The sequence below is a fragment of the Numenius arquata genome, chromosome 10 (genome assembly GCF_964106895.1).
Source record: "Numenius arquata chromosome 10, bNumArq3.hap1.1, whole genome shotgun sequence".
In the NCBI taxonomy this organism is placed as follows: domain Eukaryota; kingdom Metazoa; phylum Chordata; class Aves; order Charadriiformes; family Scolopacidae; genus Numenius; species Numenius arquata.
Genome location: NC_133585.1, coordinates 6,696,883 through 6,768,971, shown reverse-complemented (window position 1 = coordinate 6,768,971; position 72,089 = coordinate 6,696,883).

Sequence of the window (72,089 nt, the reverse complement as noted above, 5' to 3'; positions counted from 1 at the left end):
GATATTCATCAGTATGGTACTTCAGAGTTTTGTTCATTTATGAAAGTAGTTTTACAAAATCTGTCACTATGTATGAACGTGACAAAATTAGTGGTAAAACACCAGCATATTTTTGAAAGGATATGGGGATTTAGCTAAATAATTGCCATTGAGATTAACGAGAACTCGGTGTTTAAATTCTATAGTTTATCATATAAATCACAGTTCTGACCTATATTTCCTTGCCCCTGACACCAACCTAGGTTAGAGTTAGTCTTTTATTAACATTCATGTCACAGGATATAGGTGAGCAAGATTTCCTTATTTCCAGTGGCTATTATTCTCCATAAAAGTAGAATTCTGTGATTAATTTTACATCAATCTGGAGATTAATTTTAGCAATGTGGTAAAACCATCGCCTAATAAGCGGTCTCAGAACCAACACCCCAGAAAGAGGAAGAGGCAGAACTAAGGAAACACCAGTATTTCACCACAGTCATCTGCTATTGTTTGACTTATATTGTTTGGTATAAAAGCTTATGTTACCTGGTCACTGAAGCCTTTCTTCAAGTTCTCTTCTGTCAAATTTTCTGAGAAATTTCATATGAACTTACTTTGAGTATATGCTTCTAAAGAAACAAAAATAACAACAGAAACTGGGATAAAGATTAGATATTCAACTGTTTCTTTTAGAAATACTGTTTGGTGGTGTTTTTTTCAGATACCAGTGTATTTATATATATCCCCAAAGAAATTATGCTTTCCTTGAGGATTTCAGAACACAACATCTCATTTAGAAGAACATTTCAAACTCTATATAAATTTGGCACCGCGTCAGGGAAACTCTACCCCTCCCACTAACAAATGGGGACAGGGAGGCCATTTTGAATCTGCACAAAGTCACACAGCAGGTCAAAGAGTTCTATGCCTAAATAAAATAAAAAGATTACGTGTTGAAGCAGTAACTGCTTATACAGGTGCAAAACCAAATAGAATCAGTAATGGAATTGTCCCCAGCCCCTTGAAAACCCATGCTCATGGGCCCGAGAGAAAGGCTTCAACTTTGCTGCAAGAGCCCTGAGCAGATTTGTACCACGTGTAGCTGTGAGATGTTCCAGCAGGTCCTGATTTTCTTGAGCAGGGAACATGGGACGGGGCCACAGAGGGCCCAGACCCGAACAAGAGGAAGGCCGTCCGGGAGCTCTCCTGCTGCATGGCATACTCATTGATCCTGAATCCTAAAAAAGGCCATCCGTCAGGGAACTGCAAGGCCAGGGCTTCTCCAAGGAGAGAACGAGCTGGAAAATGAGGGCTGAATGTAGCCCCTTACTGTCTGAAAGGGACAGGGTTGGTGGTTGTGGTGGAGTCCATTGACAGTCCCAGACAAAGTGAGGTAAATCATCAAGTGCAGGATCCTCCCAAGGAGCCCAGCCAGGAGAGCAGGCTGGAGGTGGGTCTATGACACAGGTCTAAGGTTCGCTCAAGACACAGGGCAGGTCTGAAGTCCACCCCAGAAAACCTGTCAGCAAGCCCGGGTAGCAGATGGATGGCACAGGAAAGCCTACAACTTGGCTTAGGAGACAGCTAGGTGCCCAAGGCCAAGCTGAAACGGGGTTCCTGGGCCTGCAGGTAAGGGTCGTGGGTGGGTGGCCCATGTGAGCCTCACCAGAGCCATTAAGGCCAATCAGGGCCCTGACACAACCCAACCTATCCTTCAGAAGGAGATGGGAGTCTAGAGCCCTGTTTAAGCAAGAAATGCTGCTGTTTATCAAAGACCTAGGGTTTACTGTTCAATAAAAATATACACCCGCTCTGATGCTGACAGGCTGGCTCCTGGCCAACAGCACACCAGGTGTTCCTGCAGCACCTGATGTCACCTCCCACATAGGCATGTGTCGGGGCAAAAAATTCTTCCCAAAGGGTGACGGGTAGTCTTTCTTCTTACTTGTCTGCTGGGTAATCTGAAAAAAGCAGTTTAATGTAGAAAAGTTTAAATATATAAATACATATATAAGAAATAGACAAAAAAAGCACCCAGGTTTATATTTTTTCTTTGGTTCCTCACACTAAATTAAGCCTTAAACCATTAGCTCCTATTAAAAATTGGGTAAAAGTCTTTCATGAGTAAATGGTAGGCTCATTAGCTTGTGTGTCAGTTTAAACGTAAACAAAATTAAAGGCTTCTAAAGGAATCTTTCAATATTTAGAAATTAGCTGGCTGCCTGATTACCGAGAATTTGTATGCACATTCTTTTCTTTCACTGATCTGCTCTTTCAACATCAGGAATGGTAACACTCTGGGAACTGTTTACCCAAGATCAGCGTGGTTCAAGTGTTACTTAGGATCTCAGTTAGGATTTCTCGGTCTTTAAATGTTTAGTCTTTGGGGGGAAGTGAAAATGACAGCAGGAAGAACCTGGAGGTACTAAGCACTACTGAAGCTGGCACTTGATGACAGGAGGGGAATGATCACACCAGGCATTACATTTTATGATAGAGCAAACAGGGAAGTTTGGATTTGATTGTATCAACTTTCGCTGCGCCTTGAGCACATCTGAAAGGAAAGAAACAAATTGATGAAAGTTCCAGGGTACAAAAGCGAGAAGAGTGCATGGAGGACGGGAAGTTAGGAATATGTGTAAAACAGAAATAAACATTTGGGAATAAAATAAGAAAAAAGAAGAGACTTGTCACTCCTCTCATGAGAATTATTGTAAGTGATGGTTTCGTGGTTCAGATGGAAAAGAGGGTGTTCCTTCCTCCCTCGCCCCCGGCCCCACCAGAGAGGGGTTACTGGGCCCAGAAGGATGAATAGATTCATTTTCTCAGAAGTAAAGCAGGCAACCAAGAAGGGCAAAGCGTGTGGACAGAGCGTGCAAAACCTATTTCTGGATGGCCCAGGGTTTTAAAAGGGCATCCACCATGCGGGTAAATGATCCTCTCATACGAAATGCTAGGAGCTGTGGATTCTTGTTTTCAGAAGGCTGATGACAGGTTGATTCAGAGCCGTGAGACCTACATGGGCACACCGATTTTAAACATGAGTACGAGCGCCCAATTCTGGGCACTGATGCAGAGTTTGGACACCGGCAAGCATCTTGCTGACCCTGCTTTAGGTAACCTTCTTCCAAACCTGTACAGATGTTGCGCGCAGTCAAGTTCCTGCCCTCCCAGGCAATGTTACTGAGTGCAGATTGTAGACCTTTATTTCCTGGTCCCATCCCTTACCATTGGTTGAAGTTACAGCAGGGTGGGAACCCACTGCAGAACAGAAAGGTTGTAACACACTCATCCAGGAGGACAAGTGCTTTCTGAGGCTTGCATATGGCTATAGCTATAGCATATCCATCCATCCATCCATCCATCCATCTCTGCATTTGGAAACAAGTTGGTTTTTCAACAGCAAAAGACAATTTGCTCTCCCTTTCACGTGTGCTGGCCTCTTCCTCAGTGGGTCGAAGTCCTCCCCCCAAGCCACAGTCCTTCTTGGAAAATGCTACCGGGGGAAGAGCAATGCCTGCCTTTCCTGTGTTACTTTCACAATAAAATTGTAAAGCTGTGACACTCCGAGCAGGCCATGAATTCCACAGGCCAAACTGTAAACACTGCAGGAATTCGAGGTCCTTGACATTTCACGGAAAGCAAAACCGTGAGACTGAGGAAAACAAGCTAAAGGCTAAGTTAAGATATGTCTACCAGCTCCTAAGAAAGATCAGTTCAAATAAGGAACTGCAGTCGCAATTTCCTGCTCGATTGTCACTTTCTTCCAGTGAAGAAATAGTCTGCTACTGGCCCTTGTCAGGAACAAATTACTTTCCTTTCACTGCCAACTCAGCTCCACACGCCCTGCGCAGAAGAGAAGCAACACTGCAAAAAGCCAGTCTTCCCCAGAGGATATGAAGTACACAGCCTGGCAACCCGCACAGATCATTTTGCAAGGGTAACTTACTCCTCTACACTGCCCTCAGTAAATGCAGGGTAAGTGGGAGTTTTCTCCTACATGAATTGAAAAAAAAATTGCCACGCAACCTTTTGCATAGGAATTCTCATCAACGGAAACTTTTAATCCCATGAGAGCAAGCTTTACGGAGAGCTAAGACAGAATCTAAATCCAACCATAACAGAAATGTGGTGAAAGCATCTTGGTATTTTAGCTTGTGTTCTTGGACAGATCCAATCAGTACAAATACAAAAAAATATTTTTCATAATTAAAATTAATTACAAAGAAAAACGCTTTGAGGCGTACTAATTTAAGATTTCCCAATTTGTTTGCTTTTGGTGTGGGCAAGATACAATGAGTGAAACCCAGGCGTTTTGCTCAGGCCTTCCTCACCTTATCCTTTCAAAAAGTGTTATGTGTACGAAAAAAGGAAAAATTTTCAACAAAGACCGTCCAAAGCGCAAGGTACTCACACTGGAGGGCCACTTGGGGTTTATTCTATGGTGCAGTCCAAAAGTCCTTATTCAGCAGTTACCATCGGTCACCTCATTTCACTGAGGAGGGCACGCCCTTCAGAGTTCGAGATTTTAACCTTAAGAAACAGTTTTAAAAAAACTGAGAATAAAAATCACTAAAGCAACGATGTAAGCTTTAAATCCGTTCCATTATCAAAAAGATTTTCCTCTTCAAATGTAAATATCCTGGTTGCTCAATTAGGAGGCGCGCTTTGGTGCCTTGCTTTTCTTTACCAGGATATGTTCAGCCTAAATGAACATTTATGACTTTACTGTATACCTATCACACTTTAGTTAGTCTAGAATTGGACAACTCTTGCCTGCTTACTCAAGTTTCTGGACTTGTTCTCTCCCGGGCAGAGAGTAACTCGATCCATGCATCCTGTTGATTCTTTCAATGTCTAAAATTAGCCCTGTGCACGCAACGCTTCCTCTACCTGATGGCGTGCTCCCCGACGGAACCGGGGGCGGCCGCTCACGCACACGCTGGGTGCAAAAAAGGCCCAACTGTTGCTTTTTTTGATGGGAGAAACCAGAGATTTTTACCTTTATGTACAAAGGAGGGATCCCACCCCGCTCTCACATTCAGCACACACGACAAGTATTATTTTGTTCAGCTAAATGCTGAGAATGATAACATGGTTTCTGAGCACAAGTGGTGGCATCCATCCTAACATATGATTACCAGTACCCGTGACTGTGACAAGTCCAGGCGTGGCAGAAATTACGTGGCAATCACAGGACTGCACAGTTGGAAAGGTTAAAGAGAGAATCCCCCAGCCGCTCATTCCTCCGCTCTTCTGTTCTCATGAGGGTCTCTTGGGACACCCCTGCTAGAAAAACGTTTGTCAGCAAGCGGAAGGCAACCCAATGGGAAACATCAGCGGACCTGTGTTTACTTTATTTAGAAATGACACCCCATCCCTGTCCCCTGGGGCAAAACTTCTTTTCTAGACATGACCTCAGAGATGTGCTACACGCACCCTGCACAATTTATCACCATGCTGCCTATAATTAGGTTTGTTAACATACAGCCTAGTGCAGTCTTGTTGACTGGGAACTTAATCAAGTTACTATTGAGTTCTTGTATGCATTGCTTCGGGTGACTGTTTTACTTGTAGAATTATAGCTGCGACCAACGTGAGGAAATTAGCTCTGGACACAAGTTTTTTACTTTTTTCCCCCTACATGTGAAAATATTTAGCAAACAGTGACAATGATGGAAAACAGTAGGAAACAAAATGTTCTACATTAGTATAAAACATGAAAAATGCAGCAAGGACCCTCAGTGGTACAACATGTGTTATGCTGGCTGGCAGTCCATTAGGCTTGATAGACATTTCACTTACCTAAGTCAAATATAACAGTCTAGTATTCATTAATATAAGAAGGGGGTTGTGGAATCAAGCCTACCATCTGGTTAGAACGACAGAATAATCTACAACTCATGATTAGGTCTAAGGAGTGGAATTTCACTTTAATCTTTTTCATTGCTCGAAATTTCCATCTGCGCAGTACGGCACATCATTTTTCTTCAAGACAAATGTGCTGTTTTTCATGTTCCAAAATTAGATCAGAAGAAAACGATTAATCATGTCATGGCCTGGGAAAGGAAACAAAGCCCTGATATTTCTCTCTCTCTCTCTCCCCCCCCCTCTCTCTCACTAGCTCTGGCTGTTTGCAAGGTCCTTTCTTTCCCTGCCTGGATTTTCATCACTACTTTCAGAGATTCACATTGTGGTGGGCTAGAAACATTCAGGAAACGGGAATCTGAAATAAAGACACGGCTTTGATTTGCATAGCCGTTTTTATTTTCCCCGTGCATCTCCCCCACCCCCGGTTTGCCACTTCATCTTTTCCTCCTTCTCTCTCTCGCGCACTCTCTCTCTCTCCACCCCCTACCATGTGCCCCCTGGCACAGGACGACAGATGGTGACCTGTTTGCATGTGACACCGTAACTGAATCTAAACTCAAGGAAACAAGTCACCGGGCTGCAAATTAGTGAGACCACACAACTGTCAGGTGGCAGTCCCCTTTGACAGTTGTAGGCCATTATAGGAACATTGATGTTTTCGCAGTGTGACAAAAAGGAATCCTTTTTGCAGCAGACCTGTCTGTCAGCTGGCTCTCAAGTCATAACAAATCCCTGGCACTCAGCTGAGGCTGAACATTCGCAGCGTCAGGAGGATGATAAATGACCTGCAGGGCTTTGAAGTGCCTTGGCAGTTCAGATGGGTCCGCAGTGCTGACAGAGAAATATACACAACAGCGTAACCAATAATGAGAACATTAAACATTCCTGCTTTGTGACAGGCTGACAGAAAAACCCAGCCTCACATCAATCATCTTTGGAGATATAACCTTGACAATTAGCCCCCTCTCTGATACTCAGAGTAACCTTTTTTTCCCCCCCCCTCCTTTTCCCCCCTCCCTTTTTTTTTTTTTTTCTTTTTCTTTTGCCTGGCTTATCTTTCATGATCTTTTTTCTGGTATGGCAGAAAGGGAAAAAACAGCAGAAGGAAAAAAAAGCCCACATCAAAAAAGATCTTTTCCTTTTCCTCTATGCAAAAATAAAATATGCCAGGACAAAGTTTATTTGATGGACTTCCACCTATTTCCCTTTAGGAGAAAGGAATATTTTTTTTGCCCTATCTACCAAAGCATCTGTCACTACAAATACTCCTAGCAGAATTTTGTTTACATTTTATGCTTATTTTGTTCCTTATTTTTTTTTTCTTTCCCTAACTGTTACATTCATATCAATGCATTCTGTTGTCAAGCATCGTTTCCACTTGTAAGAGTGAGATGATTAAGCATGCGACTGTCCCCTTGTTACTGTATTCCAGGATCATTCAGTAAAACAGATAGAATCTCAGCTGCTTCCCATAACCTTGTGTTTTGTTCTTTTTTTGTATGTGCCTGTGCACTGGTTTGCCATTTTTTAAGTCCTTTTACAGAACAACAATAATCTTCAAAGGACAAATGAAAGGTGCAGCTAATCTTCCTGAAAACTAAACACTTAAACACTGCCCTGGAATCATTCTCACCCAATTGCTGGGATGCATCCTGATCTCGAGGATGCTGTCCCTGCTCATGGGGAATTCCTCTTGCTTTATTCAGCATGGGATCGGCAGGAATTCCTCCCCCTACACACAGCTTACTACTTGCCATGGCTCTCCTGACAGCTCAGGAGTCCAAGCAATGAGGTCAACGGGAGTGGTCTGTGCTCTCCGAGAGGCCAATTAGGCTCCCGGGCACTTTTTGCAGTCCTTCCTTGTGGCCTCGAGTCTCCCAAGCCACTCGTTCAACCCCACACAGAGGTTTCAAAGGAGGCGAAGCACCCTTGGGAAATAGCCTCAGTCATAAGTGAGGTTCAAAATGGCGTTTGTTGCAGAGGTTTTCATCTGGAGGAATGCTAACAATGTGAAAAAACCTCTTCTGTCATTGAAATTAGCGGCAAATGCTCTAAGGTGCGCTGTGCTCAGGTCTCTGTCTCCCTCTTCCTGGAGGTATTTCTGTTTTGCTTATGAAATGACAAACATGCACTCTTGCTCTCATCGAGTACAGCACAGCTCCAATACTTTGATGTGAAGTTAGGGTAGTGAAACAGATTTACACACAACTGAGCACTTGTAAATTAAAAAAAGCTGGGTTTCCAACCCTGAAGAAAAGCCTGTCCCCAAAGCCCGTTTTCCTACCCATACTTTAAGGTCCCTCTGCAATGCTGGTGAAGTGGAAAGGAGAAAAAGATGAAAAGGAGAAAAAAAACCCAAGGCCTTCAACCTTCAATACAGTTATAGAAGAGCCAGCTACAGACCCAGATGACGCTGCTGAAATAATATATTCCAGAGTCTGTCAGCTGAGTCCTGCTGCTGTCAAAGTACGTCCCGTGCACGTGGCCACAGCTGCTGGCTTCACTATCAGAAGAGGTCAGCGTGAAGGAGAAAAGAAAGGTATTAGAAAGACGATCAACAGTAAGTGGCAAACGCTGTTCAGGAATTGCATGGCCTCGTTGGTACTCTGATTGTATTATTCTGATAAAAAGACAAACCGTGCAGTGTCCGTTTCATAAAACAACAATGGAAGATCGGCCTCTGCGGGACTGTGAGGAGCCATTTCGCTGTCAGGCAAGGGAGCAGGCTGACAACAATGGAAATAGAAAACTTCTCTCTGCCTCCGTTATACCTGCCCAGTGGCTACTGACTGACTTTCTTACAGCGCTCTGAAAACATTCGGCATTACGACTCTACCTGGAGGGACTGGAGTCAGACATCGGGATTGCTGAGTCCTGCTCACAGGGAGCTTTGGAAAGCCCAGACGTGGTGGTGCTTGCTCAGAGCAGGCTGAGGCTCCAGCAGAGCCAGGCAGCGAAGGACTGTGCATTCAACAGCAAGAGAGTCCTCTCTCTTTCCTCTGGGTCTGAGACTGGCTTCTTGTGACAGAGGGACATCTTTAGCTTCTCTGCTGAGAGAATGAAAAGTTAATTCACACCACTGATTTCCCAAAGACAGATTCCTTAACTCATTAAAAACTACTGCTCTGCTTGTTATGAGCCTGTCTCACAGCCAGAAGACCTTTTCTCACCACGGTGGCTGGTACACCACCATGGTGGCTGGAAGGGCACTCAGCCTGCACACTGTATCTGTGGGATCTCTCACGTGCTTGATTTCAGTCTTGTCTCACATACCTTCATTGAAATGGCCATACCCCACTTTTAAAATTTCAGTGTACACCAGTTCCAGGGCTGCAAGACAGATGAGATAATACCATCCCGTCTGCACAGAGTGGGGAGCCAGGCATGCAGGGACACTCTCAGAGCTCCATTCCCCTCACAGTCAGGCTCTGGTCAAAGCACGTGTGATTTTCAGCCCATGATCACTGGGGGCTCAGGAAGTGTGTCTTCCCGCTTTCCTCACCCATTCCCATACGCTGCTTTATGGCCTGTGCTACAGCATCATCTGTAACCGTGTTTGAGTGCTAGCTGCTGCTGACTGAATCTATAAAGGATCTTTGTAAGATAAATGTGCAGAATAAATGAATACTTATCTCCCAGTAGCTTTCTTTCCTTCCACCAGCCTACCTGCAGAGGAGGACTGGCTGCTTTCAATACTCTTCAGTGAGGAGAGTGGAAAACTCCCCCTTAACCACTGGCAAGGACCAGGCAAGGAGCACCATGTCTTTCGCAACTAACCTTACAGAGTTTATCTTGTAAAAGACCATGGCTTTAGGAGTTGATGGACGCATTCAGATCCCACCCTAACAGGACAGTCAGTGGAAAGGGATGAAAGGCCTATGCCATATGCTGAGAAGACAATGGATGTGGAATGTGACCATCCACTCGTTTTCTTGCAGGGCTGAGCAAACATCTGGCACACCCAAAGATTTGAGAGGCCCCAAAAGTGGACTGAGGCATAAACCACTAGTCATCACAAAGGCCAAGGGAAGGAAGAGTCTGGAGAAGCTATTTGGGTTTGCTGCCAGATCAGGCTGCCTTCATTTGTGTTGTCTATTTCAAGAAATCTTTAAGAATCAAATCGTGCTGGAATTATATGATATTAATCAAATCTCCTGAGCCATAACTCTCCCTCTGACATTTTATTTGGCTCACAGCCTTGAGTTAATCACCACTCCCTGCCTCAGTTTCCTCACAAACAGGAATGGATGCATTTGAATTACACTCACCTGAAAGGCGTGCTGTAAAATTTAATTAAGCCCTGAAAAGCACTCGGCAATTGTGAGATGAAAAGGTGCCATTAAAGGCTTCTAGTATTATATTTCACTAAGACTCTCAGAAATATTTTGGATGGAGTTAAAGAGAGAAAATAAAAGGGGAATAAATCATAAACATTGCAGAATAAATGCTGCCCGCCCCTTCTTATCTGTAACTCACAAGGCATATAGATTACATCCAAATAATCCTTTGTATGAAAAACTGTCCATACATTTGCACTCAAGATGTAAGGACAATGCTGGTTTTATATGAAAGGGAATATACATGTTTCCTTGCACACCCTCAGCGAAGTTAAAAGGGTTAATAAAATATAAGTTGAGATCAAAAGAAATCTGAGGTGACATTTTGGCCTTGAGGCCTTCTCTTGGCTGTGGGAAAGCAGAACGAGGCTGCTCTGCAACCTACTAGCTGAAGTACAATTAGTAGTGTTTTCAGACTGCATGTTTTTTTCTAGGTTAAATGTATAGATACGAACATATGCAGCGAAATCGCTGTGAATTTAGTTTTTCCAGTGGGGAATTACTAACAGTCTTAAAGATGGAGACAACCTGAGAAAATTCAAAGTTATGTAATTAGAAGATTATACCCACCCAGATCAGAACCAGATAAAACATTAAAATCATCATTATAAAATGCACTCAGAAGGGAAGGGCTTGGTGCGTGTGAGCGCAGCTGCAGTGTCATGCACACATCCTGAGGACAACTGGAGGCAGTTGGCCTTTCATCTTTTGACTCAAGACCTCCCCAAGACCTATGGCATTACAGCATGGAGAACCACACACTCTATCAAACATCGCTATTTACATAACACATGGCAGGGAGTGGTTATGGAATAAATCAATACTTTGTGATATTTGTTACAAGCCACATGGCACAGCTGAGCATTTCTAAGGCCTTACCCAAGGTCTGGCTTAAAGGGAGCTTGTTACAGCTATATTAAAATTGCCTAATAAGTGAGGTTCCCAGAGAACTGCATGGAGCTAATTTTTTTTTTTTTTTTTTTTTTTTTTCACTGGACTGCAGCCTAGTGAGGGCAGGGCTTTCATTTACAGAAATGACCCCCTCCAACACAGACTTTTTCTGTGTAAACTACAAGCTGATCTTCTTTCCCCGCTGTCCCCCTTCCCAGTAAAACTGATTCCTAAGCCTAGCTGTGATTACAGCTAAGGACGATTGCTCTAGATTCCATGACATACCTCTTAAAAAAAAAAAATATGATTGTTCACTGCTGAGACTCTGTCTGTTCAGATCACATAGTGATACAGTCTTCCTGTTGGTCCCCAGGCTGGGAAGTTTGTGTGAATGTGGAACCTCCGGAGGACAATGAAGGTGCAGGTACCTATCTCTCTTTACTGAGTATATGAACAGCCTAGACACCTAGCTTACGCAGGCAGGCCTGATGCCTGAAGTTTGACTATGTGAACGCTGAATACCCTGCACGAAAAGCTTTGGGCATCGTGACAAGCTCTTTTAAAAGCAGCACCATTTTAGTTTAAATACTATCTGACCACCACTTTCCTGTGGTCTTAGAAATTAAGACTTTGGTTTAAAATCACGATCAGGGAGCCCAGCTAACCTTTCCATTTTCACCCTGCCAAAGTATATTCATTAAAAACTCCAGTTTGGTGAGGACTGATTTAGAACACTAACGATGCTTAAATACAGTGTTATCAGTTCCAAACACCAGAACAGCTAAATGCGCAACAACGCTCAATAAGTTGCAAATTCACTGGGACAAAGCCCATGCTTTCACTTTGTGTTTGCTCAGCACCTACCACCTGGTTCACAATTAGGCCTAATAAAGTATTGAAAATACAAAGTGGCAGTAATTGAGACATATGATTCATTATACTGGGGATATAGCTATTAAATAATAATCCAAAAACCACTAAATAAAAATTCCTCTCGGAATGCAAAAGACAACTTACATTGTGTAAAAAGAAAAACAGTAAACAAAATATCTCATATTCTTTCTTCTCTAGTAAGAACATAGGCAATCACAAAAGGTGAGGAAGAGAAGGCAACTCATAAAGATGTGTCAGCCCAGTAAGGAATCTCTACTCAAGTCAAACAAGTACAGGAAAAAAATAACCTGCAAGAACCGTGAGGTTGCACGAAGCAGTAGCAAAGAGGTTGCATAAGAAACTTGCCAGACAAACTCTTACTAAACTGCTGAACAGCCAAATTTAAAACAAAATGAATCAACGTATGATACATGCTAGTAAATCATTTAATGGCAAATCACCTGAAATCTTCAACTATGTTTATTTAGATGCTCGCATAAAACTGTGTCTAAAAACTTTAAAAATGCAGCCTTTTCTTTATTCTCCTGCTCAGAGTTCATACATTAGTCATCTGCTGCCTCAGCTACATCAACATAAATTTTTTTTTTTTGGTCTCACAGCTTTCTTACTCCCTTTGTTTCAATGGCCATTTCAAATATTTTCTCTTTTCATGCTCTTCCTTCTCAGCTCCTTGGTTTCCAGTTACTATAAATCAAGTTCAAAACACCATTTTAGAGCACCACAAAACACTGCCCTTGGACGTCTTTCTTTACTACTTCTTTCACTATTCCTGCTCCTTAAAAGAACTATCAGGCTTGTTTGGAATGTCTGAGTCTTCTTTTCCTACTGCAGTCTTTATTTTTTCACCCATGACATGAAGTATGTTTGTGACAGCTTTGAATTCACTTTTGCTAGAGGCTTCCCATAGGAAACTCATATGTTCCAGTGTACAACCATGCCCCCACTCCCTATTTATGCTATTTCACACCTTTGAGATGTCTGTAGACTAAGTATTTCAGAGCAAAGAAAGCATTAATTGACATCAGCAATTTCTATTGAGCAGTCTTATGCACATCCGCAGTGTCACATACACTAACCATACACAACCTCCCCTCAAGAACAAGTGATTTGAGGGAACTGCCCCATGGGAAATTTGCAGAGACTGTGTTAATCTCAAGTTCTTAATATTCCAGTAATATTTTAAAACCACTGATCAGGTGATATAAACAGTTGATATAGTAATTAAATTTGCAGATGATACTAAATTAGGAAGTGTTGCAAACATAGGTGAAGACAGAGAAATAACACAGAGGACCTGAAAAAGCTTAGAAATAAGAGCAGGAAATAACAAAATGAAATTCATCCGGGAAACATGCAAAGGTACAGTACATCTGGGGGAAATATTTCAAAATTAAATACCAAAAGTAATCCGATCTTGTGGTTCAAGGTGTAAACTGATTGCCACAGCTGAAATAATCCTCTCAACCCTCCTGCTCAGCAACATATAACTGGCAAGGTACATTACGAAGGGTTTTGAAAGATCAGGCACAAGTTATTTTTGGAGGCAGGATGCCTGTCTCTTACAGAAAATCCTCTGCAACATCTATATCCAGAGAAATAGCTAGGTTCTTTGAGAGCACATTCCCATTCTTGGGCAAGCAAAATATTTGCTTACCTCCCCCCTTTCATGCCCAACAGTTCCCTCCATCCCCCTGTTCGTACACTTACTGACAGTTCAGGACAGACCTACGACACAGTGGTAGTGGTACCAGTGGGTTAGAACAAGTTGTAAAGAACAGGGGAAGGGGATGCCAGGCTGGCTAGAGGGCGAATTATCCGGGCTCTTCGTATTCCCAACCTCTGAGAAACTGCCTCAGCTACTTTTCTCTCAGCGGCCACAGGGGCTGCTATACCAGACAAGCGGTAATGTTGTCAGAAACACAGAACCAGACACTCAGTTGATGTCAGTCAGGGTTTTTCTGCTGACTTCAAAGAGAATAGCAAATTTAATGTGAGTTTGCAGTGAAATAGGATATTGAAATGCTTCAGTGCAGCTTAGTTTTCCATCCTCAGGCTCACCACAATCAGGAACTAGAGAAGAGATGAGGCTTTGTACGGCATTGATAAAACCACAGCAAATATATCACAAAGCTTTGGCCCTTGAATGCCATCAACTCAGAGAGAAGCTGGAAGGAGTTGAATGGAAATCAATAACAATGAAGGATCTCAGACAGATGGACTTTGAAGAAAGTCACTATCTTCTTTTGTTACACATAAAACAAAAGAAATGTCATTAAAATAAATAAATTCATGATATAGCAAATCAGTCTGTCTCTGCTTCGTAGCAGAGCTGCTGCTTAGGAATTAGCTTCCTACTACAGATCTAAACAAACAGCACATATATCCTTACACATTCCCTGCCCTGTTCTTCCTGGATAAACAATCCGAACAGGAATGAAATTAGAGACTGAGATGAGTCATTGGTTTCACCACTCATTCAGATCTGTTCATTGTCTAACACTCCCCCCCAATGTGTTCAGTTGATTCAATTTATTATGAAATTCCAGAGGTGTGAAGGGCTGGACAATAGTTTAAGGAGTCTTTGCAGCTGGATTATCCCCTGTCACTGAAGCATGGTATGGTTCCATGCAGGCCAAGAACAAGATTTCATAGATATTAAATTGAGGTTGAATATGTTTTCAAAAGGATTTGCTGTCCTGTAAAGAACAAATCATACACTTTTTCACAAGATTTTTTGAGTGAAGTTTACAGTTTGTGTAAAGTTAAGTTGACAGCCTTTACTTCCATTTGATAAGTCTGAAAGAAAGTAGTCTCCTGCAGTGCACCTATCTGTAAAAAGTCATACTGAAATATATGAAAGGTCCATTCCCTCCTGGTCTCATGGAAGTTAGTTTTCTGAAGGTATTTCTGATAGAAAATAGAAGGAAACAAAAAAGTAAAAAAATCAATGTTCTCAATAATCTTATTATAACTGTTATGATCTTGTCACACTGGAGTGGGTTGGAAACTCCAAGCAGAACACATTAATGGGACTAAAAGCATCTAATGCAGAGACTGTTAACATGTAGGTAACCAGGGGGATAAGCATGATCTCCAGTTAAGGACAATACTTGGGCCTTAAGTTATCTGTGGTCTGTTCCTCACTGTGCCACGTTTCCTGTACCAACCCAGACAAATGGCTTTGTACGTACCTTAATTCCAGGTCTGTAAAGCCAGTACTTTCTCAGCCACGTCTATTCACGCTGCAAGCTACGTACGCTTACAGTGTATCTCACAACCGGGGACAGATTTTGAACAGAGGAGAGCAGGTATTTCCAAAGCAGGTAATACTATTACAGGCAACTGTCACTGTCACACTTCATTAGGCATGTATGTCTACAAAATCTTCAACCAGAAGAGAGAGAAGATCTGTGGTTTGCAACCTCTGGACCAACAATTCATTAGGAATCACTTTGGGTGGGCTGAACTTGCACTTAATCATCAAAACCTTTGCAGAGGTTACGGGTAGCACCATTATGCACAGCCGAATAGCTTTGGCTCTCCATGGCACGTAGGTTTTCCAGCAGTCACAAACCCCCACCCTCCACGAACTCTTTATAGTATATAAGAAGATTGGGCACAAAGATGGAAATGCAATCGTGATATAATGGAGGGTGGTACCTGATACTATCAGGGCTTTTAATATTAGTCTCATTGCTGCAGGGTCTGAGCACTTCCAGCTCAAGTTGGGTGCTGGCATCATCCAACTGTCTGATAGAGAGACCTGCAGGCAAAGTTGTGGTTGGGAAACTTGAGACAAGCAGATCTCCTATCTGTATAATGAGCTAATTAAAAATTAATTTAAACATAGTCTGTATAAAGTGCTGAAGCATATGATGTGGGGTATAATCCTATGCTAGATTTGACAACCCACAGCTGCTACTGCATATTCAGTGTTTTTGGACAAAATTTATATGCTCCTTCTTCCAGACTCCAGTGAGAACTTTCCCTCACTGAGCACTCCAGGATGCAGACTGAATGGATAGTCCATGTGATTACGTGCAAGGACAAAAGCTCAGATCTAGAGGTCGTTTGGCTGTGTTTGCACAACCACAATATTTCTTAGACCGAGCAACGTTCTACAAAGAGAACGTGAGTACGTCCACTGTCCTTCCCCACCATTCCTAGTTCCAGACTTCCTTCACACTGGGTCAGCTTGTGTGGCTCAGCACTTTTAGCATTGATGTATCCAGAAACGGGATGAAAATATCTGTGTCATTAATAAGCTCAAAAGGTATTTTGCCCGCAAGGCTTGTAGACCTCTGGGAACCATGTGGAAAGCTGAAAGGCAAGCTCTGATTGCATTCCTCTGCCAATGAGTCTCAACTGGGACACAGATATATATGAGGTGTCAGGAGCTGAGAAAGCAGAAATCAGAGCAGTAGGAGTGCACTCAGCAAGCCATGAAAGAGAAAGAGCTCCTACAATTCTTGCTGTCTTCTTGGAGAGTCACCTACCACAAGTGGTAATTGAGCCCTGCCCCAAATCAGGTGCTAATTACTGTACTGCAGAGACATAGGGACTAGTGGATTCTCCAATCTGTTCCTAGCAGCCAGGTCAAGGCTGTGATACAACACTATGGCACTGCTTGCAGGGCCCACTAGAGGAAGAGGTGTTCCCTTGCTTGTCTGTTTCTTAACAACAATATTGAAACAGCCTAGAGTGAACAAATACTGCCGTGAACTTGGTAAAAGAAAATTCTGTTTCGGTTTGAATGAGGACAACTGGATGGTTGCCTTGGCTTGGAAACTGAAAATCATATAAACACAAGTCCACCTCTATGAAGTAAGATAGGAATAAAAAGATTGCTTCTGAATATACTTACTCAATATGATAATTTTTGAATCTGAAAACAACCACTATCACTGATGGTTCACTAAATGTAGCTATGTTGGTGGTTTGTTTACTGTATTAGTAAATAAAACATTTTCCTTCTGGCTTAATAAGCATGTTAATTAATCATATAGAGATACAGTCTTGAAACACAATTAGGTAAGAATTACGCATGGCCACACTTAACTTTTGTGGTGTTACCAGGTACAGAATCACTACGACTCTTGATAGGAATAGCTTCAAAACCAGTCTGAGCAGAACAGAACAGCAATCGCAAAATAACACCCTACTTATTTGAAAACAAAAATATTGCATATTCAGGAAGCTTTCTCAAACAGCAGGAACACATTTGGCCTTGATTCACCATCTCTATCCTTCCAGTATTCCCAAAGCAGGAAAGGCACAGAGGTGCCAGGATTCTCCCTGTGTTGCAGTGGAGGAGTCCAGGGATGGTGAACCTCTTTGATTAAGAAACAAAACCACGAACAACAGGTACCCTATCTGGCTGAGACACACTATGTTTAATTTGAGAAAGAGCCTTCTGTTATTCCCCTAAAACTCATTAGTAAAAAATCCGTGTAGAATAAACCCATGTTTAATTAGCTGATTCTAGCCAGCTACTGTGTATTGCTTATTGGATTTTTGTGGGAGTTCACAAGAGGCTGGTTGGTTCCCAGAAAAGGGCACATCTGTATGTTTCATCAGTAGCACTGTCAGCATACCACCTCTCTTCTCTGCTACCTACAATCACTTTTCATAAGATTTCAAACCGAGATAAAAACATTTTTTTTTCTTTTTTTTCCAGTGTACTTACATATACATCCAGGATGAAGACCATAATCATCAATTACAGCCCTCTGTCCCAATGGGACACTCCATAGAAAGGCGAGAGTTCATCTGCACAAGGGATGGGACCTCTTGTGTGGTATTCAAGACTTCTTCATGAAACGAAGAACAGATTTCCAAAAGAGCTAAGTAACGCCAGAAACCTCAGTATCTTTTGCTCCATGCACGTAGTGCGTCTCTTTGACCTTGCTTGCTCTACCATAAACCAGAATGACACGTAGATGATATTAGAGAGATGACCATAACACAAGAACATATACAGAGCAGAATATGTAAGAAGAAATCAGATACAACATTCCTCCTCAACCCTTCCCCACATACACATGCCAAAGATTTGGTAGTCCTTACAATGACCTTAACATTTACCAGACGAGATCCGATTGATGCTTTACCTGTTGGAGCTGGTCAAATTTGTAATGATTGACTGTTACAAAAGGAAGGAAAGCAATACATTTACTGCTGAGCATAGAAACATGAGTTAGAAAAGGAAAAACACTCTTTGTCATAAGAAGGAAGCAATACTCTCATGCCCTGTACCTCACACTTCAGACCTCTCTTTTGCATGATTTTCCCTTACCACATGTATTGATTGGTGCTTCGTACAGTCCATTCTTTAATCTTTAGTCGTTTCTCCATGACAATAAGTTTTAAAGGATGACAAAATACACACCATGCTTATTCCTTCCTGCCAATTTTGTACACAGAGAAATTTTAGTCAAAAATTTTTGAAGGCCTGAATTCTCTGATGGAATTTTTACACAATGCTGAGTAAGGAATTCCCCAGGAGCTGTCTGGCGTTCTCGTGCAGTCCGAACTGTTCAACACGGAGGCTTATCGCAACAGTTTGCCACAAGGAATGAGCAGAGCAAGGTTTCCACTGCAGTTTACTCAACTCACTCTCAAGAACAGTTTTGAAAAATCCCCAGTTCAATCCCCAGAACTAGAGTTTCCCCCATAGTCTTTTTTTTTTTTTTCCCAGCTTTATCTGAAAGGGAAGAGTAAAATTATCTCACGGCAGCTTCCTTTTTAGGCCATGGTTAGACACTTGGGGAGCAGCTGAATCTTGTGTAGGGTCAATGCAAGAGAGGCGAGAGGTTTGAGGTAGAACTTGATCAGAAACTGTTTTATATCTTTCTCAGGCTTCTCTGACACAGCTTTTCAACCACACCGCTTTTCAAGTTAAACTCCTGCTTAGAAATACCGCTTCAGCATACCTTTTCAGAACATCCCTGTATGTGATGGCACACAATGCCAACAACAGTCTTTTAGTTTCAATTTGCAGTAGCAACACTCTGGTATATTGGGAATGTAAAACAGCATCAGTATGTGCAGGGAAGGCTTTAACTCTTTCAACGGATGAGGTAAAAAAGGTGCCTTTTTATGCTGTATGTTTCTATACACATTAAGCATGTTTCTCCTTTTTTCTCACCTGCTGAAGAAGCTGGCTAACAAACTGAGGCCTAACCAGGAGGAGTATAAATGCAGCTACAGTAAGGCTGTGATTTCATGGTCAGCTTCATCTGGTCGAACTTTAAAATGCTACCAAAAGGGACAGACCTTCCTTCCCACCACCTCACCTGTGTCTCCTCCAGGCTCTGTGTCAGCACACCTGGTTGCCTGCCTCAGCAGTCCGCCAGGTCCGCTCCCCCACGCAGGTGCCTGGGCAGCTGGATGAGTGCTGCTGCCGACGCATCTGCAAGGACAGGGGACAGACACTCACCCTTTCACCACCTTTTCAGCAGTTTAGAAATAGATTAGCCACAGCTGATACGAAGCTACACCCAACTATCACCCCTTTTTGGTGATGGAAGAAAACAACAGATTCCTGTACTGTTTGCAGCATAACAACAAATCACATTACTGATAACGAATAAACATTTAGTATACCTGCCTTTATGATACCATGGTCATTGCTAATACAAATGGAAACAGATACGTCAGGCAAATGTTTGTTTCCAGAGACCATACAATAAATGGAAAAATTAAACCAAGTGAAAATGAAATTCTAAGAGAAGGTTTCATGGACAGAGAACTGTAAGGCTTAAACATTCATTTTTCATTACTTTCTCATCTTCATCTCAGAGAATATTACTTCCAAAACTATATTTAATATTGGTGTCATGCTAATTAGTACTACATCAAAAGCTGACTTAGGAGGCAGATCTAAACCAAATGGTGGAAAAGGGAGAAAAAACACCAGTGGCTTCAGCAGGATTTGGATGAAGCCTTTCACATTTGTTTCTTCCCATTATCCATCTCCCACTCCCTGCTAAACTCACAAGGAAAACTGCAGAAAATCTTCAAGAGGTGTAAAAAGAAAAATCTGGGAGACTATGGAATGAATAGTGCAAAATCAACTTTTTTTTCTTAAACAGAAATTCTTACTATTGAGGAAAAAGAGTAATTTAAACCCATATTAGAGAAAGAATTAAATAATAGGAGAAAAAGGACCAGCTTCCTCTACAGCAGTTAGCACCATCCATTATCAGTGCCAAGATATCAGATTGGACAGATCACCACTCCGATCCTGAACGACTTCTATCCAACTCGCTGCCCTTCCCATCACCACCAGTGGCACGGTGCCTCACACCTTGATCCTGCCAGGCAGCACGATACAGACACCAGCGCTCTCTTCTCCAGTAGGATAAACCATGGCAGTTCCCACGGCCGTCAGCAGGAGCTGCACAGATACCTATTTCCAGGACGGGTGGGGTGAGAGCACTTGGAATGCAACGACTAAAAGTTCAAGTCAACAGGTTTGGAAACTTGGCAAAGACAACACAGACGAATAACTCAAGGTTTGCAGGGCACCTCTGTGCCGGGTATAAATCAGATGAGTACTGCTCAGTTCAAGGGAACCTGCCAATACATGACAACATGAGCACCCACTCCTTTGCAATGCTCCTCTAAATCTCAGTATCTGAACCACCTGAATCTCATCCAGCTTTCTAGTGCTTCATCTAGGCCAGGAAGGTGAAAATCATGCAAAATGCTCTGCCATTCTCAGGGCAAAGAAAACATAAAACCACATTTGATCATGAAAGTTGATCCTGCATTTTCACAAAACAGCAAAGACAGAAAGAGGAGCCATAAAAAAGAATAAGTAACTTCCTCCCCTTCTTTCACATCCCTGCCCTCTAAGTGCTTTCCTCCTGCTGACAGAAATGAAAGTCAGGTCTGGATGAACCCAGTGGAGATACCCAGAGGCACCAGAGCAGTGCTGGGCACCTCCCAATGCCACACCGTAGTTCAAAGCCTTGAAAGGCTGCAGAACTCCCACCGTGCTGCAGTTCAGCTCCCCACCCGAAGAGCCACACACCTAGCAGTATACCTTCTTCTCAGCAAGTCTCTACTATGACAATAGGTCCATATCTTCTCTGCCTTCTAACAGTATAGTCACATACTGCCCTCATTGCACGCAAACAATGAGCATCTCTGCTTCTCCTGCCCATTGTACCTCCAGCAGCAGGTCAGTGCCAGCCAAAGCCCCTTAATTTGTTGAGCTTTACTGACTGTGTCTGCCCCAGCTCCCCCTTTCCATGTGCTGACTTTGATAGCTGCCTTTGTACCCAGCAGGGTTGTCTTGAGGGTTTTTGAGACCATGGACCCTGTAGTAAAAGGGAGCCTTGATAATGCCAGAGAGATAAGATGTCATGCCTTGAGACGCGACGTCACTCCACACATGCTGTGCACACACAGGTCGGCTGCATAACTTCTGCACTGATGTGTCTTGTGCTGGAGCTAGCAAAATTACTCTCCTGCATATGCACAGTAGCTTTTTTTTAACTAGCAGCCACTGCCACCAGTGTCAAAAAAGCACCCAGCTGATGCGAAATAACGGAGAAAACTTTTCTGTGAGATTTTCATATGAAGCATGAGATTTTAGCGGGCAGTTACAGAGGACATCTGGCAGCTCCTTCACTGGCTGATGGGATTTGGAGATGTCTCCACACTGACACTTGCAGTCTTCAGGCCTACTGATCAAAATAAGCATGGAATAAAGAGGTAAAATACAAATGAAACAAAGAGGTCAAAAGCAAACCAAACCTTTTCAAAGCATAGCAGGATTTCATCCAAGTTTAGAAAGAAGTTCATTCCTCAGCAGAGTAAGGAGTTGGATACTTAGACTCTTGATTCAGCCAATATATTGACAACAGCAAAAGACGGTTCCTAGTTGCAAGACCTGGCTCTATTAACACCAGCATCCACAACAACTGAATTTATCAAGCATCTGGTTCAGCCTGTTACAGAAAGTCAAGCAGGGCCCAAACTCTGCATCGAGATTTGATTTTTACTGCATTTCAGGGCTGATGGTGAGAGGGTTCAAATATGGAGTCCTGGGCTTCCTCTGGTATATCTTCAGTAAAACTATCGCAGTTCTCTAGCCCCATCACTTCCCCAAGATGTTGCTGTGGTGTGTGCTGAAGAGCTGGGAGGAGAAAGAAGTTTCTCATTCCTCCCTGTTGTCCTTCCTGTTTTCATGGCTGTGTATGCAGAGGGTTGTCTTTCCACAAGCAAACGACTAGAGACAGGCTCACCCCAAATGTATGATCTCTCATGTTTCAAGCACTTGCTCTCTGTTCTTGCTGAATGTTTAGTTACAGCATGAAAAATGGATATGTGGAATGAAGACATTTCCCCTTTGACTAGCACATTTGCAGAAGGTATGTCAAGGATCTGAGGCAAGGGGTATGGGCAAGCTTTCAAGAAAGTTTTTTCCCCCCTTCTCCTTTGCTTGCTTATTGGAAGAGCAATAAATATCAAGCAGACAGGCCCTTCTCACAGTTACAAAGCCTACCTGTAACTGAGCTGGATAATTAGCAGCCTTGAAGATGATATATGACTTTCATTACCCTTTGGGACTGGAGACTAAATGAGGACAGAGCTAATTGCCGTGCAAAGCAGTTTGGCATGAATGAGAAAAATGCAGGCGCTGTCTCCTGCCAAAAAAGGGCCCTATTGCTGCTCTGATCTCATGGCTGGTTTTTGCCGCAGGAGTTCACTTGGTGTCCATAAATCATGGTCTGCTTACAGCTGAAACTGCACTGAGTCATCAACATGCAATAAGCTGAGTGACAGATTCCAGCCTGACTACATTAGAACTTCAAACTTAGTCCTCCCCCCCCAACACTACCCATACTTAACAGAAAATTAAACCCAGACTACACAGACATGAAGGCTGTGAGAAACACAAGGCTTGTTTACTTGACAATAGTTTTTAAAGACTGATGTTTCCAGGAAATAGCATCATGCATTTTGAAAGGGAGAGGGCCACAAGTACTGAATTTATAAAATTACCCACTGCTACAGCATTTGGTTTGTCCTTCCTCATATAATTGCTGATTAAAATGTATTACCCCCCTTTAATGATCTAAAGTGGCACTTTGTCATCTTAGTTCTTATGGAGATAGATTTAGTCAGCTATCTGAAAAAATATTTTGCTGCTCTTTAAAATTAGGCCAGAAGAACCTGAAATCTGATTGTAAATCTGCTTCCAAAGTGACCTGGGGCACATTAACATCCATATTGTACCCTTAAGAAGTGCGGGCTTCTGGGGAATCTAAACCATCAATGCAAAAGAGAGTCCTTGAAGATACTCTTTTCTTCTCCCCATTCTGTTTCACAGAAGATTTTTTGCTTTTCCCTAAAGGTACCTTAGGTCTATTTTTTTTTTAATGGAAGAGATTGTGCTGAATTTGCAATATGGTATCCTGTCAGTTCCTAATCAATTAGCCCACATCAGCTCAGTGTAAGGCAGATACCAATTTAACTCACAGAGCTAAGCCTTCTGATTTTCTCTAAGGGCAGTCACATAATTCATTCTTTGTAGTGCCAAATTATATTTGACATTTAATTTAAAACTCAAGGTACCATAATGCAAAATCTCACTAAAAATAATGGTGATAAAGCAGAGGAACATTTCATTTGACAGTGAGGATTTTTTCAGCTTATTTATGCACCCAAACTTTCCCCCTCCCCCCACCTTTCAAAGCCCCAAACTCACCAGTGCTGGTTGTCCAGGCAATCACCTTCAGGTGATTTCAGCCTCCACAGGTGCTTGCATACAGTAAAGGGGCACTTGAAGGTGAAGCACAAAGCTGGCTGCTGCTCGCCTTTCGGGGGGGTGAGCTCTCCTCTCCCTGACGACACATAAGCTCAAAGACATTTCATGTATTCTTGCTGCCGTAGCTAGTAGAAAGAAACATTTCAATAGAGTGGCTGAGTTAAACTGGAATGGTTATGTGTGGACTGGGGAAGGGGGAGTCAGCCTGAAAAAGGTTTAGTTTTTTACTTTTAGGAGACCCAACATAAAAATAAATCCCATCAAAAACAGTTTAAAGGCTTCATTCACCATTCTCTGCCATGCAGTAACTCCATTCACAGACACCTGGCACAAAGGAGGTCTGTTGGTTCACGAAGCACGTCCGGACTCTGACAGTACAACTTCATGCATAGATAATAATAAAAAGACTGCGTTTTCCTCCTTTCTTGAAATGTGCAACACCACCAAACCATGGGGAGTTCTAGCCATGGGCTCAGTCAGCACTTCCAGTGGATGACCAGTCAAAGTCTAATAAACACCAGTTGGAAAAAACGCACCTCCATCAAGGTGAGTTGCTGGTAGGGACTAACTATTTCTGGACTAACTGTTGCTGCTGGTGGCATGTAAAGTGAGCAGCCAGTGACTTGCCTGGCTAATCCAGAGCAGCTCGATGAGAAGAGAAAGTAATGGGTAACAGCAGGCTCTGCCTCGTTGAGACAACACCATATAGCAATAAGCAAAGGACATTGGTAGCACAATCCTTCTGAGTGACTCAACTTCTGTCCCGTCAAAAAAACAGCTAGTAGTTTGCAATAAAAAGAAGCAAATGCCTAATGTTGTCATTCTTTATGTGCCAGATTAGCTCTTGGGGGAAAAAAAATCATCACTGGTCACAACATGATTCTCAACAGAAGATGGATGACTCGAATTCTGAGATGTTAGGTCTTACCATGGATTACAGTCCCTCTTTAAGATTAATACAGTCCAGGGCTGAACTCTGGTATTTTTGGAGTGAGTCTGTAGGCCTCAGGTTAGGCATTCTTGCTTTATTTCACATTTGCATGTAGGTACACGCATATGCTGCTGGGAGTCAAGTTCAAAATCTTGCCCATTTACCCATGTGAACAGATCCATTTCTTTTAGTACTTGCTCTATGCTCCACATTTATTTTATAGAATACATAGGGTATCAAACGTGGACAGGAAATAAAGTTGCTGTGTACCAGAGTGAGAGAGTACATTATCGGCATACTTGGAAATAAAAGAAGTCATATTTGCTCTTGACGCAGTGTGCCTATGTGATAGGTTTAAATTAGTGAAGCAGTTGTGATGGCATAACACTGCTGGAAGATTTTCCTACATTCCATCAATAAAAACACAAAACCAAAAACTTCCGGAAAAGCAATTCTTCGACATTATATAACTGAAAGGGCTCCTTTCTTTGGTATGTATCCTGTAATTCAGCTCTTCCAGAATTCCTGAGCTGACACTGTATCAAGACCTTTGTTTTCAGTAGTAAGGATTTTGTTTTTTAATTGCAGGGACAAGTATACCCTTTACAAGTCTAGATAATTGCTTTCTTAATCTAATTATACTTTGGCTTTTATGGCATCCCTGTGGCAAAGAGTTCCACAGTTTATTAACATTTTTTATGTGGAAAAGCACTTCCATTTGTTTAAGCACTATTACAATTTTGAGAAATAGAGAATAAGCATTCCCTATTGCTTCTTCATACCATTTAAGATTCTACCAAGTGGAATTATAGAGCCCTGCACCTCTTTTCGAAGCTCATTCTACTTGGCCTCCTCTCACATGGAAACCTTTCCAGAAATTGGCTCACTGCTGTTACCTTTTCTAAATCTTGTACGTAGGGTCTTCTTGAGTCAAGGATGAAAAATAGGTATAATTTTCAGGATGTGAACCTGTTATAGATTCATAACATACACTTCATGCTCAGTATTGTCCCAGAATTTTTTACAATTGCGAATCTGCTGTAGGCACACAAAAGTGAAAAAAAACTATAACCACTCACCAACTTAATAGCAGTATTTTGACACACAAAAATACACGTGCACAAAATCTTCAGAGCATTTCCAACAACTAAAGATTTTACACCAAATTCTTGAGAAAATTCAGCTTGCTAAATATTTTTCAGAATATTTTGAATGTTTTCAAAAAGGGAATGATGAAAGTACTAATGTGACCATTACTCTAAGGAAGCTGGATTGGCTAAATGGCCATTTTAGAAGCCTATTTATATCACTAAGTTTTTACTGTTGCAGAGAAAGAGGCTTTAAAAAGAATAAATAGTTTAAAATGGTAGTAAAAAGCACACAGTGAGTAAATACGCAGATTGGAAAACTGATATTTTGTAATATGAGGAATCTTTAAATGGAAGTGAAGGGATAAACGCATTGACTGAGATTTCAGACCCTCAGATACTTAAGTTGGTTCCAAGTCCCAAGAACTTAAGCACTTTCACTGAAAAATAGATAAACGTGGAAGTCAGAGTCCAACTGTAAAATTATCCTTTCTGAAGGCATTATCCTTAATCTCTTTTCATATGTAAGATATAACACATTGCTTTGTGGGGGGTGTATCAAATACGGGGAACTGACTCAGAGTCCTCACATTCAGTAAGGAAACTGTTTTTTAATTACACTGTGCAAAAACATTAGTGATAAAAACCCCTTATACATACAAACAGAAAACTAAATCATAGGATAGAAGCCATAAGGACTGAAATGCAGAGAAAGAGATTGAAAGAGAGAGAGAGGATACAAATGATCTTATGACACTTACACAGTCTAATTTCTAAAGAAAATTCTACTTCGATTTACAGCGATGTAAAGAAGCCTCAGAAATTAGCTTGTTTATTCCTCATTTAAAATACTGCCAGACAAATGGGTTATGTTTTTTGAATCCTTTATGATATGGGATTCTGCAATTAATAGCACAGACACATTTGTCACCATCCTTAATCACGGATGTTTGTACAAAGACTTCAGCAAGTTCTATTCTGCTCCAATTTAAACTCATTTAAATCCTGCTCAGCTCCGTTGTGGAATAACCCTCTACATAATTTAAACCTGTGCTTGACCACAATTCTGGGTCCTTATCATATCTGTATTGAAAAGCATCTCCCAAAGCCCAAGCAGCAATCACTTAGAATAATTTTAATTCCTCGGCTAGTGTCTGTCCATCCAGCCTGAGGAGCTTATGTTTCCTTGTCACTGCTTGATCAAAATATTACTAGAATTCCAGGTTAATTAGCACCACAGTATTCCACGTACCATGAGAAGCTACAACCCACTTCCCACCTTTCCAATGGGATAAGCAGGATTTGCTGCTGCTCCACATGCAATAAAAATCAATCCCCTAGCCAAAACCAGTAAAGTCTAAATTGACAGATAACAAAATATGGGGAAAAAAAGGGGGGGGAAAAAAGATTACTCTCACTTTATAGTTTAGGAAACAAAAGTTGAGAGAGAACAAATGTTTTGCCCAAGATTGCCAAAACAAGGACAAAAATTGAATCCAGATTTCTTCAGACTCATTATGGATCCTGCATCACAAAATCATTCTACTCAGTGAATGAATGGTAATCACAGTCTGATGATATTCAGCAGCCTACTGAATTCAACAGGAAGAGCTCTTGCGATTTTTAAAGAGGATTTTGATCAGAGTCCATTGGGTTACTAAATGAATGTAAGTAAAAGAATCCTGCAGCTAGAATAAAGCTGACTATATACCACAGCAGACTAGATTTCTTTATTTTTTCATTTAAGGCATCTCTAATTCAATGCCCGTGAATAATATAATATTCACGGAGTCCCATCTGGTGTTCAGTTCTGTGTATAAAAATACTTTGCATTGTTGGTCCAATAATTCTCACTAGAACTGGTGAAGTGATATACAGGGCCTTGAAAACAGTACTGGGATAAAAAAATAACAAATTGAATAAAGGAGAAAAAATAAGCTTGCTTTAGTCTGAAGGGAATAAAATTGAAGCCTTTTAACCTTACACATAAGTTCCACACCATTGCTTTTTAAAATCAGTTGAAAATCATTTAAAATCAAATTGATTTTGGCTTTTACATTCAGATGCACTTCAGCTTTTCACTTGCCTATACAAGTAATGTCTTCAGCCAACCTGTGCTTAAAATGGGTTGAAAATCAGTTTGTATGTTCACATGCTTATTGGAATTTTCTCATTTCCATTTCACTCAGAGCCAATCATGATCAGATTAACTTGCTGGGGAATATGTCAAGAGGCTGATTTCATGGGTGTTTTAGCAAAGAAATGGTTCCTAATGTAGTGAAACATTTTTTGCTTATAACACGTTGTCTATTGCCCATTTTGTGTCAATACATGGCAAGATGGATAATCAGAACTGTTCATATTTATTCTGAAAAGCTCTTTTCTCCATCATGTGTAGATCCATAATTAATCATGAAAGAACTGTAAAATCACAGGAAAAGATATCCTAGTTTACATCTACTTCTTTCCACTAACAAAATCTGGAATCACTGCAGCCTTCCATGTACGGAGTGGTAGGGTAGGCTCCCGAGCTGGACACTCTCCTCTGTTCACCTGCTGCCATCCAACTGCAGATCATTTGGATTGGGTAACTGCTATCTGAACTGACATTTACTCATCCGGTCTGAAAGCAAGTATGCTGAAATGATGCAACGTAACACACTATCGAGGCTGTAATAGGACATAGAACACCTGCCATTGACTTGGATGGAAAGGATAAAACGCTCTGAATCGCTTTGTTTTCAACATTCTCTTCCCCATACTCCTCACATGTCCACTTTTACTTAATTTGTCACTGATGCTTTAAGGAGAGAGGAATGGCGTAGCAGGAGAACAAGAAAATGTGAAGCAGATGCCCAAGTTCTATTACTGACTCTGTCGGTGATTGGGTAAGCTGTTTATAGCATTGTATCAAGTTCATTGATTTAGATGGCTCAGTTTTCGGTTTCCAAACTGAGAAGATGTACGTGGTCTGCTTTCCACTGTGAGTCAGTACTTCAACATTCATCATCTTCAAAAAAGAGCTAGAATGAGTCTGCAAGTAAGATGGTAAATGTCTCAAGCTCTGTATCTAAAAACTAACCCTTGCAATTTAATGGTATCAGGAAAATATTGACTACAAGCTCGCAGTAAGTCAATTTACTCACCTGTAAATGAGAAATTAAAAATGCATCATGAGGAGAGATGTTGTGGGTTCAAACAATGCTTTAAAGGCCTCTGCAAATCTCAAATGGGAAGTAAAAAATCCACGTGCAAATATTACATTTCAGAGATGATGTGTGGGAATGGAGTGGGAGGTTATATAACCTGATAATATCAAGGATCTGAAAGAGATTAAACTATTTAACTATTCAGCAGTGAAAAGAAGTCAAGAAGGATCACTGCAGACAAGGAATGGAAAGACAATATAGAAACTGACTTGCGCAGGCTGACATTCCGCTTCAAAGAGTATTAGCGCTAGAGCGGTTACAAAACTATAAGTCTTTAAAAACAAGTCTGATTTAATAAATATTTACTAAATTGTATAAGAATTGCCTGCCATCAAGCTATAAATATTAAATTGCAATGTAAATATTAAAAGAATGATGGTTTTTCAAATAATCAATTTAAGATTATAAGAATTTTTGGATTAAACATAAAAATAATAAAAAAAAAAAAAATCCCTGAGAGTCAAACAAAACCCCTGACGGTTAGATTCCAAAAGAACAATCCACTCAGAGTTCCTTTCATGTGCCAACAACTATTATTTATATTGTTTATGCACTTTCATCATGACAGCCCTAACACTGAGCAGAGCAGATAAAGTCTAACAGTTACCACATTAGAAAAAAAGCTCTCTGAAGGTAAATAAAGTGAAGTGAGGCTATATTTTTGGATCTTGGAAGATGTAAGGCCATTCTGATATTCTGTTTATATTGATTATTTTATATTGTTTAATGAATTTCTGTACTCTCTCTACAAAATAAATGTTGGGCTCAATGAATAGAGCCTGCATTTAAAGGAACCACCCCATTAAAACTCATTTTGTTTGTGCCTGGAGAATCAGAACTGTTCCAGGCAGTTTGTTTCAGATTTTACTTGAAAGCTCCCATTCCACGAGTATGACATTGTTTCTGAGACAAAGCTTAACCATAGTGTCTTTCCCCTTTAAAAGGTAATGACACCATCTAAGCAAAAATAACATGGGGGGGGAGCGAAAGACCCCCATTATAGCAAACTGTGGTATTAATGAAATTCTGTTTGTATTAAAATTTTCTTTCAACCCCGGTCTTCCTGTTCAGGGGGATAGTGACAACCTGTCAAACTTTTAATCAAGAGCAGTTCACTGATGCTTCCATTATGTCAAAAAGCCTCACCTAGGTGACTTCAAGGGGAGACAGCCGGTCTGACTTTCTCAACATCCAAGGCTATGAATTTTTCATTTCTCACCCCCAACTTTTAATTTCTAGTGTATGTATGTGAATAGACACAATGTATTTTTTTTTTATTGCAGCAAATCTATAATTAGCATAGATTTTCAATCAGGTTGTAAAGCCAAAAGAATAATAATAGTTAAAAAGAAGTAAATACATGAAAGACTACTTTCTTAATTTTTAGGTTGGTAAAATGGGCTAGTTAGAGGGCTGAAATCTATGTGTTCAGAAAGCCTTCACACAACAGCTACTTCAGCCAAAATTTCACAATATAGCATCATAATTCATAGTCTAGAATCTCCTTAGAAATTATTTCACTGAGGCGTTGCATTTGCAGACAGGCTGATATTAATGGCATAATTCAGCCTACCAAAGAATCTTCACTCTGTTACATAGAACTCAAACTTGGGGCCAGATGGTGACCTCCTGCGGTGCTACTTTCCAGCAACTGGCAAGAATGCAATGGACAAGAAGTCAGTTTAACCAAGCACCAATACCTTCATGCTCTGTTGGGAGAATGCTGGATTCAGAAAACAAAAATAAAAACTCAACATGACAGCTTTACAATGCCTTCCTCTGCAGCAACCACTAATCGGCTACAGGTGAAATTATAAGGGAACTATGAGTAGAAACATCTCCCTCTCCCTGATCCCAAGGAACTGACATGATTTCTGGAGGGTGTTAAGGCGGTGACGGTAAATGAGAGCAGCCTTAAGACAGTTCTGATGTCCATCTCAACATTGGCATGGTATGTGGTTGACTCAGTGTGAAAGTCAGAAAGATTTTCATACCCTACGCTGCACACAGGAGACGAGTCACAAGGAAAAGTCCAGTTCTAGATTCTCAGTTTAGTCTGCAAGAGTTTGCCTGAATTTCTATGGTAGAGTTTCTGCTTTTACAATGTCTACCGTAACCAAGAACAAAGCCGTCTTTTTGCATTCACAGTAATATCCATTATTTATCAGTTAGATGTATGGTGAGATGAGTTCTGACTGAAAATACTGTGTTGCTTCACGTTCAGGAAGTGAAGTCAGGGAGAATTATGATATCCTGAAGGTATGGTTAAAGGAACCTCCACATCTTGGGTTTTTAAATAAGTTTGCAAAGGCACATTAATGGGGAGTGTACCACATAATCCATCTAAATAATTTACTCTTCACTATTCTGCCAAAGGAAAGACTCTCATCCAAACAGTTCGGTGGTTTTTGTTGGTTTTTTTTTTTTAAACATATCATGTATAATTAGAAGATGACTGTATGGGTCATTTATAAAGCCAAACAAGACCAGAACTCTAGTAATGTGAAATGACCAGCTAATTACAACACTGGTTTAAATTATGTTCCTAGGTATTACTTGTTCTTTCCAAAATGGGCTGGATATCTGTACTATTTATTCAGCCCCAAAGACCAATTCATTCTTGCAAACATATTGCACATTTAAAATGTAGTAAGGTTTAAATCATCCAAGCTTATTGTTTTAACTTCCAGCATTTCATTATTCTACCTAATGGTTTGCACATTGTTTTACACAAGTACAATGTAATTTTATTGTATGATGTCAAAAAAAAAAAAAAAATCTGTGTCCCATTTGCTTCCAACAGAGATGAGAAGTGATGGGAGAGGAGACCTAAACTGCAGGGACGTTTTGCCTATACACAGGAAAAGCTCAAGGTTGTTCAACATATACTTAATTGGGAAGATACACGCTCAGAGTATTAGCAACATATACACATCTGAATCAGTCCGCCCCTCAAAAGCAGATTGGCAGAAATATAAAGAAATTGGGCCAGCCCAATCTTCCTGCCATTGTACTCAACTGGAATGTTGACAGCTTTAACTGGGCCAAGAGAAGGCCCTAATTTAGGCCCTGTGGCTTCTGCACTGGAGAAGGTTTTGTGGCTGGGGATCACGGCTTTACCCCCTCCATCTAGGGGGGGGTAAAGTGCTAAATGCACCAGGTGGTCACTCAAAACATAGAGGAACTGAAGGCAGAGCCTGAAATCTCTGACACAGCTTCCTTCTCCCCCTGAGGAACCTCGACTGGCAGCACCTAAGGGGTCAAGAACCACACAGCAGTATTTTATTTCATGATCTCTAGGACTGCAGGTGCCACTGGCTACAGAGATGGAAAGAATAGATCCCTCAGCGAGAGGAAAGCCTTCTGATGACTCGCGCCCGCAAACTATGTATTTGCCTTTCACATTAGGAGCTCTACTAGGAATTTTAAAATATATTTCAAATTGTTCTTTTGGGTGGAATGCAAAAATGGGTTTTTCCATAATAATATTTTTACCAAGTATTTCCACAAAGCAAATCCAGTGCAACAGAAGCGCTGTACCTGCAAAGCTGCTTAGGGATGGGTACTTCCCAAGTGCCCTCAATTGCTCCTCTTCTACTTGCCTTGACCTGTTGCGTCACGTTGTACGATATCAAACTGCCATCATGTTCCATTTTAGAAGTGATTACGCTTCATTGGTGGGCAAAGTTGCTGCTTGCTAAGTGTTTGTGAGGTTTGATTAATTAGTGCTTATGAAGTGCTTTGAAATTCTTGCATGAATGATGTTACAGAAACAGTGAATATTGCTGCTGCTATACAGGCAGGTACATGATTAAAGATTTGATGTTGCAGGGTGTGGCTGGGCTTTACCTTCTCTTTGGGAAAATGTTCTGGTTTCCTCTGACTTCCCTCTGGCAAGATAGTTCAGTCTTCCAACCAAACCAAAACACTTCAATCTTTCTAGGGTAGGGAAAAATAACAAAAAAAAAGATTAGATTAAGGGTATTTCTGAGAACTCATTGCCTGTCTAGGATATTGCACCTCTAGGTGGTCTGATAAACTTCAAGGGCACCTTGGTGATTAAGTTCATTCTCAGACTAACTCAATTTTTCTTCAACTTATTTTTTTTTAATCATCCACTAGAGATATTTTGATTGCTTTCTCCTCTGGGTATTTTACATAGACACCTGACTGCCTGTTAAAGCATCTTCCTGAAGCATCTTTATCTGCGATACCCTCTCTTTGGCTGGAGAGACCCACCTGTCCCCCTCGATCTCTCCTGCCCAAAGGGAGCTGTTACACACTGTATCCCTTTCCATCATTTCTGACTGCGAACCCGACAGCTCCCATCTGCTCTGGGAATTACAGCTCCCCACAGGCGATTCATTCTTGGCCAAGGCAGGAAGCTGCAGGGCTAAGCCCACAGCCAGCCTTAAGAGGCCCAAGCTGAAGATAATTATTGCACAGACTTACCTGTTTAAAGATTTCTCCCACTTGCTCATTGCTGCCATACTTGGCTGTTACCCTGCTGTTGCAGCCCTTCAAGAGCATGCTGCTTCATGGAGCAAAGGCCAGGATTCCTTTGCGCAACACACAGGTGCCCGGTGCCATTTGAGAAGCCCTGAGGCATCCAGGACATCTGTACGGGAATAGCAGATATGACGCAGGACCTAAGCAGACTGACACTCCACCAGGGTAGCGGATGGATGCCAGGCAGGCTACTCTGGAATAGCTACAACACCACCGGATGCCAATGATGAAGCCACCAAGCTCTCTCTGTACTGTTCAACTTCCCTGTTTTCTGTTATGATTGAGGGCTCTCGAAAGCATCGGTCATATCGTTCCTCTGTGTTAATCACACACTTCACACCCTTCTTCATCTTGCTCACGCTAGCCTCACAGACTATGACCCTCTGGTGCTACCTTTGATTCCAGTCACGCCATGTTGTCTTGAGTTTCATTTTTCCTGTTTGTTCTACTCATTTCACATCCTGCACCCAATGACAGCTTTTTTGCTGTTACTTTTCATGACAACTTCATGGCTAATTTCATACATACCTTCCTGCACATAGCAACCTCTGGGTTCTAGGTTTCCTAAGAACTATAAAGAAAAAAACATCAATTGTTTTTGTCCCAGGCTTCAGTAGATATGCTTACCTAGACTGCAAGGCCAGTATCTGAAGACGTGTCTTCTCTTTAAACCATGGGAGCATTTAGCATTTATGAGGTTCAAAATAACCAGGCCAAGCACCCTTATTATCTAACACTGCCATGGGTTTCTTGGCTGCCATCGAGGCTGATGCCATCTTCCTACTCTGCTGTGTATGTTTAGGGAACATAAATCTTATGCAGAAGTTTTTAAAGGCACTAAAATTTTCAAATGCTTAAATGAAGGGTATCAGGAGCCTCTCATGTCGTCCCAGTGAGTGAGCACATCTCAAAATCTGTGCCTTCAGTTTTATGATCATTGTTCTTGTCTGTGCACCTTCCAAAAACTGGGTTAGTAATCTACTGTGGCCATCAAGTTCCTTTCATTAGAAATGAACAAGCCTGTTCTGACCTTTTCCTAGGGCTGGGCTGGGATTTCATGAGGCGTTTCTTGTCAATCACTATATTCTTTGCACAGCTTGCACTGTTCCATGTATGCTTTCAACTGGGTATTCATGCCTGGCCTGTAGATACATTTCCTGGCTCATCTCAGGCATGTCTCTATCCCCAGGTGTGAAATATGTATCCACTGCATGATCTCAGCTCTTAAATCTCCTGGGATTACTGTTCAGTTCCATTTAAAACAAAATCCATGCAGTTCTTCATTCACTTCCTAGTGTGGCTGGGGGTGGGCACAACCTCCTGTGGCACTTACTCCTTTCTCTCTGGCTGACCATGGATTGCAAATTGCTTTACTGCCTGTCACACACCATGCTGTTCTGTTGGACTGCCTTGAACAGCTCCATTTAGAGGAGCAGAGTCAGTAGTAATTTTTCACCTCGTTGTTTCCCCTTTCTGCGTATACCAGGACTCCATCAGTAAATGCTGCAGTCTGCATCTTTACACCAGAGCTGTTTCTACTCCCCTTTCTCAGGCACCCCCACATCAGCACTTCAAGGTGCTCTGCAAGCGTGTAATGCTTGAGGGACTTCTGCTCCACTTTCAATTTTCTTCTCTAAATGCCTGGTTTTTCTAATCTTTGAGCATTCTCAGAAGATTCCACATTATTTTCAGTGCTCAAGAAAAGTCCGATGTGATATATCCATAGGTGCGCTCACTTTCAGTTTGCCTTCATTCAGACTAATGTTTTGTCTCCAGCACCCATCTAGAAAAGTTGTCACAGATAAATATCACGACCTTCATTGCCTATTATCTGACATCTCTTTCCTGCAATAAAGATGTCCTCATCTACAACATTGGTGGTGAGAGGCACAGTATTAAGTTAATATCAAGTGTCTTGGATTTGGAGCTGACACTGATCGGCATTTGTGCTCATCAATACCTGCTAGAAGGTGTGGCAAAGGTTGTCAGGCAGCGGAGTAACTCTTCCTCTTCAGCACGCCACAGTAATTGATTCCCCGATTTCCTCCTTAAGTCTTTAACCACCTACTCCGTCATGACAGGACCCATCCACACAGAAGATAATCCACACAGATGGGAGTGGACAGAATGAAGGTGCACACCTGGCCAAGCCAGGTGATTACTCCTACTTTGCCAATTAAAATCACATTGCCATTTTTACTAGTTTAACAATAAGCACCTATTTTACATTCAGCTCTTTGTTTCAGAGCAGATGTGTTCATTCTTACCTTTTAAACTATGTCACCTTTCCTTCAACGTGGGCTTAGGTTAATAAACTGTACATCAAGCACTGCTTAAAAGCTGGCTTCGCAGGATGATAACTGATGAGGGAATTGCTTTTAATTACTGTACAAGTGAGTAGATAAAAATCGCAGCCCTAATAATCAGCTCCAGAAACTGACAGCAGCAAAGTCTCACATTTCAAATGTGGATTATTTTTTCTTTCAGCATTCGGCTACAGAAGGCAAATGTTAGTGGTTGGATCATCTTCTGTAAGCAAGCCAAAGTTATGTGTAACATTTTTGGATGCTAATAGGACACAGTTCTGGCAGAACAGAAATAAGGGTAACGTTAAAGATTAGAGTAAGCTTGGAAAGGAAGAAAAGTGCTTTTCTCAATCCAGACTTTCAGAAGAACAACCATCTCACCTACATCTGCTGCTAGAGCTTTTAAAGTCCAAGGACAGCAAAAGCAAACAACTTACTTGCACAGCTATCAAGAGTCAGAGAGAGCATGAGGCTTCCCAGATTGCCTTCAAAACCAGCAGCATTTGGCCCATTACCATCCACACCAGGCTAATGTATTTTTAATAGTTCACCTCCTAAAGAGATACTGCAGGCCATGAGATGCAAATTAGCCAGCCAGAATTGAGCGAGTTTGTGCTATGAGAAATTTCAGGGGAGGATGAAATAAATGAAAGTAGGATTACAAACTGGGTTTGGTGCTCTGGTGAGAGCAGAAAAATGTGTTCACGAAGCACAGTAAAACTTTCTTTTTCTGGTTTATTAGGTGTTTGCAAAAAGGTCTCAGTTGCAAAGTACGACATGTTCTTTTTCTGAAGACTCATCTACAGCACAGAGGCTCTGATAAATCAGCTGCTTTCTTTTTTAGCCAACTATGCAGTGTATGGGAAGCTGAGGCTTGTATTACGGCTTTGTTAAAACATTAGAGTTGCATGAAAGCTGCCATGTGAACTCCATTTTGAATGTATTTCAATGCAGGTTTTTACAATAGGAAAAATAAACACTTAGCAGCTCAGGAAACCAGAATCTAAAATACTGTAGACGTGGATTTGTTTATTTGTTGCTTTCCTGCTATAGATCAGCCTGTCAGGATACCTCCTTCATGTAAATATTTAAGATCTACAACAAAACAATTCTAATAGAAAAAAATTAAACTCTGAAAAGGAGAGAGGAAAAGGAGGATGCAGAGTTTTATTTATTTAAAAACCCACAGATGTGGCTCTCTGGATCTATCAAGTGTATTCTTTGATGAAAAGGAGAAATATTCTGATTGTAAAGGCGTTACGTGTAGTGAACGGCACTTAGCTCCTTAAAACCACATGTTCTATAGATTCAAAGTTACCATATTCCTTTTTGGTTTTTTTATGGGGCAATAATTTTAGGTCTCAAAAGTCCACATGAAAAACTGAAAATCCAGGATTTCAGAACTGGAGAAGTTCAGAATAGTAGTCATCTGGAAGCCTCCTCTTTTCATGTCGGTAAAGTATAATGTTACTTCACGCCATTTGGCTGCAAATGTAAATTACACCTTTTTTCAGTTGTTAGGACAGGATAGAAAACCACATAATTCTAATGAGTCATAAATGTTTCACCATTTTTTTCTTCATTTAATTCATATGGTGCCAACACCTGTGAAAACAATCAGCATCATAGCTGTGTGCTCTACTTAAATTTGCTTTAGGGTATGCTTGAGTAAAAGCTTTTATATCTCATTTCTCTACATTATTAACAACATGATGCCCTGAATCATTCTATAATTTAAGTCTGCTCATTTCATTCTCAGCTCTTTTATTAGGACTAGAAAAGATGCTCAAAGACTATGACAGTCTTAAAACAGACATAGACACACACACATACCTATTCTTGATTCTTACTGTAAGAAAATATCTATAACAAGATCTTCACATTATTTTTTATGTGCTTTGGCAGTTTTGCACCTTGAATTACGAATCTAAACTGTTAATACAAGAGTTTGTACTAACATCTCATACTACAAAGCTCCCTCCTGAAAGCCTTTGCAACCATTGCTCTAAGGTGAGTTCATTTCATGAGAGCGGCATCTGCACTAAACTGAATTTTAAGCTATTGCCGAAGGAAAACACATCTTGTTTTCCAATGGGAAGACAGCAGTGGTTGGAAGCCTAGTTGTAGAGTCACTAGATGGTGCCAGAGAGGAATACACATGGGTAACACTGCAGTTTTGCATTAGTTATAGCTCTGCAATGGGGTGGTTATGTTAATCTACAGGAGTGCACCAGCTAAAGGGTAGGATTTTCAAGAATACTGTGGGTGAGATTTACAAACACACTTCAGTGTCTGGAGAAGCGACGTAGTGACTGGAGGATACAGAAGAGAGTCTAAATTCTATTGACTTACAGTGGTCATCAGGCCTCTGACCACTTTCAGAACCCTTGGTAACTCCACCTGGCATCTATGTAGCCCTAAATAACTTCAAACAGAACATTTTACAAAGGGCTTTTACCTAAAATTTTATAACATAAGGAAAGGAGGTACTGAGCTCTCCCCACATTTCAACAGGATTGCAACTCAAACTTCCTCTATAAAATTCCTCACCTAAACCCATGCAACTTAATAAGTATAGATGAGTGAGCATAGTACATTAAGCTGGAAGGTGTAGAGCCCATGATATTTCCCAAAGAGATCCTTTCCCAAAATGTGTCCAAAACGTACATTCCAGTGTTAAACAGCATATTACAAGTAACCATCCAGGGCCAATTTGTGATCAGGAAGCAGGCCAAAGCTCAGCTGATAAATGCTTCGAGCAAAATGTTTGCAGTTGTGATTCATTGCTATAACTTCCATTGTAATCCAGAGGTGGGGACATACTCCAAGTAGCTTAATCGAGCTAGCCCACATCCTGAGAGCGCTGCAGGCTGCAGCAGGGTCTTGGGTAAGGACTCCGACTGTCACAGCTGAGCAGTTTAAGTCAATCAAGCTCGTTAATTTAAAGCTTCTGAACTGCAACCTTCTCTCTGCACGGAAGCGTAGATCCGCCTGCATACGTGAGGGCTGAGTTGATCACTCCCTCCCGTGTCTACAGAATTTCAACACTGACTTTGAGGTGATTAAAAAGAAGTGGTCTGATAATCATTTCAAATGCAGTTATTCCAGTAATCTGTACATTTTTACATGGTGTGTCACATTTAAAAAAAAAAAAAAAAAAAAGTAGTAAAAAAAGAGGTCAGCCCTCAGCTTCTTAATGGATAAGAATCCATGCCTGTGATTACACACCGGTGGCCTTACTGGCAGTTTGCACAAAAGACACCAACAAGCACTAGTCAGAGGATGAACCTTCCTTTTTCTTTGCTTCTTCTCAGACTTCTTCTTAAGAGGTCTTCCACACAGATATGGGACTTTGGGGAAGTTGGGGGAAGCATGAAAAACAGTCCTACTCACAGAACACCTATGGGAATATCTATTCGCTCACAAGAGCGCGCCCCAGGCCCAGTGTCTTTCGGCGCCAGACTGGAACACGCAGCAACGTGACCAGATGACACTGAATCTCATCCAATCCTGCCTCTACATATTTCAGTGCCCTCCATTTGCTGCGACCAAAAAACCAACTGCATCTTCCAATTTCACCTCTTCCTAACCTTCTTCCTCTTGGTCTACCAGATTTCACTTTGAAAGCCTAAATTAAAATCCTTGTGATTTGGACAGAAACTATAAGAAAGAAGTTGTCCTTGCAGAATCCATTCAAAAGACCACTCAGCAGAGCAGGGCTGTGCTTGCTTTATGTTGTTTAATTCTCAATAGTTTACTCAGCTGAAGGTCTGTTTGATTTGAAATGCAGCTAGAATGTTTCAAAAATACGAAAGAAATATATTTAAAATTTTCACTAAAATTTTTCTCTATATTCTTGAGGACATCCAGACTCCCTGACCAATACAGTACCCATGAGATGCAGCATTTTCTATGGTGTCATACACGCACTCTTAGTTTTGAAATGGAACAAGAAGGGAATATTTATACTGGCTGTAACTTAATTAAATGAACTAATTAAAATACAAAAGCTCTCTCAAGCTAGGAGGTCCTGAAGCAAAGAACAGAAGAAAATGAGCTTTACCTTTCTTTCCCAATGAAACCAACCTCTGTTATTGAAATCCTCAAGTAAAAATCAGATTTTTTAATTTATGGGAATACTCATTTTCCTGACTGTAAGCTGCAAATCTTTCTTAGTTTCAGTTCTTCCACTGTGAAGGCAGCTTCTGTGTTAGGAACTTTAGGAGGACAGTCTTGAAATGTTATTAATGAGAACTTACTGTATACTTCATATTTGATGTAGGTGCACTCTGCCTCCTAATGGAAGTCGCATGTGTTTTTCCCCCAAGTATGCACTGGTAAATAATGACCCATCATCAGGCCGCGACTGATGACAATTGATCATATGGCCATCTACAGCAGCAAGAAATTAGAGTAATCTCTCAAGAGAATAATCAGAGAACAATTTTCCAGGGTCACTACTAGCAAAGAAGCTTGCTGAAGAAGAAAACAGACTCAGTCTTCACTCTGCGTTTTCTTTTTTTCTCCTGGATTTAATTTTATACACAAGGTTTACATTTGTTTTTAGAAAATTTTATGAGGCAGACTGAAATGTTAAGGGGATTAAGGAATGGGAGACAGTCTTTCACCTCCAAGTCTTCAGTTCAAATCCGGCTTAGGTTAGTAATGAACAAGAAGTATTTACCATTGCTGTTCAGTGTCTACGTAAAATGGATTGGTGGTTCTGGCTCACTTCCTAGCAATAAATGTGCATGCCGCAACTGGCAACTCCGTTGCCATTCTCAGCAGGCAGAGCCAAGAATTAAATGAGGCAGGGGAAGCAAAAGTTACCTCTCCCCCACTACAGGCCAGGGTGGAGGCACATTGGCAGGAGAAGTCTCCTCTACTACTGCCCAAGCAGGGCTGTGCCACAGTCAAGCACAAAGATGCCAGTATCGTGAACTGTCAAACTAGCTCCTTTTTCAGGAACTGAATTCACAATTTTTCTTTAAAGTAAATTCCTATACTGTCTAGTGTGGGGCAGATTGGTGGCTCAGACTGGGCCACGTTCTTCCTTATGCTAAAGTATAGATTAACCTGCCGATATACAGGTATCGAAACTTGATGTAAATGCAATAGATTGCCACTACATAAGGCTTCTTTGTCGTGCCAGGGACATGGCCCTAAGTTAGGAAAAAAACCAAAAACAACAACAAAAAAACCCCACAGAATCTTTTTCTTCCCAGTAATCACATGACGGATCATTTCTCAGGCTAGGAGACTTTGACTCATTGACACCAGAAGCCACTAGACCAGGAAGTTTGTTTTTCCTTGTACCATAAACTTAGAGTAATTCCACTGAAATAAATGGAGTCAACCACCCACACAGAGCAGCATGAAAGGCAGCAGAACACGCCCCACTCTTATCTGACCAATACTGGAAAGAAAAAGTGACTAACAAATTATAAAATGCCACCACATGCTGTTCTGAGGGCATCAGCACCATCAATAGGAAGGGCACCAAACATCCTTGCACATGATAACAGCAACCTAGGCCTTTAGCCTTGGAGTGATTTTACCACTGAACAGTGCTAAATGAAAAATGCACAACATTTATTCTAAAAATAGCAAGATGGGGTCAAGAGCATAATGATTTCAGTCTATGCTGCTAGGTGAATTTATGGTGATGCCATCCTTTATATTTCATAGGATATTCACTATGGACCCTAAAATTTCCATGGGTTTGAACACTTTATTTATCCATATTTTATTACCACTGTAAACATAATTATCACAGCATCTTCATGCTGAAAGTGATTGATAGATTTTGTTACTTGCTTGTCAAGATGCTCATGTTCACTGTATTCAGCCATCACACCAGCCCAAAGACTGATGACTGTGCTAGCCTATTAATAAAAGTCTATTACAGTACATTGATGCTACTCCTCTCAAACAATATTAATGCAAGCCCTGCGGCAAGAGGCATATTTTTAACTTGCAACAATACAATGAGGCCTATTTCATTACAATTATTAACCCTTTTACATTTTACTCAGGCTCTCCATTCTTAGCCATAAAGAACAACCACAAAGTCTTCTCACTTGTTATTTTCCATTGTTTTAAAAAGACATTCACCCAGCCCAAGATTTCAAAAGCAACTGGTGATGTTCAGTACCTATACTTGAGGCTGATGAAATTGAGACAATATAAAGTGCAGATGAAATGCTGAGTAGCTACCTTTCAAAAATAATAGAATCACAAGTTGACAACTAAGAAACTGAAGGACTCAAGACCGGTCATTGATTGTGAAGATCTCATCTGTTAAGAGTTCAACTGGCAGCAGGCAATGCATGAAAGATATTTCTCCAAGTAACATGAGCTAGCAAAGCAAAATAATAATAAAAAAAACCCAGCAACACCCCAAACCTTGAACGTGCTCAAGTCCTAAATGCAATATGCTGGCAAAAGTGGTTTTTTTTTCTGGTTATCAAGCCAGACATTGCATTTTTCTATAAATGCTCCTCTAGGATGAACTTGTTGCATTCTGTTACTGGAGTTTTGGCTTGATTCTAATATATTAAATTTGAAATATGTTGATCCTGCTAAAGAAGCCAGATTATTAAGTTATGATACTTTTGATACTTCAAGATATGGATGGAAAAAAAATCAGCCTGCAAGTGCAGAAAATATCAAATGAATAAAAGATATTGATTTTTTAATACCAATCAACTTTTTTTTTTAAGCAGACTTGAATAAGCGTATAGTACTAGAACTTCCATAGTGACTTAATAGTATTTTAAAAAGTCAAACATAGAAAACAATAAATCTTCAGACTCTGTCCAACAAAATGCTTACAAAGCCTTTAACTTTAAGCAATGGAGCAATACCTTTTAGTTTTCTTTGGCGAAGGTACTTATCTTGCAGCAGTTAAGCATAGGCTTAATTCTTTTTGTGTGTCAATAACCTTATAAAAAACTATAAGGATTTAATAGGAAATCATATCAGTTCTTTTGTTTGCAAAATACATGCAATTTCCAGGAAGCCTAGGTTCAGCAATTGCAATCTGAATTACTGTGCTTAGATCCTCAGCCCCCACAAATCACTGGCGCTCCACTGACTTTTAACTTAGCCTACAACCCATTGAGGGTACAGCCTCAGGACCCCAAACGGTGCTGTTGTCCCTAACAGCTCTCAAAGGCTGACGACTTGGAGCTCAGTCAGAGAGGTTGTGCTGGATTTTGTGGTAATGGCTAAAGAGGTTACCTCTTCCCAGCTGTCTGCAGTGGTCCCCCACCAGAAGCTGAAACAGAGCCATCAGAATGCAACATGGTCCGGCCCTCATCCATACAGCTTGGAGCCAGCACATTAATTTTAACTGCCAATGGTCTGCAAACTATGACAGTTGATAAACTGGCACTTGCTTGCATCTGCTGCCTCTACTCGTAGGGTGGAAGACCGTGGCAAAGTGGCAGGGTAGACATTAAGGGCAGTAACCCTTTCCTCCACCCCAACAAAATTAATAGCACTTGTTTGCCAGAGCCCTAATCTGCTCAGAGTGGAACGATCAGTTGAAAGAAGCAACTCCATTTAACTTCGTTTGGGGGAGAATGGAGAGAGAGGATTTTCTACATTTCGTGAGGCAGTGAATGGGAAAGAAGTTGTGTATATACAGTACCCCTTGTAATTTTAATTCACATTGCCCCCTCTCAGTGAATAAATCTTGTTAAACCTTATCCTCTCGGAGACCATCTGGATGAAAACTATTCAGGAAACGTCACCGTTGGTACAAGAACTTAAATCTCACCATAAATCTCAGCATGTCAAAGCCAAGCATGCATGCCTTAAAGAAACTCTGCAGCTGTGACTCGCTCAGAGTCGCAGACATGTGTGTGCAAATGGTGCCTCCCAAGAAACACATTGCTACATTTCGGTAACTCTTAAAAACAAATGAAAACAAACTCAAGGATTTTCTCATTTTCAGATAGCTTTGACCTTTTTTTTATAAAAAAGAAACAAAATACTTTAATAAAAGCTACAAAAAATTTATTACCTTATCAGAAATATACTGGCTCAAATGATCTCCACCCTTGTCCTTATCTTTCTCTGATTACTTCTCCCTCTCTTCCAAAGTACGTGTGCTAATGTGGCAAGCTATACTCAAAATCAGAAATCATGATTACTTTGCTCTGTAATCTGATTGCCTGTATAGTTAGACACCTGCCTTCCTGGCAAATTTCTTTATGGTAACAGGGTATGAGCAGGTTGGCCTTTTAAATGCCAGATACAGTCAAAACAGCTTTGCTCTATGCTCAGTAAGAACACTACTCTTATCCAACAGCAGATTTTCTCCCCTTTCTCCACCACAAATCTAGTTGTTTTTACAGAAAAGGATTTCATATTTAGTTTACCAATTTCAAAATATAGCAAAACACAATGCAACACTTACAAGGCAATCTATCCAGTAAATGGAAAAAATGAAAAGTAACTAGGAGAATTAATCTAGGCTTAATGCTTCAACCAAAATATTTCTGGGGATGAATGCAGGCTTGATGAAACAAGTGATTCTGCAAGTTCGCTTCATTTTCACTCACTTATTTCCATAAAGGAGCAAAACTCAAAATGTTTGAAAAGGACTGAGATGATCCACATTTGTTAATTTTTAAAAAAGATTGCTAAAAAGATTCAAAAGGAGCTTGTTTGGAAACATTTTTCAAGTAAGAATAAAACCTTCTTAAACATAGGTAAATCTCAAGGAAAGCATTTCATTTTAACAAAATATTTTACTTAAGTGAAACTTTAATTTTTTCAGTTTTCTGAATTCTGAAAAGTTTTCACCTTAGAACAGCCAGACAACTTAACAATCAGCTACTTTTGCACAATGAAAGTAACGTAGGAGCCTGGGAATGGATTCATTAGATGTGCTAGATGGAAACAAGTTTCATTGGCCCAAGCAATGGGATATTTCTGATACATATCAACATACCGCAATTGATGAGCAGAGCTTTCTCCAATAGCTGTGAAGGTTTCCTGATGAGTTAATTAAGATCACTGGGACCTCACTCTTGAATTCAATACAGATGATCCTGGTTTATTTTGGCAAGAAACTCCAGTTCTGTGAAGCTGCATAACACCACTGCAAAGCATCTCAGTTACCATCACAACAGCAGACATGACACTGGCTTGCTAACACAGGTTCTTGCTTGACTACCTACAAAAAAAAAAGGGGGGCGGGGGGGAGGAGATCAATTACCCTTAGAGGTAATAGGTACTATCCAGGCATGCAAAGACTGCTCTGGTGGCTCCCTGAAAAGTAATCCACCCTTGCCCTACAAGTGCACAGATACTTAGTACTAAGAATTATCAGCCTCCCGCTGGAGAAGCAACGTTGTCTGGGCCTCAGTAAATGGGCTTCAGCATATGGTTGTCTAAGAACCGTAGAATGAACCAGTCAGAGCCCCCATAAATGAGACATTTGCTAGCTCAGCATGAAAGATGATCAGCAATGTTTTGTTGTCGTGCAAGGTGTATTGTTTCTTCTTTTTAAAGCTATATCCCATACTGGGCTCTAATTCCTCCCACATGACTTTCTACACCAAACTGGGGAGCTAAATTAGGAAAGGGTACAGTTCTAGTCTGCCTACACAGTCAATGGATGGAGACACGTGGGCTGAATTGCCCTCTGGAGGTGCATATCACTTTCCAGCATCAATGGGGGAGCCTCGGGTGATTAGGTACTAACGTAGGTGCCTCAGTTATGTGCTTGAAGTCAGATGGCTCAAATCCAGGAGCAACCATACTTCTTCTCCTGTCCTAAACTGGTGCATACTGTTGCTACGTGTTGCAAAACAAATAGCAAATACCAATAATTTTGGTGGAAGTGATAACAGTTAGTATAAAAGTCAGGGCTTTGGATCTAAACCTAGGATACTATTATTATTACAGAAATCCAGACTGTTTCGTATGTCCTTTAACTTCACTCCTTCAACTGTGCAGTACCGCATGACTGCACATACTGTCTGAGATTATTTTTACTCTTCATGGAAGCTTCACCCAGAGCTAGGCACTACTGGAAGCAAGACAGCAAATTTGCCAGGCCAACTTGCTGTGTCGGTACAGTAAATCAGTTGTTCCTACGGCAAGTAGTGTATTTTTATTTTTTTTTTTTTTCAGTGCACAGTACAAGGAAAGGATGACTCAAGCCGAGCTTCACAGGTGAAGTTCAGATGAGTTCAGATCTATTCAAGCCTTCTCAGTGTTCCCATATGCTTGACTCAAGTCCAAACATTTAATTGTCAGTTCCAAACAAAAACTTCCAATGAAGAAGCAGAGGAGGGGATTGTGAACTCTGCTTTCCAGCACTAAGGACTTGAGCACTTTTTTTTTTTTATAATCTGTCATTTGTACTTTTTCATACTAAAGGTGACAGTCTAATTCACATATGACCAACACCCATAAATCATGTTGGGGGGAGGAAATATTCATAAATCCATATCAAACAGCACCCAAATTATGACAAATGACATGGCAGTCATAAAATTGCACAAGCACAACTCACCAAGTCATTAATTTCATGGCCGTGGAAAATAAACAGACACATTTTTTTCGCAGCCCTAATAAATTTTAAAAAACTCAAAGAATGGTCCATCTGCTTCGAATAATTTTTAATTTCCTATTCTGTCTCGTTCCCATTAGCTATTCCACTGAGATATTTGCTAAATTCTTTCATTTGCCTCCTCCCATCTGTATTCAATTACTGTATTCCCAAATAGAGTTAGTTTTTCTTTCTCCTAAGCGCAGTACAAAATATCCCCACCTGTACCTTAAAGCAAATGTTATGTGTGTTTTATTATCTGTTAGACTCTATGAGTCATTCTAACTCGATTGCCTGTGCTGAAAGACTTGGAGGGCAATCTGATTTTGATGTTTTCTGGCTTTGGTGAAAAACACCTGCCTGATTCTCATAGCTAATCTATTAACTTGGTAAATGCCTCAACAGATGTTCTAGAATCAGCTAGGGATCAGGGTCTGTCCTCGTGACAGCGTCCGCTTGTAAGCTTGAAATATTTAAATGTTCAGAGATCAGAGGCCAATGATGTGTTTTGGGTACAAGCTTTCACTAAATCATATTTTTTCAGTCAGTCCCTGGAGTGCAATCCACATACAATAAGTGGCTGGAGCGTTCTGACTGAGCAGGCCAACAATACAGGCCTCCTTGAACTTTGAAAGGACATGAATTTCAAGGCAGGACTGGCTTCTTTTACTGAAAAATGGAACAAATTTTAGACTGTGCTGAAACTGTTCCCTTTTAAGCTACACGTCTTTTTTCCAGTTCCTTTCCTTTCTTCCTAATGAAACCCATTAAGAAAGTATAAGCCTTGGCTTTGAGACCTGCCTTTCCAAGGATAACTTAATGTCTCTGAGGAACCTGTTCTAAGCCGTCATCCTCTGTTTGGGTCAACACTGCTCTGCATGATTCACTTACTGTGTGCCTGATCCTCCAACTTTGTGAGGTTGGTTTTAAGCCAAGGTTGCTCCACTGACTCTAAGCCATTCCACTCTATAATAGCCCCGACGGCTGCACAGACTGGCTGGGATCACTGGAGCAGAGCAATCCCTTGAGAAGGCTTCACTCCTCCTATAGGAAGGGTGGGATAGATGCATGACATCAGTGTCAAGCCCACATGAATTCCCATTTTGCAGGTTAAGGCAGTTTTCTATCCAACTAGCACCACAAATGAGAAAAGAAAGGCTCACAACACAGAAAACCCCACGGCCACGGCTGCCTCCCCTCTGCTTCACAAATGGCCCCTTGTCAATCAAAAGTGGACCTGAGAGGCTAAAAATGTTTATTACTTTTTGTGAGCTTTCATATCGTCTCGATTCTTGTAAGAAATGCTCAGGCTTGTAATAAAATGTCCCAAACAATTCATTTTGAAATGGCTGCAAGCTTCACTGCAAAAATTTTCTCAATGAGATCACGTGAAAGGCAGAACAATTAGAAATCAGGACACCTTTCTCTGACCTTCACTCACCCTTGACTGGTCACTTCACTTACCCTTTGTTTACCTCCACTTCTTCATCTGCTAAATGGGCTTTATTAATGCAAACTTACTTCACTGTTTTGAAGCTTAATTAGTTAATGTTTGTAAAGTGTTTTGAGATCAATACGGTATTATTACTAATGTATTCAAAATCTCATCTCTGCTGCTATTTGGTCTTGGAGGCTTGACAAGAAGGCTTTCACTGTTCCATGTCTTCAACAATCCTCAGAAGCAGCTCTGCTGTTAGAGCTCTCATGTGAGTGATCAGCAGATGGAGTTGGAGGAGTGAGAAGGGAAATGACCGATTTGTACCATTTATTGCTGTTACACATGCTGCTTTCTAGAAGACAAAGTAGAAAATATGAAGGGAGGGTTGATAACAAGTACTTAAGCATTTAAAGGATGTCACTGAAAGTACAGAGAACTGCTTATGTGTTATCTGAAATTATTGCATTTTTCAAAAGCAGCCTTTTGGTATAGCCATCTTGTTAGCCTTCAAGCCTGACAAGAGTTGGAGAAAGGTTCTAAATGTGAGATGAGGGAGAAAAAAAAAAAGAGAAGAAAAGGTCACTGGAAACAGTGTTCCCTTCTGAGGATCTATGGCAAGAAGTTTCGCTAAGGAAGAAATTTTCTGTCTGTAAACAAATGTGGAAGAATTGACCATTGCTTACCTACTAGGAATAGTTTCTTCCTTCAGTTTTCAGGCTGTATCTCTGCTGATATCAAATCTGCTCCTCTCCTGTCACTGAGAATTAAAAAATGGAACTGGTTAATGGAAAGATACAATAACAAAGTTTGATTTTTAAATTATAATCCCTGCAAAATTCTCTTTATAAATTAGATATATATATATATACACACACTCACTCTTTGCTTCTTGTCTCTTAACACTTTCCAAGTGGTATCATTTTCAAAAAAAATAAGAATTTTTTTGTCCAGTCCTGTTGGGTACAAGTGAGTCCTTGACCTGAAGAACTCATTAGGGACTGTGCTGGCAAGAGAGAAAGTCTGGATAAGTGAGGGCCAAAGCCAATTTTAACCCATGTGTCCTTATTCATGTAGAAAACCTAATGCCAAAGGGAAAAATGGTATGATCAGTGCACATTCCACAGGAACAAAACATGGCAAATACAATCTTTTTCTTACAGCCTGTGCCACCTGGAGGTGATCTCCAGACTCCAGCACAGTTGGGTGCCTCCACCTCTCTTCTGCAAAGACCAAGATTTTAGTTCAGGATCCTCTCTAACCTAGAACATTTTAAAACCTTTTATCTCTATTCTATACATCTTTTCTTCAGTAAACATTTGAAAAAAGCTAACTTCCAGATTAACACAAGGAAGAGAATACATTTTCCATACCAGGTACATGCAGCTCCATTGGCATAAACTGTGTTGCATTTGTAGATCCGTTGATACAAAAGGAGATACGCAAGTTATAAACCAACGATAATTAAATATGATGTTATTATAGATGTCCACAGCAGAGGGTGCTAAGATTAAAGAGAACTGACCGTAGAGTTAACATCTGGGGCAATGGGAACAGATTTACAGCAAGCAGGAGATGGAGGTTTGGTACTGAGTGGAGTAATAAAGATATTGGTTGACTCCTTGTGAACGTTACCTCTGTTGCTTTTTTCTGAAATTCAGGCTTTTCATAAGAAAGGAGGTACAACGTCCAGAGCAGAAAAATGATGTGTGGTTTCTTGCAACAATATTTTTTCTCAGAAATTGAATTTAACACTCATACTAACAAAAACAAATCAGATCAAACAAACCAGAAGATAGTGAATATTCTCCTGTACTCTGCCTTTTTTTTTCCACCAGAAGTCTTTTAATCAGTGTCAAGAAAATAAGTTTGTCTCATGCCAAAAGCAGTCTTAAGTAAGTAAGAGCAGAAAATTCAGAAATACTTCTGCCTGTGAAACTGGCTGTTACTTGAATGAAAATGAGGTATTTGACTGATAGCTTACCTTCTATTGTATTTCAGTGAAAACACATCCTTGAATTTAGAGCTACGTAATGACATTATTACATTAAGCTTCTTATTTGAAAACAAACTGCTCCAAAAATACACTGCTACCAGACACGTATTTGGCTACATCTCTTCAGAGATGACTGAACATGTCATTGAGTCCCCCCTCCCTATACCTACCTACCCACCGGTTTTCACAGACTGTTGAGTTTGCTCGTGGGGCAGGGCGAAGCAAAAAGAAAGGAAGAGGCAAGAGGTGCAATACCAACAGCTCTGAAGCATGGGCCTGAGGGCCTGGAAAGTTCACAAGTTTGAAAAGGGATTACCAAGTCTTTGGTCAGTGAGTCAGGCTGAACTCAGAGCAGGAGAAAGAGAAAATTTTTACCCTTTGATGGAATGCAGTGTCCTCTGTCAGTAGTTCTCAGTCTTCCCCACACAAAGCAAGCCCTCCTTGATTCTCTGCTCCTTCACTCACACCTTTGCAGAAGGCAAGCTTCTCACCCACTGAGCTCAGGAGCAGCAATTGGAGTTCTCTCTTTGAAACACCTTAGAAGCTGTCATCTTCAGCACCAGCTCTCTGGCCTACGAGATCTGAACAGAAATCAGATAGAGGTCAGAGAAGAGAGTAACCTTGTAACTGGTCAAGAACTTGTCTAATTTTAAAATGGAGCTGGAGAAGTTCACCTGTGACAGCAGACATGATACCCATTCCAGATCCATTCTGGATCCATGTTCCTGTGTGAAAAAACTAGGTTACTTGTTAAGCTATAACAGTGAAAGGCTAAGAACTGGGAGGTTAAAATAACCTTGTCCCTCTCCTTGCCATGGATGTGTCTCTCCAGGTCAGGACATCACCACACAAACCCAGCAGTGCAGGTAAAACTTTTACAGCTGCCATCCATGCAGTCCCCATGCTGGGACTTTTCACCAACAGTAAGTTCAATGAAAATATCAAACAAACAACTGATAGAAGTAGCTTGTGTTATTAAATAAAAACAAGATAACTTTTTTCAGGAATTGGAAATCCAGGGTGGTTTTCTGCTTGATAGCTTTGACATCAGGAGAACTCCTGATTTACACCAGAGTAAGTGAAAATCAGACTTCGGGAAAGAACAGATGGTTCAACAGTTCTGCTTAAAAGCAGAGGATACTCACACTGGAGAAAGGCAGGAGGGAGAGTGGAAGGTTGAAAGACAGCCTTGCAGAAGAAAGCCCACATACACCATGGCTGACAACTTGTTGAGAATCCAGCTTTGACCATGAAAGCAACTGAGATGGCTCCCCACAGACATGTATTTGTTTCAGTGGAGGTTAGGAGGCTAAGCAGGCATTGGGCTCATCAGCATTTTAGAGGATTTGTAATTTATCACTTTGGTGAAACCTAACACCTTTGTGTCTGAAGTACCAGGTTCAAATCTTGTGGCAAGATAAGAGGAATTTGGTTACTGATGATAAGCCAAAAAAAAAAAGCACTGTAATGCTCAAGTAGAATATATACACAACAAGTCCTCAAGGCAGAATTCCTCTTATGACTGACATCATAACACTGGGATTCATTTAGCCATTATTCAAATATATGTTCTTTTTTCCTTCTTTTCTCCTCCAAGTTACCACTCTCACTAGGCATGAGACCTCACTAAAGAGTGAAGACAAGTAGTAAATAAAATGCAATGAAAGTTATTTTACATCTCTTTTCATCCCTTCTACGCAGCTCCCTCAACCTTAAAATTTAGAGAAATAAAGACCAGGTTTTCTGTGCAGAAAATGAAAAGGTTAGGCATTGAACGTCAATTCTATAAGAAAGAAAAGAAAACCCATAAAAGGAAATGCACCACATTCTTCCAACCCCTACCCCAACAAATCCAATTAAACTTGCCAAGACACACACACATGCCGTCAATCACTCTAGATACTATCCGCCCTATCAATATTTCAGCAGCATTTCACTCTCAGGACTACGCACACTCCACACAGCATGCACTCATTGTTCCCCATGCTCCTTCCTTGCCCCTTTTAATCAGTCACAACAAGCCACATTCATTTCTTTCCCGCACCTTATGCTACACCAAGCTAACTGGTTGGGCTGGCACCGCAGAGCTTCTTTGTGCTCCATTGACGGCTTGTGGGTTAGTTTTGTTGTTTTGAGTGGTTTTTTGGATTTTTTTTTTTTTTTTTTTTTTTATATACAGGAAAATACAGGATGCAAAATGTGGCTGTTAATGTACAGAAGGACACCGACACTGAGGAGCTGTGTCCGCGCTTATAAAATAGTATTGCTTATTAGGAAACACTGCTTTCCTATTGTGATGGCCTCATTTTAAAGAGCAAAAGGGGAATGGACTAAAAACATCAGAAAATTTCTGGTAACATACGAGACCCAGAAGTCCCCCAGAGACCTTATCTAACTGACATAGGCATTCTCAAAGCCTGCCCTAGACACAATACTCGTATCAAAATAACTTTAGTAATTTGGACTTCTGTTCCTGTGCAGGCTGTATAGTACTGGCTTCAGAACACAACTAAATCTCCTTAACAGCAAAGGGAAACACACGATGACTTTCTCATTCTGTGTATCTTGTGCAGGACTGAGGGTACTCTCAGGGGCTGCCCTTGAGCCATGGACACAGACAGTAACCCATTTTCAAAGATGAGGCTTATTTCGGGTCCACCGGAAAGATCACAGCTATATCTTGTGCCAGTATAATAATAGGTCTGTCAGCTTTCTCTTCAAATTCTCTTTTGATGTCACCAAGGGCAACTTACAGAAACCCAATCTGATGGAGGATTTCACTGACTGTTGGTCTGCCTTTACTGACATCACACGCAGTGACCTAAAGTAGCTCCAAAAGAATGACTGGGCTTTCAAGCAGGCAGTAGCTATTCCAGCTGAGCAATCTGTTGATATGAATTTTACCCTTTTCCAGTGTTCCCATGTCCTGAACCACTCCAGTGCTGAGTGGATTCACAGCTTGACAGTGAGCTCCTGCTGTGAGCAATTATTCCATCCTTATGACTTTGTTCTTTTTTTCTGAAAGGCCTAAAGAGCTGACATTGCAGCCTAATGTCCATAACGATGACTGGAGCGCACAAATGAAATGGCACAAAAATCCACATGCTGGTGACCATTGTGTGTGCTGGCACAGCCACGGGACAACAGACACCAGTTTTGCAGCTTGACAGATCCAATTCTGAATAGATATGACTAGATTCCAGTGATCAGCTTGTGCTCTCCCTCAAATCCAAACAGAAACTGGAAAAGATTAAATCTTTCCTTTTCTCTCTTTTGCAAAGAGGATTTTTATCTTTCTGGAATCATAACCTCTCACTTGCTGAGCTCTAATTTATGTGTCTAAAAGTGCTCTTCAGTCTTCAGTGTCCCACCTTCTGTCCTCAAATACACTCCTAAAAAGCATCTCTTGACCTGACTGCCCTAACCCCAAATGAAATTTCAAGCTCTCTCTGCACAAAACATGAATTCTATCTTCTCATGTTATCCATAAAAATATTCAGAAATAAGGACTCATGCATCTTTTGACAGAATTAATTTAAACATTAACTTTTCAGCTTTAGTTTTATTAAATTATCAGGGAATGTAGAGCTTCCAGTAGCAGGAGAAAGTTCATCTGGATAGTATAACTTCATCTCCTATCATGGTGAGAACCGACAGGTACACTCCCTTGGAGGATCTCATTCTGCTTTGTTTTGCTGAGATCTATCACACAGTCCTTGGGGGTCCCATGGAAAACCTGGTTGATCATGCCTTGAAAGTGCAGGGAAGGCCAATATAGAGTACTACAGCTTCCTCAGACAACAGACACCCTACGAATCATTTGAGAGTGAGCTGAGATTAAAAGGACCTGCACAGACAGGCAGGCTTGTTATTCAGATAGTTCTCTACCTCTTTTTAGTGTTCGCATTGAGGATCTACACTTTGGAGAGTCCCGTCGCCTCATCTAAAAAGGGCTTTCTCATCTTTAGAGCTTCTTTAAAGCAAAACTCCCCAAAAACATGGAGGGAGCTGTGTAATCCTGGATACAGGATAAGAAGGGAAAAACCCCACTCTGCAAAATTCTGGTTTTAATATAAACCTCAAGTTTTTGAAAACCAACATCCCTGGATCTGCTGTCCAGATACTGTTGCTTAGTTCTTTCCTAGCACAGCTAGGAAGAACCAAAGCCAAAGGGAACTTCTGAATGAGTCAAAACCAGAACTGACCATAGAGCACCTGTAAAATATTGACTGTGACATGACCTATTTCTGATATTTGGTGAGCAACGTATAATTTCCACATAAACTGGGAAACGACTTTATGACTGAAAAGAAGCCACAGTTGTGCAGGCAGGCAGGCAGTCTGAGTGTCCGCTTATCCTGGTAACATGAACTCAGCTGTCTTGGGGATTGCCTGGAGGCCTCCAGGGCACTAGCAAACACAGCATCAAATGACTGCAGCACAGCCTTTTCTGAGAAACAGGTCTGACACGGAATAATGTTGTGAGTCACCCAGTAGATGGGTTTATGTGCAGTGTTTGTGGGCAACAAGTGCAAAAAAAAAAAAAAGAGCTGAAGAGCATTCAAGAATGTAGCTGGCAAGGTGCTGACATGCGATTCCTATAAGGAAATTACAGTTTTTCTCAGCCATGCTTTTTGTAAGGGGTCACTTGATGCAATGTGTGGAATTTCTTTAGAGTGCTGCATCTTGCTCACTGTTCTTCGGAACGCAGTGGGCAAAGCTCCCAGGGTATGATTAATTAAAATAGCTACCACATGTTTATCTGTGTATTTATCTGATGGTAGAAACCACATGTACACACACACAGCAATTCTGACCTTAATTTATAACCAGGTCACTTGCTTTCTACTGCCCTAATGATGTTAACTGGTAAAAGTCACAGCTGAAAGGAGTAAAGCTCCCTCCGTTTGTCCTGGAAGGGAACACGAGCACTGAAGTACTCAGCAGGACAGACCTGGCCTTGCAGAAATCTTGTATTCTAATATTTGTCATAATGCTTGCTAATGATGTGCGGAGAGAGCAAGGCAACAAAAAATGGGTGCTTAAAACCAGCACCCTGAACAGGGAACAAATTAAGCTTGCCAAAGGGATTTCAGAGGAGACTATGTCTTCCGCCTTCCCATTTTTCTTTGCAATTTAGAAAGGTACCTTCCTAGACCTTGACTTTAGTAGCTGCCATTTAAAACTCACAGCCTTGAGTATGAATTTTGGAATTACAATTCCATTTTTCAGAAACAAGGAAGGGCTGCAGTCTTTTCCAACAAATTCTAGAGGAGTACATGCTCCCTTTTAATCCAGTAGCCTAGGTTTTAGGTCCTACTTTCAACCCGCCTTTTGAGAAAGCCTATTGGTGTTATTTCAGTGAATGAGCACATGAACACTTAATCTGTGAGTCTGGGTGGGCTTAGATACAAGCAAGGCCCTGAATGGGTCAGCAATCTCAACATCAAGCTGCTTTTTTGGTCCTTTACAGGGGCTTTGAAAACATTAACATCAATGGATGTTATGTGTCTTCAGGGCTGGGTGACAGACAAATGAGTTTTTGAGAACCTGAACAGTTTATCACTTAGACCAGTTAGCAGAATTGCCCTGTCCTCCTTTCATTTCATCTTCCCCAATGAGCTCCAGAAGCTGTCACCCTTTCCGTGCTTCCGTTACTTCTTTGTGCACTTACCTTGTAACCAGTCTGCTACACTATAGGTGCCATTTTCAAGATTTGATCTCAATTGGCATCACTTCTAGGTATGTGCTTCACATGTTCCTGGGTCAAAATAGGGGAGAATCCTCCCACAAATTTATTGTGCTTGTTTTGCCTGCTCCACCACAGCACTAGCTACCTGAACCCCCATCCTCACCTGTGCAATTTATAGCCAACAGAATACGAGCAACACCTGCACATCTTACGGGGAAGCAACCAGCTTCTCCTTACTGCTAAAGGACTTTGAATGAATAAGGCAATGTATTCCTCCCCCAATTACTTAATCAAATTGAAACCTATTTCTGACACAACACCTGGACAAGCTGCCATTTATCAAATGAAAAAAAAAACCCCAATGAATGAACCATTCTCTCCCTTCCTTCCATTTTCTGACACTGTTGTTGCAAATCAGGTTCAGTGAGCAGAGTGTACTTCCTGGTAAATCAGGATGGCTATTTCATCAGATTTTGTTTTTGTAAGTCACTTACCCCTGAGCAGGAAATTATTCCAAATTTGCGAGCATCAACTGAGATGTGAGGAAAGACCTTGATGTGTTTCTGAAGCTCGACACTGGAGAAATATGAATATATATTCCCTTGTGCTACAAGGGCTGTCCCTGGCAATGCTGTGGATTCACTGCTCTTAGCCTGAGAAGCAACTAGTGCGTTTTTAGAAATGAAGCAAACCAGTAAAATTTGGATCCAAAGGTTCTCAGCATTAAAAGGTTTGGACACATTTGGTCTCCGTTAGAAAAAGAAGAGGCTCGAAAAGATTGCTTAGGTTAGTGGGATGAGGCTTCACAGCCAGACTCTCAAGGCGTTCTAGTACCAGGTGCTATAGATGGATTTTCAGGAGCTGGAGATTTTTAGGATCTAAGATTCACATTTGCAGAAGATAATCATTTCAGACTTGAACCTAGCTCTGTATTTTCCCTACAGGAGCACGTGTGGACATGGAGCAGAATTGGAACGGTTCATTCAAAAGATGGCAGCCAGATGCAAGTCTGTGTCTGACCTTTGCATTAGGTAGGGATTCAGATCAAACGTATAGTTTCAGAGCTGTCTCTGGCTGGCTCACTTTCCACAGCTTAACTGATTTTTCAAGAAGGTGTTCTGGAAAAGATTAATTTGAATGCATGTGTTTTGCTACTATCATGTTATGAAAGACTAGAGAAAAGGCCTCCAAATGAGGGACATACAGCCATCAGCTAAGAGGCTATTTCGTGGGTACCAGTCCCTAGCACAATGTATTTTGACAGCTTCCCAATTTAATGGTTAGTTTTACTTAAAAAACACACAACTGTCTCCACCGCCCCCTACCAATTCAAACTTTGAATTATTGGGAAAGACCTTGGCTGGTACTGTGTCAGGGATGACACCAGCACCCTGAATGTCTACAAGCAGCAATAAAAATATGTATTTTTTAGAGATATAACATTTTATTTTAGTTATTTTTAAAAATGCACGCACACAGTTCCTTGTGATGAAAGATGGTAAAGTAAGATCCAATAAAGGAATCAACATGAACTAGGAAACAGAGATAAACAGTGACTTACCAAAAAACTTGATGCAACAGGAAAGCAGCCAACAGCACCGAGGTCATGTCTTCATGCTAAATTTGGTCAAAGCACTCAAGGCGTTTGTTCCAACATTCTCACTCAGACCTACTGAGCAGACAGCACTGTTATTCTTCCATTAGCAAGACAAACAAGTCCATGTGATGGTAAAACCTTCCCCTCCTAACTCCTCCCCAAAATGTCTATTGACAAGGTCAAGATGGTGCTAGTAAGCCCGCAGAGCTCTGGAGGACTCCTTGCTAAAGGCTACAGGATTGATCTTTGAGGAAAGGAGGAGAACACGATGTTATTTACTTCTAAGAACAAGGCTCTCAGGTGACATTTGAAGGCCAACAGGCTAATGGCCCTTGAATAGCCCACAAGTCAGAATTAGGTGCAGTTTACATGCCAATAGGGGCTGGGGACCGAACCAGGAACAGCAGAGCTGAGAGCTGCCACACGGCCCCTGCAGCCACACGATGGGTGTGAACTGCAGTGGGTGCTATAAGTCGGTGCTCTGCTCCACTAAATCCATTCCATAAGTGGTTTCTGTCTTACTGGGGGAAGGGATTTCTGTCGTGCTGTGCAGGTACAAACTCTTCGGAGGACACAGAGACTTAACTTGTTAAGTTAACTTGTTCAGGTTGCATCTAGGCAATCAATGGGGTCTGACCTAGACTGATAGGAGTGGGTTTTTCTTCTTTCCCCTGTAGAGTTCACTTTCTCAACCCTAAAATAAAATACAGAAAAAATAAAAATCATGTTAATGAGACTAAATCTTGGGACCCATCGGCATATTTCAGATGATGCCAACTCCATAACCTCTAGACAGCAAGCCAGCTTACTAGTAGTCATTCACAGCAGCAGTTACACAAAGCCATTCAGGACATAAGGTGCTGGGATTTATCACCAAGGAAAAGGTTTAAGGCTCTCCCAAACAAAAAGAACCCAAGTCTCACTTTCTGAAACATTACCGTGTTCCCAGGCTGTAACAATAAGAGTTTTTACCACCGGGTGAACCAGCCTTTCGGATTTGTAATTTATGATAACAGCAGCACGAAAAGCCAAGCTGTGTGTGAAACGGAGTTAAATTTAGATCTGAAACAAAGGGTGCCCAGAAGAAGTGAGGGACAACTGAAACACACATTGGACACCTACAGAGAAGTAGAGTAATCTTTTGATGAGGACAAAGGAGCAGGACTCAGGGGAGCCGGGTTCCAATTCCAGCACATTTCCTATAGGACGCTGAACAAATGACCTCCCTTCTTTCTGTCTTTATTTCCCCGGTGGTGTCACAGGATGGCTGTGACAAGACCACTTGGGGAGACATTAAGATGCTGAAATGATGGACAACATATGAAGAGCAAGATATTGCTCTTTCAGCAGTTGCAGATGAGCCCAACTCCGGATGCATCTTGCACACAAATTCACACGCACACTGTTTCTTTTCATGAGCAATATATTTTAAGCCTGTTTTGTCATAGATCAAGAGTGTTAATTAGACCTACTAATGACATTGACACTTTTGTCCAAGTTAAAACATGTTGGAGTTACATCCTATCTCCTGGACACAGTGAGCAGGTGTCAGAGTTTTCATTTTCACAGTGCTCACTCATATTTCAATACCAATATGAGCTGCTAGCTTAGTTAACACTTTGCGCACTATATATGATCGGAAATATTTTAGCTGATAAAGTTACAAATTCCAAATGAAGCTACAAATTTCAGGTATAAATTGTGACTTTTATGGCTTTCACGATACTCAGATGCTAATATCGGGTTTACATTTTACTTCTGATTTAAATATGAGTCCCTTTACAAAGCTCAGCTTAAGTGAAACTTTTCTTAATGCTGCTTTTTGACTTGTGTGAAGTAAAGAAATGGTCGGTTTCCCATTCCAGAGCCATGGCTGTGCAGTTTTGTGGGTGAGGGCAGAGCCCTGCAACCAGCTATGGAAACTTAGCTTAATAATAGCTATTGCTATTAATGCTTAATTATTGCTATTGCATGCTATTAATGCTATTAAGCTAATGCTTAATAATAAAATTTTAGCCTATTAAAACTACTTTTCAACAGTAGCCTAGCAAAGAGGTGAAGGGGAGGGGAAAGGAAGAGTATTCAAATTGCAGTGAATTCCTGTCATACAACAATGAACAATTTTGTTGTCTGTCCTGAAAGACTTATTAGGACCGTTCCTGAGTTGCAAGTGAAATCACTGCATGAGAAAGTCATAAACATCACAGTGAAGTACCTCAACCTTACAGAATACTCCAAAACAAGGGATGCCAAAGATGACCATCACATTTCCTAAATATTTAGATCATTTATATTAAAAGAGATGACAGACCCTGTAACGTCACACTTTTCTTAATTAGGAAGGAAAAGTAGCAATTTTGTTTTAAAAACTGTATTTTTAAAAAATATGTAATTTAAATGTAATCTTAAAAATATAATTTTAAAAAATGTTACTTCTCTGCGAAGAGCCAGGAGAATACCTCAAGGCTTTGAAAGAACTAATGCAAATTGTTGCTGAGGTCAGGTGTATTTTGTATTACTTGTTTCTTCTCTTAAGAACAAACCACACACATACCCATCCTGGGACAAAGGCAGACTCAAACAGAGTTTTAGGCAATATTCTCTTCTAGAAGGCATTTCAGACATACACAACGCTCGGTTCTTGGGATATGATTATATCCTCACAGTCATCAACAAAGCACTGAAAAAACTCTTCTTTAACTACCTTAGGACTTCTACATAATATAAGGTAACATAGTACATGCTTATTTAAAGTTGAAAAACTAACACATTCAGAAAATCAATTTTTCAGACTACAGAAAAAAGCATAATGTGAAAACACCTGCCACAAACATGCCTTTCTGCTGCAAAGGTACGATCATTGTGACATAAGAGTAACATGGACAGGCCTGACTTACTAATTTGAAAAGGGACTCAAAATGTCAGCAGCAGAAGAGCCAGCTTTCTGAGAAACAACCTTTAAAACCCAATTAACCACACTAAATTTTAACTTTCCGTCTATAACATCAAAACATTCAAGCTAGTGTACCATAATGTAAAAACATTAAAACATGCACAAAAAACAATCAGGGAAAAGTCAGGATTTTAATTTAGCTCTTTACTACGTCATGTCTTATATATTTTTAGCCAGACAATGGAGAAAGGAAATTCCACCTGAACAAATTTTTGTAGAAGAAGGAACTTTGCCATTCTCCAAATTCTGGAAAAGTTAAGTTTCTCATCCTTAACACTGCTTTATAAAGAAAGGAATGCAGAAAGATAATGGTGTTGCCAGAAGGTAGTGAAAGGGTTAGTTGTTTTGAACATTATGCATGTTACGTGGTAAGATACCACCACCTCATCTCCAGCATGAATTATGCCACCAAGTTTGTGACCTAATAAGCAGTACCCAGTCACAAGGTCTCCTGTAATCCACACCATTTGCTATTTCACTAGAGCTGTGCCATGGTCAGTTTGATAACATAATACCCATGGCTCCCACACCAGGCAATAAAACTCATATTTGCCAATAGGGACAGTGAGTACAGGTCTTGCAAAATAAATTGCTAGAAAAAAAAGAACAAGGAAAAAAATGTTGGCTTTTCTGTCTGCAACAGGTCTTCATATCTCCTTCTCCTTGACATAAGTCCACCCAGCACTGATGGCATGCACCTGGGCCCTTGGTTATACACAACAGCTTTTCATGCTGTTAAGAATATTATTTTTGGAGGAGGAGAAGAAAAACTGCTCTTCCTTCTTGCAAAGAAAGGCTTGAAAAGGTAATCAAATCTCTAGGGCTGAGCAGACCAGGCAGAGAGGCTCCTTACATATGTATAAATTCTTGGATTTATTCTTGGCTTTCAGCAATCAGTCCTGTTTGACACATACGTCAGCAGCCAAAAGCCTATGCTCTCGTGCAGAATGGAGTGATCATCCTAGACAGAAATGGGTCGTGTCTGGGAAAAAGAACAAAAAATATGGTTTCCTGAGCCACTCAAGAATACCCAGATCACCTCTGCAAGCTTGCAGACCGACAGGACACTTGAGCAAGTAAAAAAATGCAGCAAAAGATCTGTTAAAACACCAGGTCTTGATGGGTTTTATGAAAGAGCTTGATCCCTTTTCTTCTTTGTTCCTCCTCTCATGAATGCTCGGAGCATAGTCTGTCCACAGTAATGCTGTAACACACAGGACAGGAGAACAGCCGGACTGAGTCAGACCAAGGCTTGACTTCGCTCCTTATGCAGTTCTGTGACAAGGGACAACCGTATATACCTTGGGAAGAGCATAAACATGAGGCAAGCACAGGCACACATAAAAACCTGTAAACCGTGGTATATTCTCTCAACCTCTACCACGCTGGGTTTCAAGGGATTTCTCAAGCCAGAGGAGTACTTTGTCTTGCACACCTTTGCAGACAGTTCTTACAAGAGTTTCTCTTGTGGACATGTAGGGGCAGCCAGTCCAGAGGGAGCCACAACATCCTGCAGCAGCGAGAGGCACAGTGTAACTACACCCCTGAGAAGGGAAGAGGAAAGAAGGGCAAGCTGTTGCCCTAAACAAGGACCATAAAATCATCAAAACCCATTTGTCTCTACCACTGCTTGACTGATAGAATTTGAAGGAGTTAATTCCTGCAGGGAGTTTAGATCTCTGTACACAGCAGAAACTCCCTCCCAGCCTCCCTAGCAGGAGGCAGGGGAGAGGGTCGTCCCCTCAAGAAAAACCCTCCAGCTACTTGGAAAAGTCTGGAAAACTCAAAATCCAAAGGCTTCCTTTACGCCCATCATGAAAAGAGCCCTCACAAGAAGCCCAGGTAACTTGGAGGTAGCAATAACAAAAGGTTGAAATCAACTACTCTCGGGGAACCTCACAGAGGTGGTGGGTGAGGGAAGTTCTAAATGGTGCAAAGGGGCACAGGGACAGAAAGGGGGTGTGTGGGCACAAAAGCTTGAGGAGAGCAGACATAGCACTAGACAAGAACAGAAACCATACTAAGGCTAAGATTTTTATTTTTTTTTTCCATCTTAATTATCCATAATTGCTGTTGCAATAGCAAAATTCAAGCAGCAGCCCTGGCTGTTACCCACACCCTACCTGTGCTCTGTGCAGTTCTCAGGAACCAAGGGTTTTTTTAACATGGGATTTGAAGGTGGCAAAACGTCCCAGTGATGAAGTGACACATGGCACAGGGACAACCATTTGAAGCATCAGCTGAGAACATTTCTCTCCTTAGGGCCTGGTTCTGGAACTCCAAATTGAATCACATGATCAGTAAGAGTCTCTAGTCACAGAGTCGTCACCCAGTGAGACGAATATCTGTGCAGGAACCTGAGCTGGCTGAATGCCACTTTCTAGGACTTAAAAACTTGCTTGTGATGCACTATGAAGGCTAACACTTAAAGATAATCTTCCCGTCATTTCTATAGGGAGCATGTCAAGTCCTGCCCTTACATATCTAGACTATGTGCAGTTCCAGTCAATGCAAACTGCAGGCAATCTGTCTCTTCCTAACATACTTCCCAGAGAATTTGGTTCATCCCATGTAATACATAGAGAAGACCAACTTGTTTCACACTTTACAGGCCTGCTTTTTCTCCCAAAATGAACAAACTACTGTTGCAATATCTGTATCAAATGGTAATGCCCAGTCTCAGACTGCAGACCAACAGCATCTCATTTCATTTCTCTGTGGCAAGAGCTGTGGATTTGATAAACACCTTCAGAACGTGTTATGGAATTGCTCCTCTTGATCTAAAATGTGAAAACCAAGCATCAGTCAACACAAAATAAATGTGATATAGCATAGAGCAGAATAATGGTTCTAGCACATATGGTATTGTGAGAAATGATTTTCTGTGACAGCCAAGCACGACAATGAACAGAAGACAAATGAATTTCCTGCATTGCCTCAGTAAGGGTTGCCTGTCCTGTAAAGACTTATATAGAACAAACTGACAAGATCACCTGGAATTACCTAATCTGATCGGCATTATATGTGACAGACAAAACATCTGTTTAAAGAAAACAAAATGTACTTATCCATGACTCAGATACTGACCAAAGCCAGATGAAATAGTGGGAAAGCTTCCTCAAAAAAAAAATTTAACAAATCCTGCAAAGAGTTCTCAAACAATTTATGGTAGTACAAAGACAGGGATCTCATCACATTTTCTCTTCTATCGCTGAGCATGCCATAGTTAATTTAAATGTTCTAGTTGTGTGACACATAGAGAAAGGATTGCTGGGTAATTTTGAAACTAAAATCATCTAAGAGAAAAATAGATGAAATGGGAGGTATTCAGAATAATATCTGTCAAGAGAAAAAAATAATCCATTGTTGATCTATTGAGAGGAAAAGTACTTTAAGCATCATTGTCTTGTTCTGCCTGAGAACGAAGTTTGTATTAACAGATTTTAAAATGCTGCTTTACATTTTGAAACAAATCGTCCTCTACAAAACCAAGCGTTATTGATTTCAATACCTAGTGGTTATAAACATAAAAAAAAATAATAGCAGGTATACGCATGGGAAAAAATTTGAATTTCAATTGAGATGAAATGCTCATCAATGAAATTCTCCTGAAACATTCATTACCACCAGCAAAACTTCACAGACTAACCAAAAACTCACAGATCTTCCTTAAATATAGAGATTATTATCTTGAACCTTCTTTGTTATGAAGTCTGAATACCCCCTTCTCTTTCAGATTTTGTTGCCTGTATCTTAAAATATTATAAGAGGTTGCTTCAATTTTTATGAAAGAAGAGCAGACATTTTTAAGCTGTGCATGCAGACAGGATAGAGGGCGAGGACGCAGCAGTGCATGAGGAACAGGGTGGCTGGAAAGAGTTGAGAGCCAGGATGAAGGATCACTCTGGTGACAAGGGTGATGTGGTAGACGATGGGAAGGTGCTCCAATTAGTGTGTGGGTGTAAAGTGACAGCATCAGGGTGATGAGAGGAAAATGACTTTACCAGAGATGCTTGAAACCAACTGGAAGGGAGAAGTCAGCCAGTTTTGCAGGCACAGGGACTCTGTTTTTCTAGCTGGATACAGCAGGCACAGCATTCAGGCAGCTGAAACACATCTTCCTGAGGAGGCTGCACAGGAAGCCAGGGGTCCGCACCGTCACAAGTTGCCTGAACCCCCTCCAGCTGCAAGCCCAGGAGTCTGCTGAGATAACCACAAACCACAGTTCTGCCTACCGTGCAATGGTTGTAGTTTTGGAGGCAGCGTGATTGCAGTGACACCTGGACATCTGCTCCAGTTGCCTTGAAAACCAGCTCTGAGTGATTTAACCAGAATCTGCTAACATGAATCTGGCAGCTCCCTTCCAGTTTAAAATAACAAAGCTAGTAATGCCCTCCTCTTACTTAAGGACACATCTCAAAGCTTTTACTCTTGGTGAGTTAGCGCCTTCAGCAGGAATATTAGGTACAACTCAGCTGTGATGTAAATGCCCTTTAACCAGAACCTCCATCAGGCAGCAGGCATCCTGTCATCCACACGTACAGAGACAGTCCCACAGAAACACAGACCAAAACACCTCTGTAACCGTGGATCATTGGCTTCTCATGAGATACAGCTGTTCCAGGGGTTCCTCACTAAGAGAAATAAAATAAAAGATTTTATAAAAGATTTAATAAAAGATTTCTGACTAGCAACCCAACCCAGCAGGACTCCCTGCGTTTTTTTCAGTCTACTTACACTCATTCCCAGAGATATTGTCAGCTAGAGCTGGAAAGATGCAGCTACATCAACTTATAAGAGAGAAAACTTAATATTGCATTGTTTATGCAAAAATTTCCCAAGGAAATGGCACTGCTTTTTTCAACACAAGTTTTACATGCCACCTGTAGTCAATGGAAGAGACCAGTCTCTGGAGAGGGTGATTTAGAAGATGAGGATCTTTTAAGATGCTTTGAACTTCTCCCCTGGAAAACCTCTCTCCACTGACTGTACAAGGAGCCTGGAGAGGCCAGGGAATGAAAACACACCAGCAGACTCCCTCCTCAGAGAGAGGTATCAGCAAAATCATAGAAAGAATTTGCCCAGTGGGGACAGTCTCAGGGAGGCAGACCAAAATATGAACAATAATTATGCTTAACTTTCTGCAATCATTTCCCTGAAACTTTTTAACAGCCAAAGAAAGTAGACAAATGAGTTTATACGTTGAACTTTTCAGAGAATAACATGCAGAGAGAGGAGGGAACCTGGATTAAATTATTAGGAACAATGAAAATTCTTTTTGGGTAAATCTGAAAGGAAAACGTATGCGCTGTTCCACTTGGGAGCATCTGCTTCTTGTCACGTATGGCATGAGTTTGCCAGGGCGCTTCTTTACTTTTGTAACAAAATAGCTTTGTGAATACCCTAGTCTCCAAAGGCAGACGTAAGGAGGAACTAGGAATCCTTCAGTTCAGAGCTTGACCCATCTGATCAAACCCATACCCTTCTCTTCAGCAGGAGAAAAGTGTTGTTGCTGCATTGTCTCAGGCCCTGTACATCAACCCTAATCTTCCTCTCGTTTCATCTTTCCCTGTATTTTTAGTCTGGACAGATCATTCTGTTGTACTTGAAGATTCACACACTCTCGTGCAACTGTTTTATTTCACCCCTCGCTCAGCAAGGCGTGCAACAAAAGCCAGAGAAGAAGAGTGAGCTCTGTGTACTGTCAGTGCTACATAGTTCTGACTATTATTTCCGCTTGATGGCTTCGGTTTTATCCAAGGATTATTCAGTTTGGGAATAATGGGAGATTTACATGCTTGCACACAGGTCAAATGACAGTCAGAATGCACATGTGTTGCAATTTCTTCACCTGCAGATTAGTCCTGGTGACTGTTATTTTAAAGCTTCCCTAACTGGCAATGGCAGAAATTACTGTTTGAATCCTTCTGTTTGCAGATGGATGCTGATGTCCTCCTGGTGTTCCGGCAAGATATTGCTTAGCCCCTGTTTTTTGCTTTGATATCGAATGATAAATTGTTTCAAATAATATCAGATTAGCTTTTCTAAAGAGCAATTCTTAAGTACTCTGAATGGGTCACTCAAACTCCAATTTATTGGAAAAATCAAAAATTTTCCAAGTAACTGTTTCTCAAACCAAGACTGTTATCATGCTATTTTGAGTTTTAGACAAACTCAAGCAAATGAACACCAACTATAATGCTTTCCCCTCTGACCGCAGGAACAACTACAAATACTTTACCGCTATTCCTGGTATTCCTAAAAGTGTCAGTAATCATGTGGAGATATTAAAAAGGAAACCAGAGAGCTATGCTGATTTTAACTCCATAAAAAAAGCAAAAATAAAAACAATGTGAATTTCACCACCTGTCCTGTAACAAAGCAGGGAAAGAAATGACAGTTTTGCAGCTTCCGAGGAGTTACTGTGGCTGGCTGAAATACAGCTGTGAATTCTGAGTGTAAATAATGAGAAGACAATGTAGGGAAAAAACACTGCCTTGTTGAGTTATTAATGTTTAATGATGATGTACACATAGGCAGGCTAAGGAAGCTTACTGGCACCTAATTTAAGTTTGTCTAAGTTTCCTAGGACCATATACTACTTCTCAGACAAAGATGAAAGTATGCAAAGGATTCTCCATCACTTTTTGGGTCTCCGGGATGGAGTATCTCCTTAAAGATATTCACAGTCACACATGATCAAGCCTAGTGCCTGCAACACCAACAAAACTCTCTCACACGGGTTACACAAGGGTAAAAATTAAAGGAGTAGAATGGCCTCTTCCACCTCCTTATCATATAGCAATGGGTGCATAGGGACTGGAGAGAAAAACTGGAGCGACCCCTCAGCTCACTTCAGGATCTCACCACTTTGTACTCCCTGAGAAAAACATTTTGGTCACAGCATAAAGGTAGGTCTTACCTCTGGAATCCTTCCCTCAGCTTTTAACCCCTTCTGAGACCTCCTAGGGATGCAGGACACACGCAGAGGGATAAGTCTTTGGAACGGGAGCTTTAAAACCAAGGCCTATTCAGTGACCGCAATAGATCAGATGGCTTTTTTGTTTGCTTGATTTTAACAAAGAGCTCCATCATAAATCTTCACTTCAAATTTGATTGCTTTATAATATATCATACTGTGATGTAACTGGCATCTGCACTTGGCTCTTATTAGGTGATGCCATATGGTATAATTAGAAGCAGAGACAGAGAGTGCCATTTAAATAAGTTAAACTTCATTCATCTACGATTAAACCATCCTCATTCATCTGCATGCATTCAAGATCCTAATTTAGCCTCCAAAGAGATTCCCATTTGATGATGCATATATCTTTTGTATTTTTGAAACTCCAAATCTGCTGTTGCAATTTGTGTAAGTTGTTGATTTGTTTTCTTACTAACACGGTTTTGCAGCCTGTCGCAGAGTCCGCCTGATCGGGACGCTGTGTGAAGTTTCCAATACCTCACATTCTCAAAGCAAGCAAGGGCCCTTTTTCACACTGCTGGCCTCCCACAGGGAGATCTACACAACTGAATTAAAGTTTGTCTTGTGTTACCGACCATTCTAGCTACGGCACAAAATAAATCTGCAGGTTATCAATAAAGGATTTTTAATTGGCAAGACTGTTATATTTATTCATGAGAAGATAAGCGAGTCCTAGAATGCCCTCTTTCCCAGAAGGTTAGGGGGTTGCACAGAACTCACAAATCTTTCTTGATAATCCTTTACTTGAACCAGAAATTATATTATGCTTTTGTTCTTTCATGCCTAGAACTGGCCAAGCGGGCAATGATTTATTAAGCTGGAGTCTTGAGTCTCCTGCCACACAACCCACTTAGTCACAGTAATGGCTATGAAACAGATCATGCATTCTAAGATAGGCTATAATTTGTGTTAAAGAAACTTGTCTGTTTCAATTACCAAATTTAATTTGCAAAGCCCTATAAAAGGTTATGAAGTAAAAAGAAACAAAGCAGCTAAACTTTAGGTTGTAATGTTGTGTGTTACATATACACACAGAGTAGAAGAGAAAATAAGAATTTGGAACGGACCTAAGATAAAAAAGATATACTTTCGCATAACTAGACCTTTAAGCGTACCCTTTTAAACGTTCTTCCAGTCTACAGTTTTGCATCCTGAGTCTCTGTTTACAAATAATCAGAAATAAAGGCAATCATATGTTCTTATACACTTCCACAGTGAAAGACTGAAATTGGAGCCCACTTACAAATGAAGACACTTTTCTTGAAGGACTGACTCTGGGCTGTAAACAAAGTAACATACATTTTTAGATGCTGATTAAACACATCTTAAATTTGAATTTCAGTCTCACTAACTTAAACTTACATCCAAGGTTCTATGCATTACAGAGTAATTTAAGTTGGTGTTTAAAAACTGGTTTTTTTCAGACAATGCACCAGAAAAAAAAAAAAAAGTCTTCACGATTTTGAAATAAATGTAGTTTCCCCAACTACTCCAAATTATTTGGAATATACCAATTAATTAAAAATCACTTTAATGATATATCTGGAAAAGATTGAGACAACCTTAATGTTAGTTTTCATAGGTTAACAATCTAATCTTCTGCTTTGAAACAGATAATAGAAGATATTATCTATTATGACCATTCCACCAGGTACTTATCATAGAGAAGAAAAAGGAGATGGGATGAGACAGTTTTGGTAGTTTCTGCAACAGAAAGCTATACATTGACCACAAATATCACAATAGCTTTATGATTTTCTTTTCCTATGTGAATGTGCAGTTAGAAGGAAGGAATGATAACTGGGAGGAAACAAATGGAAAGGCAGAAACACAGTGGAAGAATAGAGGGGATCAAAGTGGAAGATGCAAGGGGCAGGCATGGCTGAAATGCAGACGGTGAGAAGAAAGCTCAGCAAGTTCATAGCCCAGGCTGGCACTGGACAGAAACAGGCTCATGGAGAGTCCCAGCCAGAAGGTAGCATCCTGGTGAGACCCCACCTGGAATACTGCGTCCAACTCTGGAGGCCTCAGCACAGGAAAAACATGGAACTGTTGGAACAAGTCCAGCAGAGGGCCACGAAGATGATCAGAGGGCTGGAGCATCTCTCTTCTGAAGACAGGATGAGAGAGTTGGGGTTGTTCAGCCTGGAAAAGAGAAGACCCCAGGGGGACCTTAAAGCAGTTTTCCAGTACCTAAAGGGTTGCTGCAGGAGAGATCTACTCTTTATCAGGGAGTCGAGCAATAGGATGAGGGGTAATGGTTTTAAATTAAAAGAAGGGAGATTTAGACTAGATATTAGGAAGAAATTCCTTACTATGAGGGTGGTGAGACCTCTGGGCACAGGTTGCCCAGAGAAGCTGTGGATGCCCCAGCCCTGGAGGTGTTCAAGGACAGGCTGAATGGGGCTTTCAGCAACCAGGTCTAGTGGGAGATGTCCCTGCCCATGGCAGGGGGGTTGGAACTTGATGATCTTTAAGGTCGCTTCCAACCTGAACCATTCTATGATTCTATGATCCTTGTGACGAGGGGACACTTACCAGGCTAACTTGGTTCACACTTAGGTGTGAAGAGGCCACTTACTTCCTGCCACTGAAATCGATTAAGTTTCATCAAATGATTTCAATAGCCAGAATGAAGACTTTCCATCCAAGTTTAATCTTGTATAACATTTGCTTGTTGAGAAGAATGAGAGAACTAGATTTAAGTCTCAGTGACACATATATCAGGCCTGCAGGTCGGGTGGGAATTTCTTTAATTTGCAACTTTGCAGTTACAATATGTGCCTAAGAGAAGGGAGACGTGGTACATTTCGGCCCGTGCCCACAAGATCCTTTCGTGATAACTCCAAGCAAACCACTTGAATTACCCCTATTTCAGCTTGTGCTGTAAAGCAATTACAGTAATATTTGCTCACTCTGAAGGTATTGCAAAGGTATTCTGGAGTTTGCAATACAAATGTTGACCCCCAGACTGCAGCTGTTACTTGTTGAAGTTATTATTACGTAGCAATTGATTCAGACCTAGAAATTTCTATAAGAAAATTGAGAGGCTGCTGAGCCATTTTAGTCACCTTTGAAATATTTGCGAGGGATGGATGCAGATCTATTCTAAATGGAGAGAGATGAAGGAAAGGCAGAGGCAGGAGATGAGGCAGCTGTGAGTACAGCCTCACACACAGCACTGCACCCTCCACTGGCTGGCATTACTTGTGGGTGACAAAGCCCCCCCAGGATGACACGCACAAAGACACAGGCTTGAACACAGACATATACACCTGCACCCACTTAACAGCTACACACTTAAAATACTGACATTCTTTTCCTATTTTAATTGTGTTCATCTCCGCTGCTCGTTCAGGACCCTGAACTGAGACACAGTTTCAATATGTTGTAGTAGCTACTTTTTAGGAATTGCCGTGCATTCTTCACAATGCATTATTTCAAAGCAGTGCTCTAAAATTCAAAGATTGCTGGAAAAGATTAAGTGTTTTTGCCAAGATAAAAAAAAAAATTACTCTGAATTTTAGACCCAGTAATCTTGTTCCTTTTAATGATTGATGAGAGATCACTATTGAAACCTTCAAGTGAGTCAGCAGTGCATGCAGCACAGATGAAGTGTTGCAAGTGCAGAAAAATGGTCTTTGAGACTTCCCATTAAAATATACCTCCTTGCACCTGGATAGAAAAGGCACAAAGCAACCACCCAAGGCTTTTCATGAAGTATTTCTATCAGTAGAATCACAACAACAAAAAGATGCTGTTATTAAAAGATATAAACAAGGAAGAGGTAAATTATTATGCATTTAGTGAATGTAAATATAAATTATGATGCATTTAGTTTAGTGAAATTAATGCACTAAATCCTCTAGGGTCTCTACTATTGCTTTTACTGGGTTAAAGAAGTCTTTGCATTGTAACAGCACAGGTATTACTAACCATCTTCAGCTGGCCAAGCTGTGAGGGACATTCCTGTAATAAAATATCATCCATGTGGAAAAGTTTCAGGTAAAGATTACATTGTATTATCCAAGGGCTCAACGTTGACTGCAGTCTGACCCACTGTCATGGTACCTCAAACCAGGACACCCACATATGCAACTGGCAGGTCTATTCAGGGGGTGTTTGTGTCAGAAACTGCGTGTATCAGGAACTGCAAGATAGGGTACTATATTTGTAAATATGTGGGTCTGTTTTTTTGGTTGTTTTTTATTTTTTTTTTAATGCAAATATGGTTTTGCAAATATGATGCCAGTAAGACTATGTAAAAATGGCTGCTCCTCACAGGAACAAAGAAGCCTCTATGAGAATAAAAGACAAGGGCCTTTACTACCCATTAGCTTTTACTTTTCTCTTTGTTTCCATTTATTTTTCTTATTAAAAACATATCAAAAAAAGGGAAAAATCCCCATGAATAGGCAACATGAAAGTCAGTGAACAAGCATCTCTTCAAGTTGCTTAGACAGTATTTTAAAATAATAAAATATTGCAGAAATGAGAATCCATTTTAAATCCTAAAAATCTCGGCTAATTTTTTTTTACAGGGAGTTATCTGCCGTTTTTATGAAGGTCTCTTTCAGTTGGTCAGAACACTTTTTGATGCAGAAAAGGATGTAATTTGTGCTATATGAGTTTTTCCGTGACAACCTCTTGCATGGCAGGTCAATCAAAGACAAATTGTTTATTTCAAGTCCTACCCATACTTGACTGCTGAATGCTGGTCTTACAGGATCTTGTGGAGGGAAAATGCTCATTTCCCTAAACAGACAAGGCACCCACACGAGTTACTGGGGGGCCAACTTTCCACTAAAATTGTTCCATGGAAGTTGATGCTATTTAAAGTGACTACTGAAGTGAGAAAATGGACATGCTTTTTGACTGGTTGTTAGGAATCACTAGAAATTTCACAGAAGCGTGGCTGCAAGTCATGTTACCCTTAAAATCTATTCACTGTCCTCTTAAGCCAGTACTAAAATACATTTTAAATGAAAGATGAAGGCCCTGACAGAATGGTCAGAGAACCCCAGGCAAGTACATGACAGGAAATGATGCCTGAATCCTAGTTGG